Raw genomic sequence first — 72,089 nt, forward strand, 5'->3', positions numbered from 1 at the left:
TCAGGTAGAAAGACGAAGATCAACTAACTATTGCCTCAATGGAGCTGACCTTCATATGGTCTTATGCTGCTGGATGCAAGCATCAAAGTGTGAGAAAGAGGTTACTCCTTTATTTGGTGTTAAGAAGAAGAAAAAACACATTAGACCAGAGGCTCATACTTATAATCAGCCTGGAACACATCTCACTAATTATTTAATCAGTGCAAATGAATAAAGCCCATAATTTTCAGCCTTATAGAGTTTGGCTCAGTGGATAGAGGGTCAGCCTGCAGACAAAAAGACGCAGGTTGGATTCTAGTAAAGAGTGGGTACCTTGGTTGCATATTCCTCCCTGGCCCAGGCCCTGGTCAGGGCACAAGCATGAGGCAACCAATCAGTGTGTTTCTCTCTGCCTTTCTCTCTCTCTCCCACTCTCCCTAAAAATCAATGGAAAAATATCCTCAGTTGAGGATTAACAAAATAAATAAATTAAATTAAATGGCATGAAAATGTCTTTGTTCCTTTTGCTCTTTACCCTCCTACACACACAAAAAAAAATTTAATGTGATTAGAAATTACTAGCAAAAAGTAGAGGTGTAGTTTCTAGAATGGTCACACCAATTTTGTGGTGGTGGAGAAAGAGCAACCACCCAGGCACCTGGAATGAAAGAACCCTAGACCCAGAAGGGAGAGGGGATAAGTGCTCTTAGTATGCTAGATTCAATATGGTCTGCTGGAGCCAAGCAACAGCTGCAGTTGGCAATCTGACTTGCTCTGGTTTGTTTTCCTCTTCCATGTTCTATGAAAACAGAAAATCTATTAATGTGGCCTGTCCTGAACTATTCTGCTGTGCCTGACACCACCAACGGAAGCTACCCAACAGAGATTCCCATCCCCATTTGTGTACAAAGACTTAAATCACCACAACCTTGTTTCATTGAACTGGTACAAATACTAGTATATAGGCTTCTGGTGTCTAAGCAGTCTTGAGTTATGTACCATGAATGACTGTAAAGGTTGCAAATACTCAGTAATGCTGCTCCTATAGCTTAACCAAATTGATGTAATGCTGATTCTAGTCAAGTTCAACAATAAATCCCAAACTGGATTCACCTATGCCTTTTCAGATTATATGTTTATGTCTGGGGAGACCGAATATCTCTCCATTTGAAAAGGTGGTTGCTTTTTGGTCCTTTTTTGGCAATTAAACCAAAGATTAGTATCCCAAATTACTTTGCCAGGACCATAATGATTATTATGCTATATCCTAACTGTTTATATCCTGGGACTTATTCACAGTTGATGAATTCTGAGATCCTAGGAGGCATGATTGAAGTTAATGCTACAGATTGAAGTCATCTTGCTTCTTAGCGTCTCTGAATGGTAGCTTTAATTAAATGTGGTTTGAGACTAATAGAATAGATCTAGTCTCAATCTCTGTCAGTCAGATTAATCAGAATAGCTGACGAAGTTTCATACTCACAAGAAAACTTTCTAGAAACTAACAACATGTAGGACCCTGAAGTAGATCACAAATCTCTCATACTCCTATGTGCTTGCTGGGTCTAGCAATAATGTAAGGCCATGCCTCTCAACCTGTAACCATTTCTCAGGGTTGTGCTTGTAGCAAGCAACGCTGAGGGATGAGGTAATGTCGTCTCTGGGACAAAAAGCAAGCTTACTTCTTGCTAAAGAAAATGCAGTGAATTCCCTAAGCTCAGTGTTTCTCATCTATGACACAATCCTGCTACACTAATATCATCCATCTGTACCCATTATACCACCCCATGAGACTTAAGGGCAAGTGATACATGCTAGTGGTCATGCTCCCTGCTATGCCATCCTATATAATAAAAGCATAATATGCTAAATGTCTGAACAATCAGTCAACCGTTCAGTCAACCATTCAACCAGTAGCTATTATGCGCACTGACCACCAGGGACAGGCGCTCCAAGTGGTAGGTTAGCTTGCTGCTGGGGTCCAGCCGATGGGGACTGGGCGAGTGGGCCAGACACACCCTGGAGCCCTCCTGAAGTCCCTTCTTGGCTGGCCGGCACCCATGGGCCCTGATTGCTGGCCAGGCTGAGGGACCCCCACCCCTGCACGAATTCGTGGACTGGATATCTAGTAAGTAATAAAAGCCTTTGTTTCTGACCCAAGTCTTGTGTCTTTACTGACAGCATCAAAGAAAACAATTTATCTTGTAAGAAGGGTAAGATCAGAGACCTAATAATTCTGAGACTTTTATAGATACTACAATAAAGACTTTACTCTTGAGAAATATAAGTTTTCCAAAACTGGTCCAGAATGAGCCTCTTTTCAAGGATGTAATGTCTAGTCCCATATGAGATTTAACTATCATTTCTAATTAAATACTTGAGCAATTTTCTGATATACATTAATGAAATAAAGACTACTGGGGAATTAGTGTTACATACTTAAATTACTATTAATTGTGTAAGGAACCTGATAACCAGTAGATAGACAATCAAAAGTAGAATAATTATGAACTAGTCCTTGAACCATAATAATGATCTTTAATCCAACTTAAAAAAAATAAATTCTCCTATAAAATGTCTCTACCAAGGCTAATTATTTAAATATGTTTACTGAGGGGATATTTTTTTTTGCAGTAATCTTATATAATACAAGGCTAATACGCAAATTGTCCCCTCAGGGGTTCAACCAGCAGACCAGGAGTGTGATTGCTCACTGACCACAAGTGGGCGGCGTGGAACATGGTGGACAACCAGCAGTGGTGGGGCGCTGAGGGAGCAAGGGAAGGAGGAGGCAGGGAAGCCGGGAGGCAGGGAACTACACAGTGGCGGTGTGTGGGCAGCAAGGAAAGGAGGAGGTGGGAGGCGGAAGGCAGGGAACCTGATGGTCCCTGATTCCAGGCCAGGCCTAAGGACCCTACCTGTGCACGAATTTTGTTCAAGGGGCCTCTAGTTTGACATGTGCTCATAATTATTTGACTTGAAGTTAAATTTTATACTTTTCGAAGTCTTCTGGATATGTCTTTTTTTCCTTTTATGTAGTTCACTGTGGGGTTACGAGCCTTCAAGTTGAGTTCATTTAGCTTACATCTGATAAAGTGATGTTGGTTCAGTGAGGACTGGCTGAGACCCTGAGTGGGTATAATTATTTGACAGAGCCCACTGAGCAAAGGAAGGCTAAGATCTGAGTCTGAAGGTAAGAGCCAGAGAAAACTGAATTGTACCACATACCCAACCAAAGAGAACATACAAAAGTTGAGTTACTAAGGTGGGAATGAGGACAAGGGAAAAAGGGGAGAGAGAGCAAGGCCAAGAAACTTCATTCAGTAGATATTTCTCAGCTGACTACTATTAGCCAGTCACTACTCTATACACTAAGGATAAAGCATGAACAAAAACAATAACTCTGACCTCATAGAGCTTATATTCTAATTGAAAGTATAAGCAATGAACACATTGGCATATGCATCTACAATATAACTGCATGTTATAATTACCACCACCAGGGAGATAACCAGATTGTTGTGATAGGGAGTTAGAAGGCCTATGGGTAACTACATTCATTAAGAAGGTCAGCAGAAGTAAATGATATTTGAGCTGAGCACCAAAGGATGAAAATGAGCCAGGCTCACCAAAATCTGGAGGAAGAAAATTTCAGATGTGAAAGGATAAGACCAAATGTGGGCAAGGACATGGCAAGTTCAGAAAATAGAAAGGAGATCAGAGCTGTTGCTGCACAGAGACCAGGGAAAGAGAGTTAAGAGCTGGGATTGAAGAGTCAGGCAAGATTCAAATAATGGAGAACCTTGTACATCACAGCCTGGGGTGGTTATTTTATTCTAAGAGCAACATAAAACCATTGACACATTTAGGCAAGTAGAGGCAGCTTCAAATTTACAGTTTGAAAAATCACTCTAAATACCGGTTAGATTTGTGTTTCTCAAACTTTTCAGGGATAGAATCACCTGGGGATCTTGTTAAAATGCAGATGCAAATTCAATCAGTCTCAATTGGAGCCTGAGATTATGCTCAAGTTTCAATACTGCTGGTCCACATTTTGTGTATCAAAGATGTGGGGAATACATTGTCTTAAGAGAAAAGAGGCCAGTTAGAAGGTGGGGAATACATTGTCTTGAGAGAAAAGAGGCCAGTTAGAAGGTCACTTGGACCAGAACTGTGTTTTTCAAACTTTGTTTAATATATCTTATTTTATGAAATTTTATTCTTATTCTGTGTGATGTACTCTGATGTTTTCTAATCTTATTTTATTTTAATTATATTAACAACAAAATATGTAAACTCACAGATTAAAATAAAAGAAAATTAAAACACTAAAATTTTCACTTAGCAAAATGAAAAAAAGTTTAAAATAATACTATCCATAATTGGTAAAGTGTTGGGAAATCATTAGCCTCATATACTCCTATTGAATTCAGAGCTTGGTAAAAAATTTCTTCATGGAAATCAGACATTCAGTGTCATGTCTTTTGCCTTACTTAAGCAATTCCATGTCCACTAAAGCTACAAACTTAATGATGTTCATAAAATTATTGCCTATAATATTACATAATTGAAAGCAATACCAAAAAGTGATTGATTAAAAAAAATACATGTAATGGAAATTAGTCACTTAAAATTGTGCCCTTCATGTATGTTTTCTGGCATGTTAATACCTACAATATAATGTTGAGAAAAACATGTATGTTAATAAATACTGAGTACCTTATAAGCCCCTTTCATAGCAAAATGTAGCTGTATATGTACACCGAAGGATTTGAAAACTTGTAATAGTCATTATTTCTACTTCATGAAATTATGGGAGTGTTTTATTTTTCCTGGGTGTTTATATCTTCTAATTTATCTAAAATTGATATGAATAATTACATAATAACTTTGAAATTATTTAAATTTAAAACACACAACTTTTTTTTCCTTCAAACTCTGGGTCCTGCCTTGCATCTTCAGTGGAAGAAGCAATGAGCAAGGAGTCAGGATGTTTGGGTTCTACTCCTAGCTCCAGTTTGCTATGTCATGCTTTGAGGAAGACATACAGCGTCTGTAGATACTAACTTTTTCATCTTTTAAATGAAGGGCATGGGCTGAATCAGTATTTCCTAAAGAGTGATTGATGCAGGAGATCATGCTAGGCAGCACATAGTTTAATTTTTTTAGTTGTTACATGTGTAATGTTATTTTACTTTGTAATAGAAAAAAATATAACCAGCACATAAAATATATGGTTTCATAGATAGGATCAATTAAAACAAGAATACATTTTTATATAGTTATTTTAAATGTCTGTTTAATATAAAATTTAACTTAATATTAAATTAGAAAATAATGGTATAAGTGGCCCACAGATACAGAAAATACTATGAAGATTATGAACAAATGAATAAAATGCTGTTGATGAGGGTAAAACTTGCTTTATGAGCTGGAAGCCTGAGCCACAAAGGGGTCTGACCTCTTGCAGTGAAGTGTACAGCAGTGTAAGGGACTCTGGGCAAACAGGCCCAGGATCAGTACAATCTGCATTGAGGAGCAACACCTCAATAGTGACAAAATGAAATTTAATTCAGTATAAATTCAGATTCATCAGACAAGTGAGCGACATATTATCCGCAACTTCTATTTGGAGACAGAGATTATAAAGAAGATTCCCTCTATAGATAAGGTACACACCTTCACTCCCACACACAGGCTAGATCAGCTGCAGGGCTGTGGTACAGACGGCAGGTGCTTTTAGAGCCCTGTGGCTGAATCTCCAGGATGAGAGGCTCGGAGATCTGGGATATGCAAAACACTATAAAACTTCTCTTTTCCAAGCTCTTAAAAAAATTTATATATATATATATATGTGTGTGTGTGTGTGTGTGTGTGTGTGTGTGTGTGTGTGTGTAAATATTATTGATTTCAGAGAGGATGGGAGAGGGAGAGAGAGAAACATCAAAGATGAGAGAGAATCATTGATTGGCTGCCTCCTGCAGGTCCTCAACTGGGGATTGAGCCAGCAATGCTTCAGTCCCTAGGCCTATGCTCTATCCACTGAGGCAAACCAGCGAGGGCTCTTTTCCAAGTTCTTTAAAATTTTTGTCTGCCTGCTCTCTTTGGCTTGATTGAGATACAAGTCTTTTCCCATAATCCTGTCTGAAACAAAGGAAGGTGTAAAATGTTTTCTTTTGAGAAGTACAATTAAGAATGGCGTGTTTTCTCTTCTGCTTCACCTTCTACCAGGAAATCTCCTTGACAATCTCCAAGTGCAGGTTTGGGTACTGGCTGCAAGTGCCTGGAGAGATGTACAGAATCGCTGAGCTGGTAACTGTGATGTGCAGGGAGCTCTGCATGGTGATTTGATCCAGAATTGCTGTGTATCTTCCATTAGATTTTTGGGTCTCGCTGTAAGTCATGATTATCAGGAAAACAGGACTTCTCCCAGTGTCCTGTTTGTACCACCTTAAGTTGTTAAAGGGGCTCACTGTATAATTGCATTGAAATGTGCAATTGTCTCCCTCCAGGATGATCAGGGATGAAGGATTCTGTTCCACTTGGTTTTTGCCATTCACCCCTATTCAGAAAGCAAAGTAAGATTTGAAAGATAGACCTTTCATTCTTAATGATTTCTAATTAGCACACTTCCCTTCCCTCAATGAATTCCAGGTGAACTATAAAATGGCCCTATTTTCTTTCCTCCTTCAATCCTTTGCTGCAAATGCAAAGAAAATATTTCTTGGTGGGAGCTTCTGTGTGAACCTGGCTAAAACTCTTTATTTACTTACCAAAAAAATGAAGCCACAAAACCACCAAGGTCCTCAGATGCTTCTCCATTCTTCTTCTGCACAAGGATGCCTCCAAAAGTTGGCTTGTCTACTCAACACTTTTTTTCAAAACATTACACAAAGGATTTTAAAAGTTTATGCTTGGCAAATAAGAGACAACTTGCCCAGTCAGAGAGCAGATTTTGGTATCCTACACATAATCATATCTACAGGCAGGTCAATACAAACACTGCCATTTTGAGGTCAAATCTACAGTTACACAAAACCTCTGATTAAGCTTTTTGCTAAGTTTCCTACTCATTATTTGCAACATTATATAGAATACTAGAGACCCGGTGCACGAATTTGTGCATAGGTGGGGTCCCTCAGGGTGGCCTGCGGGGATCAGGCCGAAACCGGCAGTCTAACGAAGCCTGCCACTCCTGCCTGCTGCTCCTGCTCATCCCAGCCCTGCTGCACCTGGCACAGGCTGGCACCCAGCAGTCCCAATCAGGAGAGGCTCAAGTCACTGCAGCAGCACTCGCCAGCCACGAGCCCTGTGTCTGGTGCCCTTCTGGAGGGGAGAGGTGGAGGAGGAGTGGGTGCGAAGCGATTAGCCCTCCAGGGAGGTGGTGGGATGCCCTTGCGGGCCTGGGATCCTGATCCATCCCACTGACATTCGTGCCGGTTGTCAGGAGCCACCTGGCGGCAGCTTTTATATCATTTCTTCCTTGCAGAATGTCTAGGGCGGGGAAGAGGCCATGGTGCCTGAGGCCAACTTCCAGGAGGCCGGTGCTATTGGGATCATGCCCACAGTGCCAGACTGTCGGTGCCTGACCCATTCTTGGGAATTGGACCTGCAGGACTACTGAGGGAGTGAGTGGCTGCCACCAGGCTGGTGGGCCGCCGGGATGGGTCTGTCAGCTGAGCGGTGCTCCCACTGTCGGAGCACATTGACCACCAGGGGGCAGCTCCTGTGTTGACTTTCTTCCTCCTGGTGGTCAGTGTGCTTCATAGTGACCGGTCGATCTGTCATTCGATCATTCGGACTTTCGGTGGCTTAGGCTTTTATATATATAGATAAGTTTCTATATGGCTGTATAAGCATAGTAAATTAGTATTTAAAACATAGGAGAGTTAAACCTCAACAGTCTCATCTGATAATAGGTGAGGTAACATTTACCTAACAATTTTTTAAAAATTTAAAAGACATGATGCAGGCTGTCGCCAAGATGTCAGAGTAGGAAGCCATAGTTCCCTTTCCTCCCCAGAAATACCAGCATAACTATGACATTACTACCAAAATACCTTGAAGAGAAATTCAGAATCCAGCTAAAAAAATAAAAGCACCCCAGAGGAGCACAAACTGAGAGCAGTTACATTTATTCAGGTAAGAATATTTCACCTTACCTGTATCACTTTCTCCAGAAATTCAGGTAAGCTCAATACCAAGATGACAACCTAGGCCCATATTTTCTCCCACATTGGGCTGGAAGGTGGAGGGGGAGAGAGAAGTGATTTAGAGTGTGTACCTAGACTCCTAGCTTCTCAAGGGCACTCTCTATGGGGCCTATCTCTATCTCACCTCATACAGAGTGCTGAATTATAGGCAAAGCTCAATCCCTTGGGACAGTTAAAAAAAAGTGGGGAGAGGGAGCCCACACACAGTCAGTACTGTTCTGTGAGATTGGAAGAGCACAACAGAGGATTTTCCTCCAATCCTTGATTATCATGATTACCCAATGATTACTTTAAATTATTTTAAAAGTCCTTGCTTATCCCAGTCAAAAAACATAGCATGGTTGCATGGATTTTAATAAACAAGATTCACCTATATGCTGATAACAAGAGACTCACTTTAGCATTAAGGACATACATAGGCAAAAAGTGAATGGTTATAAAATATATTTCATGCAAATGGTAAACACAAGAGAGCGACAGTAGTTATTTTTATATCAGACAAACTCTACCTTAAACCAAAAACTGTCAAAATCACCCTAGCCAGTTTTGCTCAGTGCATCGAGCATCGGGCCGAGGACTGAAGTGTCACAGGTTTGATTCTGGTCAAGGGCATGTGTCTCAGTTGTAGGTTCAATCCTCAACAGGAGCGAACAGGGTGCATGCGGGAGGCAACCAATATATGTGTCTCTCTCACATCACTGTTCCTCTCTCTCTGTTTCTCCCTCTCCCTTCCACTCTTTCTAAAAAATCAATGGAAAAATATCCTCTGGTAAGGATTAATAACAACAACAAAAAACTGTCAAAAGAGATAAAGAAAGTCATCTATATATATAAAAGCCTAAGTAACCATTCGACCATTCAACCGTTCGACCGGTAGCTATGACGTGCACTGACCACCAGGGGGAGACACTCAATGCACAGGCATGGAAACATGAAACAGACTGATGAATCTCAGAAGGAAGGGGGAAGGGGAGAGGGTGGGAAGAGATCTTGTATGCATACTAGAAGCCTGATGCACACAATTCATGCACAGTGGAGTCTCTCAGCCCAGCCTGCACACTCTTGCAACCTGGGACCCCTCAGGGGATGTCCGACTGCCGGTTTAGGCCCAATTGGCAGTCGGACATCCCTCTCGCAATCAGGGAATCCTCACTCCTAACCGCCCATCTGCTCACTCCTTACCGCTTGGCTCTCTGCTCCTTAGCATTGCTGCAGAGGTGGGAGAGGCTCACACCACCGCCGCTGTGCCGCCAGCTGTGAGCCCAGCTTCTGACTGAGCGGCACTCCCGCTGTGGGAGCACACTGACCACCAGGGGACAGGTCCAGCATTGAGCATCTGCCCCTGGTGGTCAGTGCGCATCATAGCAAGCCGTTGTTCTGGTTGTTCCGCTATAAGGGCCGCTGGGCTTTTATGGATATAGCTAAGAGGCCCAGTGAACATATTTGTACACCCGTGGGGTCCCTCAGCCTGGCCTACAGGGATCAGGCCAAAACCGGGAGTCTGACATCCCCAAAGGGGTCCCGGATTACGAGAGGTCGCAGGCCAGGCCAAGGGGCCACACTGGTGCATGAATCTGTGCACAGGGCCTCTAGTTATGTAATAATAAATGGGTCAGTTAATCAAGAGGACATAATAATTATAAATGTATATGTATCTAATATCAGAGTTCCTAATATATAAAAATTATATTATATTTCTTCCAGCCTGAAAATTTAGATTTGCCAGTCCCCACAATTATATCAGCTAATTCCTTAAAATCTTTCTCTCTCTCCACTCACAGGCCTACTCACACACACACACACACACACACACACACACACACACACACACACTATTGATCCTATTGGTTCTGTTTCTCTGGAGAACCCTAATATAGAGGATGATTTTAAAATATAGAGAGATTTTATATTAAAAAAATCATAGCCTTAAATTTGTATACACCTAAATAATATAGATTCATTGTGTGTAGGTTTATATACTCTTGTGAATATTTGTTATACTTCACAATAAAATTATTTTAAGTGTTGATAGTAATGATATTATAGCTCATAGAAATGGTTGATTCCTCAGAGATACATACACCCGCGAAGGGTTAAACCACAAAATCAACCCAGAAAGTTTGAGAGACACAAAACTGAAAGGAGAGAGGGTAGGAGAGAGGAAGAATGAGAAAGAACGCCAGTACAACAGAACTCTGCATACCCATTCTTCTTATACTAAGAGCACTACATATGAAATACAACCATTTATCAACAACACCTTCAGAGAGGCAATAATAGTTACTGCAATGGAAATTTACAAACTTCACCAAGAAATCTATGTGGTAACCAAAAAAAATAAAAAATTATCCCCCAAAGCAATGGCAGGACCCAAATCACTGAGGCAGCAGCAGATTTCAAGGCATTCAAGTACTTAGGACTCTTCCAAACTCTAAATCCAAGTTTTGTCTATTTAATTCCTCGCCTATGAGAACTCAGAAGTTACAACGTTGTCCTTGTTCTCCAGAATTCGTTTTCTACTTCCCATTGTTGTGTGAAGTATTTGTGAGCACGTTGTCAGCTACTTAGTCTGGGTCTTATCCATCCCAAACAACTCACGATGTTGGGAAAACAGGCAAATAGTAGACCTTACCTGAGATGACACCTCACTACACATCTTGTAAAATAATGAAGTAGTTTATTACGATTCCCTCCTTCTTTAATGGCATCTCTTCCATTCAAATCATTTTCTCCGTATTTATTTCTAGGAAGTCTTAGAGGTTGACTAGATATATATTCTTTATAGACCCAGTAAACTGTTGGCATAAAGTGAACTCATATTAAAGTATAAATTTTGTATGAAAAAACAGCCCAGTAGATGTGGCTCAGTGGATTGAGCACCATCCCATACACCAAGAGGTAATTGGTTTGATTCTCGGTCAGAGTACATACCTGGGTTGCAGGACTGATGCCCAGTTGAGGGTTGAGGGGTACAGGAAGAAGCCCATTGATGTTTCTTTCATCATCGCTGTTTCTATGTCTCTTTCCCTCTCCCTTCCTGTCTCTCCAAAATAAAATAAAATAGTAATTTAAAAATGCTTAGGTTGGAAATCTTAATAAGAAACAATGAAAAATGGGGGAAAAATACTAAGATAACCTTTAAAATCAATGAAGAAAAATGACTTACTCAAGAATGGATATTGAACCTGGGTACATGCCTCAAAATAAACAAAGAAAAATATAAAGTTTTGAACATAACCTCACTAATTACACACACACCTAAAAAATATCTAGACTACAATATTAAAGACAAAAATAATCTAAAAGAAATTAAAGAAAATATGAGGTAAATTTTTCTCATTTTAGAGTGCTATAAATTTTTTATGTAACTCAGAATCCACAAAAAGAAATTTTGATAAATTTACTAGTATTAAAATCTACTTTTTAAATTCTGCATGGCAAAAAAGAAAAAGGGGCCATAAATACAATCAGAAGAGTAATAATAAACCTTTTTTAAAGACACATATGTGTGATAGCCTTATGACAATCTCATTAATATAGAAGCTGCTCTCTAAAATCTATATTTAAAAGACATAACAGTAGGAAATAGGCAAATATATGACTGGACAATTGAGGAAAAAATGTAAATGACTTTTAAATATAGGAAACTGTCTCTTTGATAATTAAAGAAGTCATTTAAAAATAAAAGAAAGCCTAAATGATAAAGAATATTTTAAAAACTTTGTAATACACTATGTATGAGGAAAACAGGTATTCTGTCCAATCATCTCTTTTAGTATTATATATTTACTAGTGTCCCAATGCACAGATTCATGCACATTCAAGGAAATTAATTAGAATAAATATTTTGATATCGCTATTCGCTCTTTCTCTATAATAGACGTGTCAACCAAATTCATTATTGACAATGACAGATCAAAACACACACGTGCGATTGGTGCCAGCAAAAGCTTTATATGTATCACACATGCATGACTCAACTTAGCCATATATATATATATATATATATATATATATATATATATATATATATGTAAACTTGCTTAATTAGACCTGCTTTCTGATTTAGCTGAACTTTTTCCAGCCCAGGGAAGCACCCCAACTTCTCTTTCAGGTATATGTCAGCAACACAGCAGTAAATATCAACATGAAGCAGATTATTATTGTACATCAGGCAGGGAGAAAAAAGGGTAAAATATTTAACTGTAGCAGTGTTTGACTATATTCTGCATGGTGAGAAAACCTGAAGTCATTTTCAAGTTCCACCATTTCTTACTTTTTTTCAGTTGGGTCAAGTTTCTAAACTTTCTAAATCTCCATTGTCTTGCTAATGAAAAGAACATAGGATTCTACTGAGTCTCCTATCTACCTATTCCAGAACTTCTGTGAGGATCAAATGAGATGAGGCATGGGAAAATTCTTCACAAACATTTGGTTGAACTGTAAAATATTTACACCTGTCATTACTAGTAAAGCAAATCAGGTTCCTGGGCTGAAGAAACTCCAAGGAGGCTAGTCGCTAGGGAGAGGAAGCCAAGCATTCCTACATGATGTCATTACCCAGCACCCACAGCAACTGTTTCCAAGCTGGGCTGGACTATGGGCCGCACTTTGTGCCATGGGTCTTGCCAGTGTTGGCTGCGATTTGGTCGAGTGTCACTCCAGGGTGGTGGTGGGGCCTATGTCCCACTTGGAGGAAGTCAAGTGTTGGTTTGTCCACAGACCTGGTGCCATTTATTTTTAAATAGCCAGTGTACATCATGGCAGCTCCTGCATTGAGGATCTGCCCCCTGGTGATCAGTGCATGTCATAGCTATCAGTTGGAAGGAAGGACAGACACTTAGCCTTTTATATCTAGAGATAAAACTTACCTAGGAGACTGTTTGGTTGAACCTTATAGACTACTGTGAGTACATTCTTTTGAATATTTTTCCTAAAATATTATTCAAAATTTAATTAATATTTATAATACAATAGAGGCCCAGTGCATGAAATTCGTGCACTGGGTGGGAGTCCCTCAGCCTAGCCTGCACCCTCTCTAATCTGGAACCCCTCAGGGGATGTCTGACGGCCAATCCCACAGGGATCAGTCCTAAACCGGCAGTCGGACATCCCTCTCACAATCCAGAACTGCTGGCTCCCAACCACTCCCTGCCAGCCTGAACAATGCTTAAATGCTCCTTTGCTGGCCTGATCACCCCCAACAGCCCTCCCCTGCCAGCCTGGTCCCCCCCAATGGCCCTCCCCTGCTGACCCAGTGACCCCTAACTACCCTCCTCTGCCGGCCATCTTCTGACCACATGGGGGTGGCCATTTGTGTGAGGGCATGACAGTCAATTTGCATATTATTTCTTTATTATAAAGGATACTATGTTTTTCTATTTTAATTATTTTTGCTTTCTTACTTTTTTTGTGCTATTTTTGATTCATCAATGATTAACTGCCAATTTTCTGCTGGTCTTGAGAAGTAATCATTGCTTGTGATAAAGGCACTGGCAGAGAGCATGGGTAGTCTGTTACTTATGTATTTTCTCATTCAGTCCTTCTATTTTCATTCTCCATTCCTCAAATGCCCTCAAAATACACACACACACACACACACACACACAGCACCATCTACCTAAATTATTCAAATGTAATTAGTGCTTCTGATTTCAAAACCTTTCCACAAGTGTACAGCAAACATCACTGTGTTTCTTGGTGGTTTCTCACAATAGGTCCAGGTTCCCAAGTTTGTGCTCAGCTCCCCCTTCAGTTCCTGTCACTGTGTCACCCAGCACACAGTAGTACATGGCAGAATCTGTCTGGTGGACTGAGGCTTTCTTCAAGTGGAAGGCATTTGGTTGTTTTTGGTATGTGGCTACAAATTCTTTGTTGCTTCCATTCTCATTGATCCTTGAGGCTTTCAGGAGGAGCTGTGGACCTTCTCCGGGATACTGAACATACCAGAAAAGAGTGGGGTAGCCTGTGGCTGAATAAGTACAATTCACAGTCAGGGAAGCTCCTTCTAACAGAGTCACTTGGCCTTCCATCTGGGTCACTGAGTCTCCACGGGTTTGTCCTGGAGAAAAAGAAAAGAAATCTATATTATCCTGGGCATGACACTGAAATTAAGTTATGGTTAAAGAATTTGCTAATTTAATAGAAGAAAGAATCCATATTTTAAGAGGCATGTTACTTACCAAACACTAAGAGTACCACAGTCACTAAGCCCAGAGACGAGTTCATCTCTACAATGTCACCTAAATAATGTTCTGATTCTTAACATGAAGTGAAATGAAAAACCGAAGCCTACATTTCACATAGGAAATGAGTTTGTGTTTGGGAACAACACCCCCTGGTGGAGAGGAACTGAAATGGCTCTTTTTTTTTTAATTAACTTTTTTTTTTTAATTACAGTTGACATATAATATTATATTAGTTTCAGGTGTACACCACAGTGATTAAAAATTATATACCTTATTCAGTGATCAATCTTGTACCCATACATGGTTATTAGAATATTCACTATTTTCTCTATGCTTTACTTTACATGCTCATGACCATTCTAACAACCAATTTGTACTTCTTAATTCCTTCACCTTTTCCACCCATCCCCCCAACTTCCCTCTCATCTGGAAAACATAAAAATGATGTTTATATCTATGAATCTGTTTCTGTTCTGCTTGTTCATTTATTTTGTCGTTTAGATTCATTTGCTGATAGATATGCTTTATTGCCATCTTATTGTTCATATTTTTAATCTTTTTTTCTTTTTTTTCTTAAAGAAGACAATATTTCATGCAATACTGGTTTGGCAATTAAGAACTCCTTCAGCTTTTTCTTGTCTGGGAAGCTCTTTATATGTCCGTTGGTTCTAAATGATAGTTTTGTTGGATACAGTAATCTTGTTTGTAGGCCCTTACTGCTCATCACTTTAAATATTTCTTGCCACTCCCTTCTGGCCTGCAAAGTTTCTGTTGAGAAATCAGCTGACAGCATTATAGGAGCTCTCTTGTAATTAACTAACTGCTTTTTTCTTGCTGCTTTTAAGGTTCTCCTTTTGTCTTTAACTGTTGCATTTTAATTATAATGTATCTTGGTGTACGCCTATTTGAGTTCATCTTGTTTGTATGTCTATTTCCTTCAATAAGTTAGGGAAGTTTTTAATCATTATTTTTTTCAAATAGGTTTTCAACTTCTTGGTCTCTCTATTCTCCATCTGGTACCCCCATGATACAAATACTAGTACACTTGAAGTTGTCCCAGAGGCTCCTTATATTATCCTCATTTTTAAAATTCTTTTTGCTTTTGCTTTTCTGATTGAATGTGTTTTGTTTTCCTGTATTCCAAATCACTGATTTGATTCTCTGCTTCATCTACTCTGTTGATTCCCATTAAATTATTATTCTTTTCAGTTAGTATATCCTTCATTTCTGAGTGGCTCTTTTTTATGGTTCCCATGTCCCATTTTATGCTGTTGAAGTTATCTATAAATTCATTTATTCTTCCCCTAAGTCATTGATGGGCAACCTTTTGAGCTTGGTGTGTCAAACTTCGCCAAAAAACTGAGCATAACTCAGGTAGTGTGTCACTTTGAGGAAAAAACTAACTCCAAGACTCTAGTCGCAAATGATTCATCCTCAGGAGCAGCAAATGTTTCATCCTCGGCATGCGGCCGCGTGTCATCAGAAATGGCTACGCATGTCAGTGCTGACACGCGTGTCATAGGTTCACCATCATTGCCCTAAGTTCATTGACCATCCTTATAACCAGTGTTTTGAACTCTGCATCTAGTAGATTGCTTGTCAAAATTTTGTTTAGTTATTTTTCTGGCATTTTGTTCTGTTCTTTTATTTGGGACATGTTTCTTTGTCTCCTCATTTTGGCAGCCTCCCTTTGTTTCTATGCATTAGGCAGAGCTGCTGCATCTCATAGGCTTGGTAGAGTGGCCTAATGTAATAGGTATCCTGTAGGGTCCAGTGGCACAGCCTCCTTATTCACATGAGCTGGGCACTCCAGGTGTGCCCCCACCCCTGTGTAGGCTCTGTACACCCTCCTCTTGTAGGTGAACCTACAAGATTGTTGTTGGCACATCAGTGGAGGGATTTACACCAGGTCTATCTGCTGCAGGAGATTTACCCTCATGGAGAATCGACTGTGCAAGGGTCCACCACACAGAGCAGGACTTACTTCAGTGGGCCTTTGGGGACTGCTAAGTTTGCCCCTTGCGTTTGTCACTAGTGGAGGTGATAGGGTGGTGCTTCGATGTAGTCTGAAGCTGTCCATGAATTGAATTGGCTTTGGAGTCTCCCAGGAAGTGCAGGCCCAGGTCAGCCACTGCCTGTGTTCTGCCTGGGACCACCTGGCATGAGCTACAAAGCAACCTGAAGATGTCTATTATTTGTGCTGGGCTTGGAGGTGTCTGGGAGAGGCCAAGCTATGAACCAAGGCTGGCTAATGGTAGTATCAGGTCTGGGGCCACTTAGGAAGAGGTATGAGGTATGCCAAGTCCAAATGCTGCTTGTTGGAAAGATTTGAGAGAAGTCTGAAGCATAAGCCAAGGCAGGCTATTCATGTGGAAAAGCCACTGGAAACAGCTTGAGTGTGTCTACAGGTTGGGTGGGGCACATCTCAAGGAATTACTAGGGTGGGGCAAAGAATGATAGCCAGGTTGATGGATGACTCTGTGGAGAAACAATGGCCTCTGTCCAGGAGAAGGCTGCCCTCCAGCTCTTGCTCTGATGCCAGACATTTCAGGTGCTCCCCGTATGTCTCTGGAGCCTGATGAGCTGCTGCCCCGGTGCTAGAGGTCAGAGAGAGTCCAAATAAGTCCATGCATGGACTCTACGAGAACAACCTGGAACTGCAAAAGCCCTTCTCCCCTGCCTTCTCCCTCTCCCCCCAATATCACTCAGTCTCAATCCCTGGTGGTTTTTACAGCCTGAAGTTATGGAGACTTCTCTTCCTGAACTGGAACCCTGGGCTGGGGGGACTGGTGTGGAGCTGGGACCCCTCACTCCTCAGGGGGCACCTCTGCAGCTGAGATATATCCCTCCCAATTTTTATCTACTATACATGGGTGCCGGACCAACCTGTTCTGTATCTCCATCCTTCCTGCCAGTCTCAATGTGGCTTCGTTATTGTATGCCTAGTTGCAGGACTTCTATTCAGCTAGATTTCAGGCAGTTTTGAATGATGGTTGTTCTTTAGTTTAGTTGTAATTTTTATGTGGTTGTGAGAGGATGGGAGTAGTGCATTTACCTATACTGATATCCTGACCAGAAGGGGGATACATGATTCTTAGGCTCTTCCAAAGTGGCATACATTCTCATCTCTGACTTTATTTATGTCTCATTAAAAAATCTGGACGATGACTATTATAGGTTCTCAGGTCTATTTATTTTCTTAGGACAATGCCTGACATGGGAATCCTTTAACAGTGCATCTCAGTGTATATCTATCGTTGGAAGATATCAACTTTTTTGAGCATTTTAATGCAGTACTTTATATACTCATGTATCCATTGTGGGCCTGCCTACAATTCATTGAATGTCAAAAAGGGTTTGGGGTTGAAATCAGAGGAACTAAAAAGAAGTCAAATCTTTATTGAGTGATCTTCACTTTTTAGCACTATACCCCAATATAGAACAGTGACTGACATTTATTACATGATTACTAAATATTTTAAAAATTAAACAGAAATAAACAGTCTTTCATTGAGGCTTCACTACTACATGAGATACAGTATTCCTTGATTTTAAAATTGTACCAATTATAAAGAATGCTATTTTTTTTTAATGAAAGCTTTTCAGGGGGGAAAAAGTCATACTGTCTTATCAATAGTCAAATATTGCTGAATTTCAGAATCATTAAAAATAAAAAGTATGAATCCTAGACAGAAGAAACATCATAATTTAAGTTACCAACTCACTAAAAAATGAACAGAGATCAGTATCTTATCCTCTCATTATTTCTATTTCACTCATTCCAAGACAAGGCAGGTAACCTATCTGGATCAGTTATAGCTTCAAAACTGCTTTCTACTACCATCCATCTGCCAAATTTTGTGGCCAAACTTTAATCAAATAATTTTCCCTGACAGTATAGAGAACCCCAAAGATGTGGATTTACAGCAAAAGCCTGGAGTATAAGTTAGGGCTCTTCTTTCCCAGCTTTTCAAATTGTTAAAGATATGCCAGCTGATATTCATGCAATAGCTGATATGTGTGAATTATTTAAAATTATAGATTCTTGGACCTCACCACTAATTTTATGAATCATACTAGAGGCCCAGTGCATGATTGAATCATGCACGTGTAGGGTCCCCTACACGCTTTCGCTTTCGATTGCGGTGGAGCTGGGTGCCTGTCCACTGGTGCACCAGGCCTTTCGGAAGCCTCCAGCGCGACAGAGGCTTCCAAAAGGCCTGGTGCCGGAGCGGACAGGCACCCAGCTCCCACGCTTTTGATGGTCCACGGCGGGATGTGCGCTCGCTGCCCCAGAGGCCCCTTCTGTTCCACAGCACAGCCATGGCGTAGACGCTGCGCGAGCTCAGCGGCCTGCGGGCCCAATCAGCTACCCCAGCCACCCCGAGTCCTGCCCCCTGTGCCTCCCTCTGGCCCAATCGTGGGCATAGCGGAGTGATGGTAATTTACATATTACCATTTTATTAGGTAGGATTTTCCAGCATTGAGACCCACTAATTTGTAATTAATAAACCTCACCCACGTGGTTTTATTGCAGTCAAACTGATAGCAGTTTATAAGATCTTATTTGTGATAACTGTTCTAGAGATTGATAGTTTTCAAAGATCAGGGAGAAATCTCTGCGATGCATGGACAAATGTCCCTATGACTACACAAATTTTTAAAACTACTCTTTTTCTATGAAGTGCCAGCATCAAAAGGAAGCACTTCTTTAATTCCCTTTTTACAACCATCCTATCTAATAAAGAGGGAATATGCTAATTGACCCTCACATTGTCACAAAGATGGCAACGCCCACAGCCAAAAAGGAGGAAATATGCTAAATGACTATCCCACCCTCAAAGATGGTGGTGCCCACAGCCAATAAGGAGGGAATATGCTAATTGACAGCCCTGCCCTCAAATATGGTAGCGCCCACTGCCAATAAGGGGGAATATGCTAATTGACTGTCATGCCCTCAAAGTTGGCGGTGCCCAGTCCCATCAGCCCTGCCAGGGCGCCTGCCTCCGGAGTCTCCCAGTCCCCTCAGCCCCCCATCTGCCCAGACCTGGCCCAAGGTGCAGTCAAGCCGCGGATGGCGGCTGCCCAGGCTTAGGTAACCAGGGCCGACCAAGGCTTGCGCTGCCAGCAGTGGCAGCAGCAGAGGTGTGATGGGGATGTTGCCTTCCCCTGATCGCTGGGTCGACTCCCACCCCTGAGGGCTCCTGGACCATGAGAGGGAGCAGGCCGGGCTGAGGGACCCCCCCACCTCCATTGCATGAATTTTCATGTATCAGGCCTCTAGTTCATTTATAAAACAAAATAAAACTCTAAGAGTTTTCAGGATAGAGTTCTGGAGAAGGACACATATTTCTGTAAGACCCTGTAAACATTATCCATAGACATGTACATGGAAGCTCAGCTCTTTCCTGTAGTTCTCTCTCCAGAGATTCAGATATAAAGATGCTTCATTAGTCCTCAGAGTTAATGTGTGAATAGTCTCCTAGATGTACTCTTAAGAAATTCAGGCCCAGATAGTTAATTTCTCCTCCACCTTCCAAATGACATTGTCAAAACCCACCACAAAATTATGCTAGAAAGGAATTCTGGAAAGGCAGCTATGAACTTCTATTCTGATATACGAGGAGAAAAAAAAAAAGTTCAGCTGATGCTGGGTTGAAAGTAAATTATTTAGCCTACAGCTGTACAAAATTGTTATATATACTTTTTAAAAACATAATTTAAGGCCAGTGAGAACCTAGAGGAGATAGATTTTGCATCTTGGATCACAGGAGAAAACTTGTACAACATTGGGAGAAAATATTTGTTCAATTTTGATATTTAATGGCTTTATAAATACATAATTTTCATAAAAATAAGCCATCTATTTAAACAATTTTCTAAGATTTGACTTTTTTTTAATCCTTACCCAAGGATATTTTTTTCCATTGCTTTCCAGAGACAGAGTGGATGGGAGGGAGGAGGGGAAGAGAGAAAGAGAATAAACATTCATGTAAGAGAGACACATTGACTGGCTGCCTCCTGCACACACCCCTACGGGGCTGGGGAACCTGCAATAAAGGTACATGCCCTTAACCAAGAATCAATCCTACAACCTTTCGGTCCTTGGGCCGACACTCTAACCACTGAATTAAACTGGCCATGGCAGATTTAATGTTTTTTTATACTTGTGAAATCATTAACACAATCAAGATAATGAACATATGCATCGCTCCAAAAGTTCCTCCATGTCTCTTTGTAATCCTTCCCTCAACCATCTCTCTACCTTCCATTCCCATTTTCAGGGCACACCTCTGTCATAAATTAGTGTGCATATTTTATAATCTATATATATAAAACCCTAATATGCAAATAGACCGAACTTTGGAACAACCGAACAACCAAACAACCACAACCACCAGTCACTATGACGTGTGCTGATCACCAGGGGGCACATGTGAGACATGGCGGGCGTCAGCAGCAGGAGGCAGAGTGTGGAACATGGTGGGCATCATCCGCCACAGGATGGTGGAGCAGGTGAGTGGGGGCACTAGACCAAGGCAGCGTGCAGGTCACTGTCATCAGGGCGAGCCTCTGGTGGTTACTGAAAATTCTTTGCTCCTGCGTGCCACAGTCCCACCAGGCACTCACACCTGCTGCTGGCACCAGAGCCACCACTTGCACCCACTGCTGGTGCCCAGCACTGGCCCCGATCACTCGGCACTGTCAGTGGGTGTGAGTGGCAGCTGCCAGCCCTGATCACCCCTCAGGACTTCTCCACCTCCCCCTGCTCGTGAGGAGTGATCGGGGCTGGCAGCCACCTCTCACACCCACTGCCAGTGCCTGGCGCCAATCCCAATCACTCAGCACCATCAGCAGGTGCAAGCGGCGGCACCTGGCCCTGATAGCCCCTGAGGGCTTCTCCATCTACCCCTGCTCCTGAGGGGCAATTGGGGCAGCAGCCAATGCTTGCAAACAATGACGGTGTTGGCTCCACTCGCACCCGCTGCTGGCACTGGCCCCAATCGCTTCACACCATCAGCGGGTGTGAACACTCTCAGTGCGTGGGAGCAGCAGAAGCAGGAGCGGGGCTGCCGGCAGACAGGGACCAGGGACCGCAGCGGGAGGGGCTGGGTGGGGGTGCAGAGGATGGGCCAAGACCCACCCCTGTGCCCACTGCAGCCTCACGGCCCACAGTTCCTTTCAAGGTGAATGAATTTGTGCACTGGGCCCCTAGTTTTATGTAAATGGAATTATATGTACTCTTTTGTCTGTTTCTGTCTCTCAGCATAATTATTTTGGAATTCGTGTATGGTCCATTCTTTTTCTTGCTGAATAAGTATTCCATCATAGAGAGATAAAACTATTTATCTATTTGCCTTATTGCACTGACTAAAACCTCTAGTAAAATATTAAATACAAGAGGTGGGAGCCAAACTTCTTTCCTTATTCCTGATCATACATGAAAAGCATTCAGCCTTTCACCATCAAACATGCCATTTTATATAAGTTTTTTGTAGATGCCCTTTTTAAGTTCAAGAAATTCCCTTCCGTTCCTAATTTTCTGGAATTTTTAATAAGGAATGGATGTAGGATTTGTCAAATGCTTTTTCTGAACCTACTGATATTACTATCATTAAGGGATTATCTATTGCTTGTCAATCAATTTATCAATAAATTGTCACAGTAAAATATTAAAGACAATATTGCTCTCCTATTTAATAAATAATGAAACAAAGCTCACAAGTGTCTGGAAAGCACATAGCAAAGCTAATAATTTTGAAAATAGATCTCTCTAATACCAAAAACCTGTTCCTTGGTTTTCATTATAGATTATTTTCAGAGAAAATTTCTAAGAAAGACTAGAGGATAGAAAAATTACTTCTTGAGTTCTTAAAATATCTTACTGTAGCTAAGATTTGGAAACAGTCTAAGTGTGCCATTGGCAGATGAGTAGATTAAAAAACAGTGGTACATTTATACAATGCAATACTACACTGCTCTAAAAAGGAAGAAACTTCTACCCTTTACAACAGCATGGATGGACCTGGAGAGCATTATGCTAAGCGAAATGAGTCAGTCAGAGAACGATAAATATCACATGATCTCACTCTCTTGTGGAATATAATGAACAAAATAAACTGATGAACAAAAACAGATCCAGAGACATAGAAACATTGATCAGACCGTCAAACCTCAGAGGGAAGGTAGGGGAGGGTGGGGGGAAGGGGAAAATATCAACCAAAGGACTTGTATGCATTCATATAAGCCTAACCAATGGACACAGACACCAGGGGGGCTGGTGAAGGCATGAGCAAGTGGGAAGAGAGGCAATGGGGGGATAATGATGCATATGTAATCTATACTAATAAAAGGGTAATATGCTAATTAGACCAGACATCTTCTGGACATCCTTCTGGACAAAGCCACGGTGGCGGGGGCCGAGGCAGAGGTGGTTAGGGACGATCAGGCCAGCAGGGGAGAGCAGTTAAGGGCGATCAGGCCATCAGGGGAGGGCAGTTAGGGGTCATCAGGCCAGCAGGGGAGGGCAGTTAGGGGTGATCAGGCCAGCGGGGAAGGGAAGTTAAGGGGCAATAAGGCAGGCACGGGGGGAGCAGTTAGGGGAAATCAGGCAGGCAGGAGAGCGATCAGGCCAGCAGGCCGAAGGCAGTTAGAGGCGATCAGGCAGGCAGGCAGGTGAGCGGTCCCAGATTGCGAAAGGGATGTCTGACTGCCGGATTAGGCCCGATCCCTAAACCAGCAGTCGGACATCCCCTGAGGGGTCCTGGATTGGAGAGGGAGCCGGCTGGGCTGACGGACATCCCCACCCCTGTGCACGAATTTTGTGCACCGGGCCTCTAGTCTTATATAATAAAGAGGGAATATGCAAATTGACCGTCACTCCACCACGAAGATGGCGGCACCCATAGCCACAAGATGGGGGCATCCAGTCCTCTCAGCCCTGCCGGAGTCCCCTAGTCCTGGGGGAGGGGGTGTGGAGCAGCCACTGAAAGCAGGCAGCGTGACCAGCCTGGCGAAATGCTTGCTTCGTCGCTGTGGCGATGAAGCCAGCATTCCACCCCAGCCATGGAGGGCCTCTGGGCAGCAGGCACAGAGCAGCCAGGAGGAGACACTTGCGTCGTCACCCCAGCAATGAAGCAAGCGTTCTGCGCCCGGCCGCGGATGTGCCTCTGGCCGGGGAGGGCAATTGGGGGCCATGAGGCTGGCCAGGGAGGGCTGTTGGGGGCGATCAGACCAGTGTGGGGGGGAAGTAGGGGATGAGAAGGCTGGCAGGCAGAGTGGTTAGGGGCAATAGGGCAGGCAGGGAGGTGAGCGGTTAGGAGCCAGCTGGATGGTCCCATATTGCAAGAGGGATGTCCAACTGCTGGTTTAGGCCCGTTCCCACAGGGTCATCCCCCAGCAGTCGGACAGGGACATCCCCCAGCAGTCGGACATCCCACGAGGGGTCCCAGATTGGACAGGGTGTAGGTCAGGCTGAGGGACACTCCTCTCCCCCCCCCCCCCGCCCGTGCACAAAGTTCGTGCACTGTGCCACTAGTACCTTAATAAAGAAAAAAAAGTATTTTAAAAGTTCTTTATTTATGCAAATAATTAAACGATTGCAGGTTTGACTCTTTCACCAAAACAAGAAACATACAAAGGATATACAAACTGCAATTCAGGAGCCGACTGCTAGGTAGTGGCTTGGCCTTTTCTTTCAGATCAATTATTAGGCATCTGACTTAAGCAATGCACTGTAGCTAGGGTACAGACTCTCCCAGAATTTTGTACACCAGGAAATTAAACTTCATTTATGGCTAGTGAGTAAACTTGCTAGTGATGAAGCAGTCTAGACTATAATTCTTCAAACTAATCAATATAAATGTTTCTCAAATTTTAAATAGAATTGTCATATGATCCAGTAATTCTACTTCCATCTACTTAGAGAAAGAGAGAGAGAAAAAAAGAATTTGGATATATGCCCAAAATATGAATATATACATGTTTCCACCAAAAGATGGAAGCAACCCAAATGTCCATCAACACATCAATGAATAAACAAAATGTGGTACATATATACACTGGAATATTACTCAACCTTAAAAAGGAAAGGAATTCTGACAAGTGATTTAATATAGGTGAACTGTCAGAGCATTATGCTAGATGAAATGTTACAATATAACAAATATTGCATAATTCCACTTTTATTAAGTATCTAAAACCATAAAAAGAAGTAGAAAGGTAGTTGCCAGGAGCTGGAAGGAATAGAGCATGGTGAGTTACTGCTTAATGAGTACATTTTTCCGTTTTCAGGATGAATAGAGTTCCAGAGATAGATGGTGGTACAGGTCAAATAACAATGTAAATGTACTTAATGCCACTGGATTATACACTTAATTTTTAAAATGGTTAAAATATATTTTAAAATGATAAAAATTTTAAGCTCCAAATATTTTTTTCATTGCTGAAGGATTATTTGGTGTGTTAGTTGGTATGACACAGATAGTTGGCTGCATTATTTATAGGTAGAATTTCCTTTTTACATTATATGGCTATGTACACTATTCTGATATATATAACACACAAAATAAGATCCTTTAGAACAGTTATGCATAAAACATGCAATATTAGATTTATACATTGGATCCCAGGATATGATTGGAGAAAAAAAGGTTGCAATAGGCAAGTTGGGTAAGGATATCACAAGTTATATAACACACAGTGGACACACATCTAGATTCAAGGGCAACTATAGTGGCAGTGGTGCCTTTGAGGTGGTGGAACTGGGTCACAGTAACCAGTTTAGGACTACAAAGATGAGTACCACCCAGCATCAGCATACAGATGCAAGGCTTTGTGAACCACGACTATTTCTATCTTTAGGAAACTGATGTTTTTAGTCACAGATCAGATGAAAAGGACAACATGCACAATCTCCAACTAAAATCCTGTGGTAGCCTAGACAGTGAGGTGGTACGACATCTGAAGGCTTTAAAACTGCAGCTTTTCCATCGGCCTGCGGACTGAAGGGTTCCAGGTTCTATTCCAGTCAAGGGCACGAGTCAGGATTGTGGGCTCGATCCCCAGAGTGGGGTGTGCAGGAGGCAGCTGATCAGTGATTCTCTCATCATTAATGTTTCTATTTCTACCTCCCTCTCCCTTCCTCTCTGAAATCAATAAAAATATATTTTTATAAAAACCTGCAGCTCTTTCTGGATCCCCCAAAGTGTATTGGTACCTTCTTCAAACTGGCTTCTTCCTCAGGTGTCAGTCACCTTTACAACATCTATCCCAAGATGCAAAGAACACTCAAAAAGACGACTTCACCTTAACCAGTTTGGCTCAGTGGATAGAGTGTCAGCCTGCAGACTGAAGAGTCCCAGGTTCGATCCTGGTCAAGGGCATGTACCTTGGTTGCAGGCACATCCCCAGTAGGAAGTGTGCAGGAGGCAGCGGATCGATGTTTCTCTCTCATCGGTGTTTCTAACTTTCTATCCCTCTTCCTTCTTCTCTGTAAAAAAAATCAATAAATATATTTTTTATTTTTTTTTAAAGACGACTTCTTTTATTCCATGGAGAACCTTAATCATGGTGGAAATTGGATGCACCTGCCTAAGATTCTTCATCATACTCTCTGCTAAATCTGCCACAGATAATCCAATGGCACATAATGTGTAGCCTTTCAGTTTGATCACCTCATAAGCACTGTCAGTCACCTGTTTGTGAACTTCTTTCCACTGGTTTTTATCTGAATCAGTGCTTAAAGCAGGGTGCAGATTCTTTAGGGAGACAACAGCAACATTCACTCCACTCCACACAGGCACACTAGAGTCTCGATGCTCCCCAAGGACCCACCGATGACAGCTTAATGGGTGAACTCCAGTGTTTCCTCCACTAGATAACAAACCAGGCTGACTCCAGATTGTAGCCACTTCCAATAACACAGTTTTTGGGAAAGCCGCCTATCTTACAAGCCGCATAGGTCAAGACATCCACTGGCTTGGAAACAATAAGCAATTTGCAGTTGTGAATGTATTTTACAACATTAAGAATGATGAATTTGAAGATGCTCGAGTTACACTGGGCCAAATTAAGAAGGCTTCCTCCCTCTTGTTGACGGGCCCCAGCTGTGACAGTAACCAGCTTCAGGTTTGCAGTCACATTATAGTCTTTGCCAGAAACAATTTTTGGTGTTCTAAGGAAAAGACTGCCATCCTGGAGATTCATCATCTCTTCATTTAATTTTCTTCCATGACATCAACAAGAGCAAGCTCATCTGCCAAGTCCTTCATTAAGATACTGATGGCACAGGCCATGCCAACAGCACCCACCCCAATGACTGTAATCTCATTTTGGGGGCTCTGTTCTTCCTTAAGAAGATTCACAAGCAGCTGATCTTTGATAGTTGCCAACTGGACTGAGAACCAAAAGGAATCAGGAGGACATGGTGGGCAGCCAACACGGATTTCCTTTTGGATTAACCAACTCTTGATCTAAAAACAAGTAAATCTAAAAATGAACATGAGTAAAACTGTATATCGAAAAAAAAAAGACTGATGATTTGTTCAACTGCTATGTTCAGTTCTTGCATCTATGATGAAACTGGATGTTGGCACTTATTTTAAAATACTACATGTAATTGTTTTGTATCATAATCACGTGATGGTTATGTGATCTATACAATGTGCCCAAAGTTCACAGAACAGCCCTGGTTGGGTAGCTCAGTTGGTTAGAGCATCGTCCAGATACACTAAGGTTGTGGGTTCAATCCTCGGTCAGGGCACATACAAGAATCAACCAGTGAATTCATAAATAAGTGGAACAACAAATTTATGTTTTCTCTCTCTCTTTCTCAAATAATCACAGAACTGTACACTAAAAATAGTCATTTTAATATGATTATTTAAAATAAAAATTAAAAACACTGATATCAAAACGGTGAAATATGAATTTTCTACCATCTTCCATCACCAAAAAACATTACATAATATTACAATCATACACTAAATTGAGTGCCTTTGAGAAAGCCCAGGAGTTCAGCAGGGAAGCTACACTGTGGGAGAAACACAATATGGAAGCCAAAATACCTGAGATTGGAAGCATTTAAAGGGCAAGAAGACCAAGTTCACAATGCCCTAGTCCCATGGTCGGCAAACTGCGGCTCACGAGCCACATGTGGCTCTTTGGCCCCTTGAGTGTGGCTCTTCCACAAAATATGATGGCCTGGGCAAGTCTATTTTGAAGAAGTGGCGTTAGAAGAAGTTTAAGTTTAAAAAATTTGGCTCTCAAAAGAAATTTCAATCATTGTACTGATGATATTTGGCTCTGTAGACTAATGAGTTTGCCAACCACTGCCCTAGTCAAGCATCCACCCTATGCAGCACTACTCAGTATCAAGAGAAATCTTCTAGGTCTTTGACTTTTCCCATGAGAAAAGTGAGAGCATGTGACTGAGTAGCGAACTCCCCCAGTTTGGGGGGACACTGCAAAAAAGACACACCTCTTTCTTGCTTCACCAGAATACTGAAGTGTGCTGCCCCAACAGGAAATGGGGAGCTCCTGGGAGAACATTAGCCAGGGATCTCAGTGGGCAGTAATGGGACACAGATCCTATTAACCACCACACAGATGCCATCAGGAACCTGCCCACAAGCTGCTGAGGACACCTTGCCCATGGAACCCCACAACTGACCCACCAGCACCCCCAAAACTCAGAGCCTCACCAACACACTATCCCACCCAGCTACCAGGGCACACAGGAGGGCAACAAGAGTGAACCCCTGACCACAATGAGATACCACCTCACACCTGTTATAATGACCATTATCAACAAGACAAAAAAACAACAAGTGTTGGAGAAGTTGTGGAGAAAAAGGAACCCTCATACACTGTGGGAATACAAATTGATACAGCCACTATGGCATACAGTATGGAGGTTCCTCAGAAAATTAAGCAATCAGTGACCATATGACCCAGAAATCCCTCTTCTGGGTATCTATCTGAAAATTTTGAAAACATTTATTCAATAAAGATATATGTACCCCTATTTTCATTGCAGCTTTGTTCACAGTGGCTATAACATGCAAACAATCAAAGTGTCCTTAGATAGATGATTGGATAAAGATGTGGTACATATATACAAGGAATACTATTCAGCCATTAGAAAAGATGAAATACTGCCATTTGTGACAATATGGATGGATCTTGAGAATATCAAGGGAAGTGAAATAAGTCAGATAGAAAAAGTTAAGGACCATATGATTTCATTCATATGAGATCTAAAACTTTGGGATATAAAACAAAAAGGCAAAAACAACAACAACAAAAACTCATAGACACAGACAACATTATGGCATTTACCAGGAGGAATGAAAAAGGGGGGTGGGTGGGAGGGAAATAGAAGACGGTAACGGGTTTCAAATATATGGTGTTTGAAACAGACTTGACTTAGAATGGTGAACACACGATGCAATATACAGATGATATAGAGCTGCACACTTGAAACCTATAGAATTTTATTAATCAATGTCACCCCAATAAACTTAATACATATTTAAAAAGATCTTTTGCAAATGGCTAGTGAGCATACACAGAAGGGGCTCCACGCTATAGAACTAGATGAAACCACATAAATTTGAGCAATCAACACTGTCCTAGGGAAAGCAAGCAAAAGGGAGGTTGTCAGCACCCAGCTTGGCTTTGCAGGATCAAGAGAGAGAGAAGTTTGTAGTAAATTGACCGGAGATGGTAGAAAAAAATACACCTACTACGGTGAAGATTTAAAGCTTGAGTGTGTCTAAGTATGTACTGACTCTGCACTTCTGGCTAGAGCATTTCTTTTTCTTCCTTTAAATCAGGGGTGGGTAACATCCAGCCCTCGGGCTGTATAAGGCCCAGGAAATCATTTGGTCTGGTCCTGCCAAAAGAGCTGAGGGCAGGACTTGAAATTCAATAAATCTAGGAGCTTTTTTCATAGCTACATCAATTTATATTAAGTGAGTTATATTAAACGAATGATGTTATAAATACCCAAATGGCCCTTAGCAGAAATAAAAAGGTTCCCCACCCCTGCTTCAAATAAATTTTCAAATAAGTTATTCCATAGTAATTTCACCCTCTCTCTTTCTCTTCTAACTCGGTTTAAGAAGAATAATCCAATAAAATAGAAGCCATACATCTCTGTTCCTCAATCAGTCTCAGAGAGAATGTAGCAATCAAGAAAAAAAATCTTGCTTTTACTAGACTGGTGCTAGTGGTTATAGTGAGGGAAATAATAAAACCCAACCATTGAGGTGTTAGGCAACAATACTGGCCTTTTTTGTTCACATGTTGTAAACCTAATTTAATCTGATGACTTTCCTTATAAGAACAAAATGGTTAGCTAAAACAAAACAAAACTTAGTCAGAGGAATCATCTCACCATAGCAATAGCTAGTTATGTCCATCCTTAAGAATAATATAAGAGATCTCAAAAATAGCCTACACTTGACCAGGGGTGGGCAAATTCAAGAACTGATTATATATGCAATATCTTTCATTCCATTGATTTATCTATAACACTAGAAAAGATAAATTTTTTTAAAAAAAGAAGTTTGTGGTTAGTAATTTTCATTCAGTCAAAACATGAAGATGAGGCAGGGAGATTTGTAACGAGCTGTCTCTAAATTAGCCCAATGCATTTGTTCAATCCACTAATAATAGTAATGTGGCTGATCAATACATACAAATAAAATTCCCATAAACTTCATAAAGTAAGATTTCAATAAAAATGGGGGGGTATTACAAGCCTAGGAATAAATTTAATTATCTTAAAATAATGAAGCTTTATCTAGTATGACAAAGATATCAGTGGAAAGAAATAGTTTGTTCTTAAACAATGGATAATCAAATATATACATTAAAAAGATTTGTTATTCACCAATCATTTTACAAATTTAATTCTATCACAAAGCTTAAGGAAAATTATGAATCAATAGCAGAATTCCCCTTTCCTTAACAAGCATCTACTAATAATCAATTATGTGAAAAAGTTTGTGCTAGATACTATAGCTATAACAGTGAATAAAACACAAGTCTGTCTTTAAATTCTATGAGAAAGTAAATGTGAACAGATACATATATAATTTGGTAAAAGAGAATAGATTTGTGAGTTTAACCTTAAGCTCACATTCTAAAATCACATCTGGTCCGAAAACATAAATAAAATATAGAATCTCTGGGCTCTATAAGAAAACCAAGTCACATTTTCTTTAACAAAAAAGTGGTCAGAGCACATAGAAAGGACTGTCCCAATTAGCCACAATTATAGAAGAAAATTAATATAGGAAATTAAATTTATTACAATCACTCACAGACCTATTTAAAAGCAGATGTTTGAAAAGACTTGATGAAACAGGGAATGCTTAATGCAGGATATAAGAGGTGAAAAAATCATGAATCTAATAACAATTAAAATTTATAGAATAATCCAAATATTTGCAACATTATCTAAATACAGAATTATTGATTTTATATTTTGTATTTATATATTTTCTATATTTGAAATACAGGGTGGGGCAAAAGTAGGTTTACAATTGTAATACAAATAAATAATACAATAATTAGTAAATTATAATAAAAGGATAAACTCTGTTTAGTGTACTCACGACTGTAAACCTACTTTTTACCCCACCCTGTATAATGATTTAAAATCAGAAAAATAAATGCCATTTTCAAAACACAATATTATCTTTAATAAGTATTATGGTATTGAGACTAAGGAGTTTTATAGGAGAGATATCTAAATAGCAAATGTAAAGTCACTTTAAAGCCTCAATTTGAACATTATGCAACAGTCATAGAACAAAATGTTCTAACACTTCCTAGGACCTGGTCGGCAAACTGCGGCTCGTGAGCCACATGTGGCTCTTTGGCCCCTTAAGTGTGGCTCTTCCACTAAATACCATGGCCTGGGAGAGTCTATTTTGAAGAAGTGGCATTAGAAGAAGTTTAAGTTTAAAAAATTTGGCTCGCAAAAGAAATTTCAATCGTTGTACTGTTGATATTTAGCTCTGTTGACTAATGAGTTTGCCGACCACTGTCCTAGGTCATCTTGAAACTAACCTTCCTATTATGTATTTTTAACATACAACTTGCAGACAATTTCCACTTGCAGACAATTTCACAAATGCTGTGCTTGATGGTCTGTCCCAGGCAGAGAGGTCTGCCCCACTAGCAGGTTTGTGTACAGGATGCAGGTGTTTGGGGAGCAATGTGTACTCGCTGCACAGAAGTAGACGGCTGAGTCTCCAGGTTGGGTGGCTGCGATGTGCAGGGAGAGATGTTTGGCCGTCTTATTCAAGAAAAGAGTGAGTCTTTCAACTGGGTTTTTATCCTTATTTGAACGAATGTCTATAATGAACTGGAGACCTTTTCCAAGTTCTTGCTTATACCAAGGAAAGTAGTTTGAGGCACTGTCCGAATAAGAACAGGTGATAACAGCGGTGTTTCCCTCCTGGACACTCAGGGTGGAAGAATGCTGATCCACTTTCTCTCCATGGCTGACCCCTGTGCAGAAAGAAAGAGTCAGAGAAAGAGTAACCAGATCATTATGCTTCAGATTTTCTTTTTCCACAGTAACTAAGGAAGCCTGAATAAAGCCAGTGTTACTTCTAAAGAATACCCACTAATATATTGTTTCCCATGAACCCTCAACTCACAGTCCAGCTGCAGCCACAGGAACATGAACAAAGCTCCAGTGGACGTCTTCATCGTTCTTCCCACTCAGGGACAGTTGTGGACCTGCAATCACAGCCAGGGGAGCTACTGCTGTTGTCAAGTTATCCCTCCTTTCCTCTGACAGTCAGAGGGCCTGCTCACATTCTACCCAGCCAGTAAGAAAAAGACTGTGCTTCTGCCAAAGCCCATCATTCAGAATCCACTAAAATGCACCCTCCCCATGCCCTGCATCAGCAGAGGTGCACTGCCATCTAGTGGTTACATTCACAACTACTGAACTTGCTGTTAAATGTTCTTACCCAGTTTCCTATGAGAGACTCAGACATGCAAAGGCAGCAATAAGTGAAACAAATTAGCTTTTACACCAGAGATTAAGTAAGAATGTAGAGATCAAGATTGCTATCCCTGCACGCTACTGAGTCATTGTTAATATGTTGTATGGAGGCAGATGTTGCTGGTATTTGTTCAACGATGGCTTGGGTTTACATGTTTGAAATCAGGGAAGCAGTCTCATCAACAATGAAAATATAAAACATTCCTTTTTAGCTAAATCTGCCATCACTATTTTCTGTTATGAATAAAAACTCTTTTAAAAAAGAACATGTAAGTCAAACAGCAGAGCACAAGGGCGGAGATCACTCGATATTTCAAGTGCCTACTTGCTCACGCTGCGCCTCTAAGCTGGTCTTGCCTGTGACCTTGCTATTCCCAGAGAACTGACAGTACCAACAGTCAAAATGAGGCATCTTCCATCAATAATGACCATGGTGAAAAGTAAAACATTTAATCTAAATGATAAGGGAGTAGGGGGATATTTTCTATGTGTTATTATATTTCAACTATAGGAAACAATTTGACCCATAGATTGGGTTGATTTGCAATGAGAAATCTGACATGCTTTAAGAAATATTTTCCAATGCTATGGTTTATATTCTTCAAAATATTGAAAGAATACAGCATCTGAGAAAACATCAGGATGCAGATTCAGAAAATATAAACACATGTATGTTTATTCTTAAAGTGCCTTCATTTTCTCATATCAAAACAGGTGATATATCCTAAAATGCAATTACTGTTTCATATCTTTAACGGAATTTCATCTAAAGTATAGGCCCACTCCTCTAGCATATACTCCTACTTCCCTAGCCATTGCTGGCTCAAATTCCATAACCTATCACTTTATTTCCAAACTCCAATACAATGTTCTTTCCTCAAGACATTGATAATGTCCCTCAGTCCTGTGAACTTCCAGAATTATCTTTCTCTGCCAAAACCCCTTCTTGTCCACTTTATTTTCTTGAAACTTTATTAATTACTTCAGTGAAAATAAATCTAGTGGAAAGTTAATGTCGCCTGTGTTTACTAAGGAACAAACAGAAAGGTAACCTAAAGAACTGGTCATGAGAAATGGTCCCTGGAAAACCAAGAATACCTCATTTCCAGAAGTGGAGCTCCTTTCCTGTGATTTTAACTCTCTGTTCCTCTGGAATTACAAATAAATCGGATCTTTCTTCCAAATCTCAAACCTTTAAAGATTTATAAAGACAGCTGTGGTGAAGAATATAAGATCAATATCCTATATAATAAAAGGCTAATATGCAAATTGTCACCACAGGCAGGAGTTTGACCCACCAGGAGTTAGATGTGCGCTGACCAGCAGGGGGCAGCGTGGAACATGGTGGGCATCAGTGACATGGCAATGGCAGTGAGCGGCAGTAGAGGTAATGCGGGCCCCAATGGGCACCAATGAGAGCAGGACCACAGCAGGAAGGTGGAGCATGTGAGTGGGCACCACCAGGCCAAGGCAGGTGTGAGCAGAGGCCCTGATCACCCCGCAGGTCACCCCACAGACAGTGACCGGTGGTAGGGGGCAGGGCCAGTGAGCGGGCAGTGCCAGGCCAAGGAAGGTGTGAGCGGGGCCCCACGATCACCCCACCAGTCGCCCCACAGATCACCCCACTTAGGGACCCTACCCGTGCATGAATTTCGTGCACCGGATCTCTAGTATAAATATAAGTGAATATACATAATGTATGTTTTTATGTAGATAAAACTTCCTGGTTTTGAAGATCTTCCATTCTCTCACTCATTGCCCTGCAATATGATTTCTCAACACTTCTTTGGGCATATTTTCCTCTTTTTAGAGACATATACTTAGGTCAATATTTGCACTTTTGAAGTATGGCATACAGAACTAAATGAAATGGTGCAAAAGTGACCATTCATATGAAAACCAGTGTTTTTTGTATTAACCATAGCACAGATACAGCCATCCCTTGGGCAATATTCACAGTTTCATGATTACTTCATAGGATATTGTTTTACTTATTGTTAATGTGTTGACCTGGAAAGCCTTTATCTAGCATCTCCATGGACTTCAAGCTGAATGAGATCTCCAATTCCAATTATTCTTTTGGATGACAATATGTGATTTATTCTTCTTATACTCATATCCTGCCTTCAGGGAATGTCCACTTGGGATAATGAATATATTTGCTACTTCCAGGCAATTCCTTAGAAATACATCTGTGTGTTGAAGATGATACCATCATCTTTGGCTTCCTCTTACAGAAGCCAGTGAGTGGTGGACTGGTTACTGATACAGTAACAGGGGCTCAGCCTTAGTCTCCTTTCCTGCCCAAGTTATCAAACAGCTACACAAATTGAAATTCTCTATCCCAATTTTCAAATGATTGACCATGTTTTCCCACACCCAGACTGCAGAGATCTAAATAGCTGGGCTTGCATTACACAGTTTCCCTTTGCTCAGAAATATGGTCCTGCAAGATGGTAGCAGAATAAAGAATGCTAAAGAGGAAGTGAGATAATCTAAGTTCTTTCTATTCCCAACTCATTTAATAATTGTTTCATATTTGCATCTTGGATTTTGTCTCTGTCTTTGTAAAATACGATTGGGCCAGCAGATATTTAAGCATTCTTGAAGCTCTAAAATTTTAATATCATTTTTATAGTCTTCCTCAGTAGGAGCTATTTATTCCTTTATTTGAATATATTGGAGTGACACCGGCTAACAAAATTAAACAAGTTTCAGGTACACAATTCCACCACTCATCATCTGTACTCTGTATTGTGTGTTCACCACCCCAAGTCTCTGTTCATCACCATTTATCCCGCCCATACCATTCTCCATCTTTCCCTACGTCCCCTCCCCCATAATCACTACACTGTTGTCCATGTCCATGAGGTTTTTTTTCACCTTTTTCTTTTTTGCTCAATTCCTCCACCCCAAACCAGCCCTTCAATTCCCTCCCACAGCTTTCAGTATAGTCTCTCTATGATTCTTTCTCTATTTTGCTTGTTAGTTAATTTGGTTCACTAGATTCCACATGGTGAAATCTAATGAATGAAATCGTATGGTACTGTACCCCTATATCATTTCAGCATTAATCACAAGACATGTAAACAACTTAAATGTCGTACAACAGATGATTGGATAAAGAAGTCATGGTACATAGATAAAATGGAATACTACTCAGCCATAAAAAGGATAAAATATTGCTTTTTGCAATAACATGGATGATGTTTAGAGTATCATGTTAAGTGAAAATGTCAGATGGAAAAGGACAAAAACCATAACTTCATTTATATGTGGGACATAAAACAGAAACCAACAAATGAACAAACAAAACAAATAAACAAACTTATAGACACAGACAACAGAATGGTGGTTACCAGAAGGGAAGGAGGTTGGGGGAAATGTGAACAGGGGGAAGGGGGTCAAATATATGGTGACAGAAGGAGACTAGAGTCTGGGTGGTGAACATGCAATACAATATACAGACAATGTATATAGAATTGTATACCAAAAACTTTTATTATCGTATTAACCAATGTTACCCCAGTAAATTTAATTTTTAAAATAGAAATTACCTAAATGGATATTTTTTATTAGTGATGTATGTACACATGTTGTACAAATGTATCAATACAAATCCTTTCAATTAGGTGATGCAAAACAGTGTTCCATACCAGGTAGCTCAGGATATAAGTTCTCAGGTCACCCAAACTTCACTAATTTAGCAATATTGTGAGTTCATACAATTCATTTGTGCTCTACAACCCTCACTTTATTCAGGCATGAAAGGACAAAGAGTACTTATTTACAGGGTGTTATCAGTACTGAAATAGATAATATATGTGATAATCTAAATTGAGTTCCTGATCTTCAAACAAATTATTTTTCTTATATTTGTTCTTTTCAAGAGTCGATAAGCCTAATATAAACATTAAAAACTATTACATAGGCTCCTTTTTTTATTCCTTGAAAAATCTGTCATCTAAAAAAAACAAAAAAACGAGTCATTTCTTTCTACTTTTTGATGACGTTATATTTTTCCAAACCTTTTCCAGCAGAGTAATTTACGTGTTATATAAGTATTACCTGCAAGGTAATATTATTTTAGGAGGACATTGGATGTTGGTATCTTTATCAATTGTTGTCATTGTTGCACATTAAATCTTTTTAACTAGAAAGATATTTCTGGGAAGAAAAAGGGCAGGAAATCAAATGAAATGAGAGTACTGAAGAGTCTCATTTTAGGGGGAAAATATGCTGAAACATAAATTTGAAAACCAAAGATGTGCAAAGCCTAAAGTGGGGCAACATGCCCGCCTGTGGAAGGGGTGGGGCTGCAGGCCCAGCTGCAGTTTGGGTACAGGCTGCAGATCACCTGGCAGCACTGTGCTGTGCACAGAGGTAGATGGCTGAGTCCTCCAGTCGGGAGGCTGTGATGTCTAGGGTACTGTACAGGTCCTGGGTATTCACTGTGGCGCTTAACCTTCCATTGTGCTTTGTTCCTGAAGCTAAATTAAATAGACTGATGAGGCCGCCCCTGGGATTCTGTCGGAACCAGTGCATACTGAGCACTGTGGTAGAAAAGGTGCACCTCAGAGTAGAGCTGGTTCCCTCCTGGAGGCTCAGGGCTGAAGGACTTTGCTCCACCTTCATCTCTTTCATCCCTGTTTGGAAAGAGAAAAACAAACACATATGAGGTCACTGGGGGTGACTGATGTAATTTTCAAACCTGTACAGTATCCCAAGAAACACCAAAATAGTAGCTCTGTGTCAGCTCCCCCTCTGCCTGACCCTACCCTCGCCATGTCCCTCCTCCCCCGTGGGCTATGGAACACTCCCCAGCTCCCAATCTGGGACACCCGAACTCACAGCAAACCTGGGCCCACAGAAGCCCCAGCAGAACCCCCAGGTGTCTCTCCATGACTTCTTGCCAAGGTGCTGTGGAGCCTTTGCCCCTGCTCTGGAGGGAGTAGAGTCCTGGACCAAGGCAAATTTTGTTGCTACACTCAGTCTGTTTCACCATTTCTCTGAGGACCAATCACATCTGAGCTCTGTCATTCATCTTAACAGCAAGCTCCACCCACATTGGCCCAGTGAGATGGCACAGTCATCTCTCCAAAATTGTGAATACAAACAGTGCAGGACTGTAGCAGTCAATGCTTCCAACAGATGAAGGTTTAAGCTGGTGATTGTTTCTTAAAACACGTTATATAAGAGAAGTTTGTGGCATAGGGTATGAGGAAGGGTGTATGATGTTCCTAGATTATCAGTGTTTCATTGGTTTATGTAGAAACTTGAAGAATCCTAGGAAGAATGACCCAGTTCCTAAATTGCATAGTTTGACAGAGAACTTTTTAAATTCAGTTACATGAAAATTCTGATAAAGGAAAACTACAGGATAGTATGTATTGTGTATTGCAGAAGTAAATGATTTTCTTGAAATCAGGATAGGTCTAGAAGCCAGGACAAACAAGCACCATCTGCAGAGAAAATATCTCCAACAAAATCTGAATATAATTTCCACTTTGACTTAATTTCCACCTCTCCCCTTCTCTTGTCCAACTCTTGGGCACCCTGCTGACCCATATAGCTGATTCTGATCCAACCACATTTTGCTGGTTTAATTTAAATGGCGTCCTCTCTCTTTTCTTCTATTTTTGTTCCTTATTTTCCTTATGTTTTCTTCTTTTCCCTTTATTTTTATTCCTTCTACTTTCACAGAGATATATGAAAATGTAGGTTCTTTCGAGTATGGGAATAATTTATGGATCAGTAGATTTTGGAATTTTAGTCATAACAATTAAAAAACTGAAACAGGTTATGGTGATGTTTATTGTTGAGCTTCCATGCTCACAATGACCAGTCTTACTCCTGTACCTCTGCTCAGAGAATCATTCTCACAATAGATTCTTAGAGTATTAACGTCAGCTTTCTGAAGTTTGCATAGCGTGGCAGAGCTAAAAAACTGAGGTGAACTCTACACAAACACTGTTAACTATCTCCTCATTTTTGCTGTCTACACTTTGACTTGTTCACATGCTATTGCTTTCCTTACTTAACTGTTCAACCCTCAGAACCATAAGAAAGTCATCTTCTGTTGAGCCTACCTTGCCCCCTAGTGGGCCAAAACCATCAATAAGAGGACTTTAGACAGCTAACTCAGCAGTCACACAACTCCAGTCTCAATCCCTCTGTTTACTGGTTAACTAAATGCAGATTGTTAGAAAACAAAGTGACTTCCAAGGCTGAATGGAGATTAAAACTGAACCAAATTCACCTACATGGTCTTATTAACCAATGTTACCTCAATAAATAGAATAAAAAGGAACCAAATTCTACTTTTAAAGTGTCATTTCATGAAAATAATTATCTTAAAATAATTTGGTAAATCTTATCTTGTGCTATTTACTTGATTTATTTACCTTTGATTGCAGTAAATCCATAAAAATTTATTGAAGTTTTAGTGTAAATAAGGTAATTCACTAAATCTTAAGAATAGACAAAAGAGACATACTAACTTACAGGTTACTGGGGAAGACAAAAATATACATAACTATAATACAGTCAGAATAGGAGCCTAAGAGGAGTGAAAACTAAAACTTACATGATTCCAGAGGAAGAAAACTGCTTATACTTAGGGGTGATTGAACAAAATCTGAAGAAGATGTCATTTTCTTCTTTTCTCCTTTATTGGTGAGAAAAATAAAGAATATGAATTAATGTTTATAATGACAATGACTATTAATTTTAACAATAGGAGGAATTCATGAATATATGAGTTATTAAAAGTAATAAAACATTGAATATAGACTAAAATCCCCTTTGAATACTGCTCCAAATTTGCACTCTTCCATCACTTATTCCTCCAATTCTTTCTTCATCCTGATCAATTTGCAGTAGATGGTTTGGGGGTTTTGTACTATAGGTTTAAATCAATGGAAAATGTATAGTAGAGTATTTCATTTATACCTTATTGTAATACAAATAGACACATTGTGCCTATTTGTAACTTGTTTTATAAACTCAATTATATATTTAAGTCTTATGTTAACACACATAGGTCCTTCTGCTGAATTATATCCCATACTATGGATATACTACTGTCCATATAGTCCTTCTCCTATGAACAAACAGTTAATATGTTGTTGTTTTCTATCTATAAAATACAACAAACCTTTTTGAACATTCTCCTTAATTCGCATGCATGCATGTTTCTCTAGGAACAAAGACTAGGAAGAGTGAAGGAAAAGGCTATGAGGATAGTACGTGAAAATCACTCCAGGCAGAGCGAAGATCAGGGACAAATGCTTTGATGGAGAATGGAGTGAATACTGTTCTGATTATCATGCTGGATGTTTTTCTATTTTATTCTTATTAATTTGCATTGGAACTATAATTTATGGGATGATTTGATAAACTTTATCTGAAATTATTATCCTAAAATGCTACTAGTATGTCATTTATTCAACCAGCCTCTGAGGTCATTCTAAAGATGGTAAATTAGCAAGAGAAAAAGTCCTCTGAAGGACAAGGAGTGAGATATAGCAGGGGGAAATATTATAGAATAACACACACACACACACACACACACACACACACACACACACACGCACACAAATAATTTAAGGGTACTGGAGAAGAAACATCTCACATTTTTCAAAGCAGCAGAGAGAAAAAAAAAAATTTCAATGCCACAGAAGACAGATAAAAAGAAAACACCAAGAGCATGTGGAGCAAAACCAAAACATTAGAAATAAGTCCAAATATATCAGAAATCAAAACATATATAAAACGCAATTATTTGATTGAATCAAATTTTTAAAATCTTGCCACATATCACTTAAGAGAAAATCCTAAAAGAAAACAACCAAGAAAGCTGAGCACATAGGATGGGATTCTTCCTGCTGCCCTGAGCACAAAGACTGAAGCCCCACCCACTGAAGCCACCACACCCACCGAAGAGATATCCCAAAGGAAGGTCAGCGCTGCTGAAGGACAGTCTAAGGGGCTCCACGAGAACACCGAGTTAGGGAATTAAGTTAACTCCTACAAGGTAAGATCTAAGAAGAAAGACAGAGGTACAAAAATTAATATTCAGATAGGAAGAAAAAAAGGAAAACTGTCAGAGATGAAGCATTAAGGAGAAACTTAGATTTATAGAATGGGATGAAACTAAAATTAAGATAATTCTATAGCATAAGAAAGCCAACTGTTAATAACAACTTCTACATTTTTATCAGTTGTCCCTCAACCTTCATTCTTTTACAATTCAGAATCTTTTATGAACTATTTCTAAACGTTCATTTCTACACCCTCTAAAAACATATTAAAAGAAGATGGGAAACGTTCATCATCAAAACTGTGTGTTGCCCTAGCCTGTTTGGCTCAGTGGATAGAGCGTCGGCCTGCAGACTGAAAGGTCCCAGGTTCTATTCCAGACAAGGGCATATGCCCGGGTTGTGGGCTTGATCCCCAGCAGGGGGTGTGCAGGAAGCAGCTGATTAATGATTCTCATCATTGATGTTTCTATCTATCTCTCCTTCTCCCATCTTCTCCAAAATCAATAAAAAACATTAAAAAAAATTATGTACAATAATTTTGTGCTCAAGGACTTAGTAAAAAGTTGAATCAAGGCAGGCTTTAACTGTCTTGCTTATAAACCTTACATTTATTTATTAGGAGGGCCATTTTTAATATCCTATTATATTAACTGCATCATAAAAAGAAATGTAGAGCCATACCAATATGTATAATATATGTTAAACATTTAAATAATTTATTATTTTTATTTCCAGGTTTTAGTGCATTGTTTCCTAAATAAAAGCCTTCCTTTGTCTTAGATATCCCTGTACATGTGGAAGTCTAATTATCCTAACAACTCTATTAATGTGCATAAAATATTGGAAATTTTTATTAAATGTACTTTGTATTTGATATTTTATAATAAAATCCGCCATGGTGATCAAACCGTCACAGACACTCAGCAGCCAGGCTCCTTGCTCAGAGTTTGTGCCCAGCTCCCCTTGCAGTTCCTGTCACTGTGTCACTCAGTGCACAGAAGTACATGGCAGAATCTGACTGGTGGACTGAGGCTTTCTCCAAGTGGAAGGCATTTGGTTGTTTTCGGTATGTGGCTACAAATCCTTTGCTGCTTCCGTTCTCGTTGACCTTTGTGGCTTTCAGGAGGAGCTGTGGACCTTCTCCGGGATACTGAACATACCAGAAAAGAGTGGGGTACCCTGTGGTTTCATAGGAGCAGTTCACAGTCAGGGGAGCCCCTTCTGAGAGGGTCACTTGGCCTTTTGTCTGGGTCACCGAGTCGCCATGGGTTCGTCCTGAAGAAAAAATAAAAGAGAACTCTGTCACCTTGGGCTTGAAGCTCTTCAATAAAATTAAAGTTAAATAATTTGCTGACATAATAGAAGAAATAATCCATATTTTAAGACGTGTTTTACTTACCAAGCACTAAGAGTATCACAGCCACTAAGCCCAGAGAAGACTTCATCTCTACAGTATCATCTAAATAATGTTCTTGACTCTTAACATGAAGAAATGCTGAAGTCTAAATCTAAACCTGATTTTCACACAGGAAATGTGTTTGTGCTGGGAAGTTGCACCCCCTGGTGGACAGGGACTGAAATGTTTCTTAGGTTACCGCCCAAATAGCAATTCTCATCTGTGACTTTAAGAGGCACATGTCAGTTTTCAGCTGTGTTTAGAGATCTAAACAATGACTATCCTAAGCTCTCAGGTCATTTTTTCCCCCTTAGGACAATACCTGTCATGGAAGTACTTTAACAGAGCATGCAGGGTATTCCTGCAGTTGGAAGATAGCAATTTTTTGGAGCATTTTAATACATATATTCTCATGTACCTGTTGTGGACCTGTCTAGAATCCAGTGAATGAGAAACGATTTGGGGTTGCAATCAGAGGAAGCAATACAAAGTCTTTATTGAATGAGTCTTCACTTTTCAGTACTGTACCCCAATATAGAACAATGACTGACATTTATTAAGTGCCTACTAAATATTTGCTAAATTGAACTGAAATATGCAGTCTTTCATTGAAAATTCACCACTACATCACATACAATATTTCCTGAGTCTTAAAATATAAAAAAAAGTAAGATATGCTATCTTTTTAATAAAATTTTTCAGTAGAAAAAAGTCAAATGAATTTCGGAATTATTTTTTAAGTATGAATCCGAGACAGAAGAAACATCATAATTGAAGTTAGAAAATCAATAAAGAGTGGACTCAGATCAATATCTTAATGTCCTACTATTTTGTTCATTCCAAGATAAGATAACTAAGCAATGTGAGTCAGGCCAGGAGTACAAACCCTATAGCCTTGCTGCAGATCTAGCATAAAAAAGGCTTTCTACTTTGGAAATTAACCCCTTATCAGATGTAACCTTGGTGAATATGTTTTCCCCTACACTGGGTTCCCTTTGCATTTTGAGGATGGTTTCTTTTGCTGTGCAGAAGCTTTTTAGTTTGATGTAGCCCCATTTATTTATTTTCCTTTGTTTCTTTTGCCCTAGGAGATGCATCGACAAAATTTCTGCTATGTGAGATGTCTGCAGTTTTACTGCCTATGTTTTCTTTTAGGATTGTTATGGTTCTTTGTCTAACATTTAAGTATTTTATCCATTTTGAGTTTATTCTTCTGTATAATAAGATGGTGATCTATTTTCATTTTTTTGCATGTACCTGTCCAATTTTCCCAACACCATTTATTGAAGCACTTGCATCCATTGTCCAATATTAATTGATCATATTGGCGTGGGTCTATTTCTAGGGTCCCCATTCTGTTCCGTTGGTTTATATGCTTGTTCTAGTGCCAATACCAGGCTGTTTTGATTACAAAAGCTTTGTAGTATAATTGGATATCCAGAATTGTGATCCCTGCAACTTTCAACTCATACAACTTAACAAAAGACCAACAATCCAATTTAAAAATGTGCAACAGACCTGAATAGACACTTCCTCAAAGAAGACATACAGATGACCAATAGACATATGAAAAAAATGCTCAAAGTCACTAGTCATCAGAGAGATGTAAATTAAAACTACTATGAGGTATCACCTCACACCTGCCAGAATGGCTACCATCAATAAATCAACAAACAACAAGTGCTGATGAGGATGGAGGAAAAAGGGAACCCTAGTACACTGTCGGTGGGAATGAAAACTGGTGCAGCCACTGTGGAAATCAGTATAGAGTTTCCTCAAAAATTAAAAATGGAACTGCCGTTTGACCAGGGATCCCACTTCTGGGAATATATCCTACGAATCTCAAAATACCAATCAGAAAGAATATATGCACCCTGTGTTCATAGCAGCATTATTTACATTAGCTAAGATCTGGAAACAGCCCAAGTGCCCATCAGTGTATGAGTGGATAAAAAAAGTTGTGATACATTTATACCATGGAATACTATGGGGCTATAAAAAAGGATTTTTACCCTTTGTGACAGCATGGATGGAGCTGGAGAATATTACGTTGAATGAAATAACCCAGTCAGAGAAAGACACATATCACATGATCTCACTTATATGTGGAGTCTAATGAACATAATAAACTGACTAACAAAACAGGCCCAGAAGCATGGAATCATAAAACATGCTAACATATTTCTGAGGGGGTCAGGGGACAGTGTCATGGGAAGAGATTAACCAAAGAACTTTTGTACATCCTATCTAATAAAGAGGGCATATGCTAATTAACCATCACTCTGTCACAAAGATGGCTGCACCCACAGCCGAGGCCAAGTTCCCATAAAGGCTCCTTATGCAATCAGCAGGGACCTGAGGTTACACCCTCATCTGCCCCCGTGGGACTTGACAGGGGACCTCAGGCCATGTCCCCCACCTGGCAGATTTGACAGAAGATCTCAGGCCATAACCCCCACCTGGCAGGGCTTGACAGGGGACCTCAAGATGCACTTCCCGTCCTGGTGCTGGGCTAGAGGACTTCAGGCTGCTCCCCCAGCCCCAGCGCCAGGCCGGAGGACCTCAGGCAATGCCCCCCACAAGGTGGGGCTTGACAGGGGACTTCAGGCCATGCCCCCTACACCAGCACCAGGCCGGGGGACCTCAAGCCGCACCCCCCACCCAGTGGGGCTTGACAGGGGACCTGAGGCTGCACCCCCCTGCCTGGTGGGGCTTGATGGGAGACCTCAGGCCATGCTCCCCACCCAGCGGGGCTTGACAGGGGACCTCAAGGCAGGCCCCCCATCCCAGGGAACCTGAGGCTATGTCCCCTGCCTGGCGGGACTTGACAAGGGTGGGACTGGTTGGGTCTGGATCTAGCCCAATGAGGGAGGCCGGCCGGTTCTGGGTTTTGCGCAATTTTTATGTGCATGTGGGTGGGCTGGGACTTGACGCTGTGTCCCGTGGTGTGCCCAAGACTTTGACAGGAGGAAGGTTTTCATATACATTTTACTAATTTTCTTTCATCTCTGACACTTCTATTATAGAGAAAGGACAAATAACAATATTAAATTATTTCCTCTAATTGATCCTCTTTTAATGTGCACGAATTTCGTGCACCAGGCCACTAGTATATACATAACGAACAGACACAGACAATAGTGTGGAGAAGGCCTGGGGTGAGGTGGGGGCTTAGAGGAGGGGGAATAAAGAGGGTGGGAATTGGAGGACATCAATTTTTATTTATTACAGTAACTCAACAATAAAAATAAAATAAATTTCAAAAAATACTTTCTACTACCATCTATCTGCCACATTCTGTGGACTTTAACTTTAATCAAATAAATGTTCCCCCACAGGTAGATCAGGAGCTGAGGATTTGTATCAAAAGCCTGGAGCATAAATTAGAACTCTCCTCTTTATCAGTTATCAAATTGTGGAAGATATACCAGCTGATATTCATACAACAGCTGATAATACAATCAATGTGTGAGTGATTTAAAATGGCAGATTCTGGGATCAATCTCAACACTAATTTCATGAAACATTTCCAGGACTGAGACCCACTAATATGAAAATTTTAAAGCTCCTGCAGGTGGTTTTGCTGCAGCCAGCCTGATACCTATTTCTAAGATTTCATTTGTGGTAACTGTCCTAGACCAAGGTGGTTCTCAAAGACCAGAGAGAAAGTTCTGGGATCAGCATGGGGAAATGTCCCTATGACCACACAAGTTTTTTAAAACTAGTCATTTTTGTCCGGCAGTGTGGCTCAGTTGATTGAGCCTTGTCCCATGCACCAGGAGATCGTCTGTTCAATCCCCAGTCAGGACACATGCCCAGGTTTCAGGCTCAATACCCACTAGGGGGCATGCAAGAGGCAGTCAATCAATGTTTCCCCTTCATAGATGTTTCTATTTCTCCTTCTCTCTGAAATCAATAAAAACATATTTTAAACAAATAAATAAACTAGTCATTTTTATGAAGTGCCAGCAGCAAAAGCAAGCACTTTTTGTTCTCTATTTATGACCATTCATTTTATAAAACAAAACAAAAAACCTGAGGGTTATTAGGATAAAGTTCTAGAGAAAGCCACATCTTTCTGCAAGGCCCTGCAAACATTTACCTGTAGACATGTAGATGGAAGCTTAGCTCAAGCTGTTTCCTGGAATTCTCTCTACACAGGTTCAGGTCAAGGGACTTCATGAGTCATCTGAGTGAACATGTGAATAGTCTCCCAGATGTGGACTTAAGCATTTCAGGCCCATCTCTGCCTGGTAATCAGTTAGTTAGAGCATCCTCCTGATAAACTAAGGTTGCAGATCTCATCCCCGTCAGGCCACATACAAGGATTAACCAATGAATGCATAAATTAGTGGAACAACAAATTGATCTCTCTCTCTCTCTCTCTCTCTCTCTCTCTCTCTCTCTCTCTCTCACACACACACACACACACACACACACACACACACACACAAATCAATCATTAATCAATAAATCAATTTCTAAAAAGAAATTCAGACCTCGATGCATAAATTCTTCTCCACCTTCTAAGATATAATGTCAGAACCTGCCACAAAACTATACTTGAAAGGAATTTGAAAAAGCAGCCACAAACTTCTATTCTGATATACAAGGAGAAAAACAAAATAAGTTGAGAAGATGTTGGGTTGAAAATAAACAGTACAGCACATGGATATAGAAAGTTGTTGCGTATATTTAAAAAAATGTATTTTAAAGCAAATGAGAACCTATGGGAGATTTATTTTGCATTTTGTGTCACACAAGAAAAGTTAAAACAACTTTCAGGGGAGATATTTGTTACATTTTTATTTTAATGGCTTTTTAAATGCATGATTTTCATAAAAACAAATTGTACCTGTTTAATGTAAACAATTTTATAAGATTATACATTTATAGAAACCTGTGAATCCATTACCACAACCAAGATAATGAACATATGCATCTCCCCCAGAGTTTCCCCATGTTTCTTTGTAATCCTTCCCTCATCCTTGTTCCCACTACCTATTTCTGTTTTCAGGCAACATCTCTGTCACATATTAGTTTGCATATTTTATAATTTTGTATAAATGGAATCATTTGTACTCTTTTGTCTGGCTTCTTTCTCTCTGCATAATTATTTTGAAATTCTTCCATGGTATCATGAGTATAAATGTTTCATTCCATTTTGTTACTGAGTAATAAGTATTCCATCACAGAAATATAAAACAATTTGTTTATTTATTCATCTATTGATGTACATTTCATTAGCCCCTGTTTGGGGTTGTTACAAATAAAGTTGCTATGAACATTTGTGTATACGATTTTTTTAAAACATATGCTTTCATTTTTCTGTGGTCAATATCTGAGAGTGGAATGACAAGATCATATGATAGGTGTACATTTGACTTTGTTTAACTTGTTTTAGTAGCATTTTTGTAGATACCATTGGATTGTCTACTGGACAATTATGATTTCTTTTCAAATTGTATGTCTTTTATATTTTTCTCTTGCCTTATTGCACTAGCTAGAACATCTAGTACAATGTTAAATTCAAGAGTTATGAGCCAAAATTCTTGAGCTTAGGGGGAAGCATTCAGTCTTTCACCATCAAGTATGACATTTGATGTAGGTTTTTGTAGAGGCCTTTTATAAAGTTGGAGAAATTGCCTTGGATTCTGGATTCACTTGGAATTTGTAATGAGGAACAGAGGCTGGATTTCTCAAATGCTTTTTCTGTACCTACTGAGATTACTCTCATTAATTGATCAACTGTTGATTATCGGTCTCTTTGTATACATTATTGATAAATTGTCACAACAAAATATTAAAGACGATATAATTCTTCCATTTACCAAATAATGAGACAAAGTTCCCAATTGCTTAGAAAGTAGTTTTTAATACAGTTACCTCTGATAGCAACAATCTGTTTCCTGGTTTTTTCACCACTAATTATTTTCAGAGAAAATTTGACAGAAAGCCTAGCGGGTAGAAAAATTATTTTCTTCAACCTTTGAAATATCTTAAGACAAAGGAGAAACCAAGATGGCAGCATAGGTAAACACCTAAACTGCTGCCTTGCACAACAATTTCAAAACTACAACTAAAAGACAAAATGGACATCATCCAGAACCACAGGAAAGCTGGCTGAGTGGAAATTCTACAGCTAGAAGGAAAGAAGAAAGCACATGGAGAATCAGAGGAGCTGCAAAAGGCTGAGGTACAGAGACACGGGCCCAGGCAACTGAGTGCTTGGCTGGCTTTCTCTCGCGGGAAGGAGACAAAAGCTACAAACTGCACTGAACCCCAGTTCTGACTGCACTGAACCCCAGTTCCAGGCAAGACCCTGGGGACCCAGGCTTATAGTGGGGGAATCTGGACTGTCAGGCAGAAACTCAGGGGAGCCGCGAAAGGCAGAGGTCTGGAGGCACACGCGCAAGTGTGCAAAGAGAAGACTGACTGCTGACTGCACTGCTGGCTTTCTCTAGCAGGTGGGAAACGGAAGCTTCCCCACTACGCTGAACTCCAGTTCTGGGCAAGAATCTGGGAATCCAGATTCATTTGGGGAGAAACTGGACTGTCTGGCAGCGGGCGAAACTCTAGGGTGGCTTACTCTTAGAGGTGCTTGCAGCGACTACCGAGGGACACTGAGACCCAGGAGCATCATAGGGCAGGGCTGATGGGAAGCCAAGACTGTCTGCTCAGCCCTAAGACTCCTCCCCATCCAAGCTGAGCACAGAGGCTTTTGCAAGTTTGCAAATCTTGTCTCATAAGGCTGTCTCCATCACAGAAGTTCTCCTAGCGTAGACACAGCTGATTCTCAGAGCCAATTGGCCTGGAGGTCAATTCCTCCCAGTGATACCAACAACAATAAAGACTAACTACAACAAGGCTGTGCACACAGTCCACAAAGGGATGCCCCAAGAGTGTCCACCTCAGGTAACAGGGGAGGCCGAGCCATGGGGCCATATAAAACACCTAGCACACAAAGCTACCTTACCAACTCAGGGAAGCAGCGAAAATGCAGAGACAAAGAAAAAGATCACAAATGAAAGAAATGGAGGAAAGCAAATGACTGGATATAGAGTTCAAAACCACGGTTATAAGGTTTTTCAAGAATTTCCTAGAAAAGGCCAATAAATTTAGCGAGACCCTCGAGGACATGAAAAAGGACCAACTAGAAATTAAACATACACTGACTGAAACAAAAAATATTATACAGAGACCCAACAGCAGACTAGAGGAACACAAGAATCAAGTCAAAGTTTTGAAATACAAGGAAGCAAAAAACACTCAACCAGAAAGGCAAAAAGAAAAAAGAATCCGAAAATTTGAAGATAGTGTAAGAATCCTCTGGGACAACATCAAGCATACCAACATCAGAATAATGGGGGTGCTAGAAGAAGAGAGAGATCAAGATACTGAAAACATATTTGAAGAAATAATGACAGAAAACTTCCCCCACCTGGTGAAAGAAATAGACTTACAACTCCAGGAAGTACACAGAACCCCAAACAAAAGGAATCCAAAGAGGACCACACCAAGATACATCATAATGAAAATGCCAAGAGCAAAAGACAAAGAGAGAATATTATAAGCAGCAAGAGAAATCAGTTAGTTACCTACAAGGGAGCACCCATATGATTGTCAGCTGATTTCTCAACAGAATCTATGCAGGCCAGACGGGAGTGGCAAGAAATATTCAAAGTGATAAATAGCAAGAACCTACAACCAAGATTACTTTACCCAGCAAAGCTATCACTCAGAATTGAAGGTCAGATAAAGAGCTTCACAGATAAGAAAAAGCTAAAGGAGTTCATCACCACCAAACCAGTATTATATGAAATGCTGAAAGGTATTCTTTAAGAAGAGGAAGAAGAAGAAAAAGGTAAAGATAAAAATTATGAACAACAAATATATATCTATCAACAAGTGAATCTAAACATCAAGTGAATTAAAAATCTGAGGAACAGAATAAACTGGTGAATATAATAGAATCAGGGGCATAGAAAGGGAGTGGACTGACAATTCTCAGGGGGAAAGGGGAGTGGGGTGCGGGAAGAGACTGGACAAAAATCGTACACCTATGGATGAGGACAGTGTGGGGGGCAGGTAGGGGCAGAGGGTGGGATGGGAACTGGGTGGAAGGGAGCTATGGGGGGAAAAAAGAGGAACAATTGTAATAATCTGAACAATGAAGATTTATTAAATTTAAAAAATATAAATTAAAAAAAAAGAAATATCTTAAGACAGTATTTTAACAGGTTATTTATGCAAAAGGAACTAACAACAAATAATTAAATAATTGCAGGTTTGGCTTTGTCACACACAAAAAAAGGAGAAGAAAAAAAAAAGGACACAAACTGCAATTCAGGGGCAGACCACTAGGTTGTGTCTTGACAATTCCTTTTAGACCAAGTAGTAGACACTTGATTGAGCAATGCACTATATAGCAAAGGTGTCAAACTCTTCCAGACTTTTGTGAATCTACAGGAAATGGAAACTTCCTACATGGCTAGTTATCACTCTCTTCTTCTGTTCCTTTCAACTTGCTTGTAATAAAGCAGCCTAGACCATAGTTCTTCAAATTATTCAGTATAAATTTCTAAAAAACACTTTTATACCCTAAGTGTTGATATATGTATATACATTTTTCCACCAAAAGTTGGAAGCAACACTAATGCCCATCAACTGATGAATGGATAAACAAAATGTGGTATATACATACCCTGGAATATTAGGCTTAAAAAGGAAAGAAATTCTGACACATGCTGCAACACGGGTGAACATTATACTAGGATATAATACTAGATGAAATAAGTTACAATATGACCAAGAGTGCATTAGTCCACTTTTATGAGGCATCTGAAATAGTCAAATTCATAGAATGAGAACTCAAATGTTAGGTGCCAGGGGCTGGAGGGATAGGGGGAATCAAGTGTTACTGTTTAAGGAGTAGAAATTTTCAGTTTTTCAAGATGAATAGAGTTCTAGAGATAAGATAGTGGTGCTTCTTGATCAACAATGTAAGCATACTTGATATGACTCAATTGTACAGCTAAAATGGTAAAAATTTCCATTAAAATGGCAAAATGTTAATAATTTAAACATTTTAAAGACACTCCTTTTCTGATTTCTACTGCGCACATCTGCTTTTCAAGTACCATATAATAAAAGGCTAATATGCACATTGTCCCCTTGACCTGGAGTTCGACCAGGGGGCAGGGCCGGTCTGTCAACTTCCCTTGGCCCCTCACCCCAGCCAGCCCAGCCTGATCAGCAGGATCAAGGCAGGCCAGACAGACCCTGTCCATGCACGAATTCATGCACCAGGCGTCTAGTGTAAACATAAGAGTGAGTACAATACAAGGTCACTTATGAAACACCCATTACCATTCACACTATAAGGCACTAAGACAATGGGGACATTGAAGGAGGAAATATTAGAGAATGAGGATTTGTGGATTGTGGAGCACTGATAAAACAAAGGAAGAGGGCAAGGAAGTGTGCAAATGTGCAACATGATGTCAAAAAGCTTTTAGAAGGGTGGTAAGGTTAAGGACAAGAGTAGAAAAAAAATAATTCACACTGCTTCTTCACAATGTTTCCCTAGAGCTACTAATTATTGATCATTTTATGAGTAAGACTAGGGGGAGGCAGGTAAATCTTGAGCTCTTCTATGCTAGATTATTAATAAGATGGAAGAACACCAAGTTTGTCACATAGTAGGAACCTTAGAAAATAAATGAGGGTATCTTACCTCAGCTAACAAATATAAATTAAACTAACTTATTAAACAATATAAAAAAGCATAATGTAAAAAAGCAAAAAACAGAAAGATTTCATAGCCTTCGTTACTAAAAACAATGCCTTTAAAATAAAATATACTCAATAAATATTTATTGAACAAATTCATAGGAAAAATCTGACAATTTTACATAGTTTTACTGATTTTTGAGTCAGATGTTTCTGAGTTTCCTTAGTCAATTCTTGTAGCTCCATCTGTCACCAAATGGTAAGTTGTTTATTGTGGCTCTTCTTTGTCTCCAATAAACAATTTCAACCAAAACTTTCAAAGATATGGATGTTTTCGATGAATGATAACTCTACACATGGTCCATGAACCTAGAGAGATATTTTCATAGAGTGTTTTCCCCTATCCCTACCTACACCTGTGCTGCCACAGCCCTGGCCACTTCCTGTCTGTGATTACAATTCCCCGCCTTGGTCCCTACAGCAGGTGGATGCATGAAGCAGAGCCCTGGGGTTTTGGTACACCTCCTTCTAACACGCCTCTCACTGTGGGATCACTCAGGGCACAGAAATACACTGCTGAGTCCTCCAGCTGTGAAGCTGAGATGACAAGGTTGGCAGAACTCTTTGCTTTCTGAAAATTCAGTGAGTAGCGGCCTCCTGTGGCATTTTGCTGGTTGTAAGAGTCCTGACGAATAAGGAAAATCATTGCCCCACTGCTGAGACGCTTGTACCAGAATAGACTATAAGTTGTAACACTTGTGTCATATGTGCAATCCAGGATCACAGCCTCCTTCTCCTGCACCAATATTGCTTGATTGCCTTGAGTTACCTTCTGAGCAATACTGGATCCTGAAAAAAAACAACACCAGAATGTTATAGGATAAATGATGTGGGACAGAAAAAAATTGTTTTATATATATGTCTCCTTTTTCCCCAATTGACCCCCACCCAGAGCAATCCCCCACTGCCTTGGTGTCTGTGTCCATTGGTTATGCTAATATGCATGCATACAAGTCCTTTGGTTGCTCTCTAACACCCCCACTTCCCCTGCCATTTGTCTCTGGATCTATTTTTGTTCATCAAATTAGGTTGATCATTATATCCCACATATGAGTGTGATCATGTGATATTTATCTTTCTCTGACTGGCTTATGTGGCTTAGCATAATGCTCTCCAATAATATCCATGCTGTTGCAAATGGTAAAAGTTCCTTTTTTTATAGTGGAGTAGTATTCCATTGTGTAGACGTATTACACAGAAAGATTTTTTTTACACCCGGCCAGCTTTCCTTCCCAGGGTACCCTTAAAAGACTGCCTTTACCCCCTGTTGTAGGCCACAGAGAAGACCCATTCCCACTGGGGCATCCTTACCTAGCCACATTGAAATTAAGACCACCCTCAGAAGACTGGAGACCAACATGTTCAAGTTCTTTCACTAGGTGGAAAATATCTTCTTTTCCTTCTTCAGTGTTAGGCTTCTGCAAGGTGAGGTGACTGACAGATGGAGAGAAGAAATGCTGAGCTATGTGCTGCTGCTGCCACAGAACAGGAAACAGGGTTTCTGGTGCAGCACGTTGCTGTGGGTCACGTCAAACTTTCTATGTATTGGCTGAGAGCCTCACCCAACCCAAACTTCCTTTTGAATTAACCAACTCTTTTTTAATTTTATTTTTCAATTACCCTTTATGTTCAATATTATTTTGTTTTTATTTCAGGTGTAAAGTATAGTGGTTAGACAATCATAAACTTTACAAAGTGACCTCTCCAATATTTTCAGTACCAACCCGATACCATACATATTTATTAGAATATTTTTTACTATATTCTTTATGCTGTACTTTACATCCCAGTGACTATTTTATAGCTACCAATTTGTACTTCTTAATCCCTTCTTTTTTTTCACCTGGGTCTGCAACCACACTCCTCTCTGGCACATTCCTAGGTTGCAGGTTTGATCCAAGTTGGGGTCCCTACAAAGGCAACTGGTTGATGTTTCTCTCTTACATCTATGTTTCTCTCTATCTATCTATCTCTTCCTCTTTCTCAAATCAATAAAAACATATCCTAGGTAAGGATTTAAAATTTTTTGTAAATATTGAGATCAAAATAGTTAAATGGGAATTTTCTACCATCTGTCCACCTCTCCTCCCCCTCAAAAAAAAACAATGTTCACAATTATACACTAAATAGCATGCCTGTGGAGAAGTTCAGGAATCTAGCACAGAAGTTACACTGTGTGAGAATCACATTGTGAGAACAAAAATGTCTGAGATTGGTAGCATGTTAAAGGGTAAGAGGACTGATTTCATTTTTCCCTAGTCATGCCTTCCCCTGTGCAGCATAGTGCAGTGTCAATAGAAATCTTCTGGGCATTGATTTTTCCATAGTGGACAGTGAAAGTATGTGAGTGAGCCCCTGGCTCTCCCAACTTTAGGGGAAGCTGCCAAAGAGACTCGCTTCATCAAAGAGATTCTTGCCCAATCCATGTACTGAGGTGTGTTGTCCAGCTGGGAAGTGGGAAGCACCTAGAACAGCATCCAGGGCTCTCAGTGGGCATTAAAGGGGCACAGGTCCTATTAACTGCAGCACAGACAGACGACATCAGGAACCTGCTCAAGAGATGCTGGGGACACCTTGCCTGCAGATTCCCACAACTGGTCCACGAGCACCCCCAATGCTCAATGCCTCACCCAAACACCATTCCCCTTGGTGGACAGCTACCAGTACACACAGGAAGGCAACAAGAGTCATCCTCTACAGATGGCTAGTTTGTAGGCTCAGAAAGGGTCCCACTCTGCAGGACTGGGTGAAACCAAACAAATTTGAGCAGTCAGCACCACCCTAGGGAAAGCAAGCAATAGTGAAGCTGTCAACACACAGTCTGATTTTGCAGGATGGAAAAAAGGTCATAATGTTTGTAGTGAATTGTCCAGAAAAGGGAGGAAAGCAATACTGCAGTGAAGGTTTAATGTTTGAATGAGTCTAAGTATGTACTGACTCTGCATCTCTGACCAGCAGATTTATTATTTCATAAAACAATTCCCATGTATAGGTGATAAAGCAGTTAAGTGCATAGTAATTGTGCCCTCTCTCCCTCACTTCTGACTTGGTTTAGGAAGAATAAACCAATAAAATAAAAGCCAAGCATCATGCATCCCTCTCCCTGTCTTCCAGGAAATGGACCAATCAACAGGCACCTTGCTTTTACTGGACTGGAGCTAGTGATTACAGTGAGGAGATAATGAAAGTCATTGAGGTGTTGGGCTACAATACTGGCCTTTCTTGTTCCCATGTTATGCATCTGGTGTAATGTGATGCATTTCCTTATAAGAAAAAAAACAATTAACTAATAACTGACAACCATAACTCAGCCGAGAGCAATTATCTCACCACACCAGTCACCAATTATTTAGGAAGAATATAAAAGATCTCGAAAATCACCTACCCAGGACCACCTGTAGGATAATTGGGAAATTGATGATTAATGCAACATTTTTCATTCCATTTATTCATCCATAACATTAAAAGAAGTAACTTTAAAAAAAGGTTGTCGTTAGTAATGTTTATTCAGTTGAAACATGAAGATGAGGCAAGGAGATTTGTCACAAGCTATCTGTAAATTATCCATTCATCTAATGCCTTTGTGAACTCCACTAATAATAGTATGTAACTAATAAATACTTATAAATATTTTCCTATATAGCCCAGAAAGAAAGATTTGAATCATAATTGGAGCAAAAAATTACAAGTCTAGGAATAGATTTAATTGTCTTAAAATAACAGAGTTTTATTGAGAAAGACATGTAGTATAAATAGAAAGAAACTATATGTTCTTAAATAATGACATAATCAAATACACACATTAGGAGTCTTGATCCTCACAAATCAATATGTAAATTTAATTCTATCACAAAGCTTAAAATAAAACTCACCTTTCTATCTTTAACAAACATATACTAATTATCAACTATGTGGGAAAGTTAATGCTGAATACTGAGGCTATAGCAGTGAATAACATACAACTCAATCTTTTAAATTCTATGAGAGTATATGTGTAAACAAATATGTACAGAATTTGGTAAAAGAGAATTGCTTTGTGTTTAATCAGAAGCTCACTTTCTAAAATTATATCCTATCCTGATTTCCTCAAACACACATATAGTACATACCACCAATGGACTCTGAAAAAACGTGTCACATATTTTTAAAATAAAGTGGACAAAACACATAGAAAAAACTGCTACATTTTTGCCACAAATGTAGAAGAAAATTAATATAAATCTGTAATTTACTAAAATTTCTCACAGAACTATTAAATAACAGGTGTTGCAGGAGAAGGCTTGATGAAATGGAAATGCTCAATTCAAGATATACAATTCAATGAAAAAATCATGATTCTAATTATACTAAAAATGGATGGAAATGTAATTTAACTGTTAGCAATGCTATCTGCTTACATAATTATCAATTTCTCATTTTTGCATTATACATATTTTCTATAATTGGAACGTAATTATTTATAATCAGAAAAAAATAACAAATGCTGTTTTCAAAACACAACATTTAAAAGCCCAGTCATAATAAAGATTGTGATATTGATGCTAAGGGGTTTTTTATTGGACAGGAGTTTGAATAGCAAATATAAAGTCATCTTTAAAGCCTAAGTTTCAAAATTAAACATTACTAACTCACCTCAAGAATCCATTATGCAACAATCACCCAACCATATGTTCTAACCCTTTCTGGGTCACCTTGAAACTGACCTCTTATTAAGTGTTTTTATACCAACACATTATTTTCCATTTGCAAATAAGCAATAAGACAAATGCTGTGCTTGAAGGTCTGTCCCAAAGCAGAGGGGCTGCCCCACTCGCAGGTTTGTGTATAGGATGCAGGTGCCTGGGAAGCAATGTGTTCTCGCTGCGCAGAAGTAGATGGCTGAGTCTCCAGGTTGGGTGGCTGCGATGTGCAGGGAGAGATGTTTGACTTTCTCATTCAAGAAAACAGTGAGTCTTCCTGCTGGGTTTTTGTTCTTATTTGAACGAATGTCTATAATGAGCTGGGGACCTTTTCCAGGTTCTTGCTTATACCAAGGAAAGTAGTCTGAACCACTGTCAGAATAAGAACAGTTGATAACAGCGGTGTTTCCCTCCTGGACACTCAGGGTGGAAGGATGCTGATCCACTTTCTCTCCATGGCTGACCCCTATGCAGAAAGAAAGAGTCAGAGAAAGGAGTGACCAGATCATTAAACTTTATCATTTTATTTTTCCACAGTAACTAAGGAAGCCTGAATAAAGCCAGTGTTGCTTCTAAAGAATACCCACTAATATATTGTTTCCCATGAACCCTAAACTCACAGTCCAGCTGCAGCCACAGGAACATGAACAAAGCTCCAGTGGGCGTCTTCATCGTTCTCCCCACTCAGGGACAGTTGTGGACCTGCAATCACAGCCAGGGGAGCTACTGCTGTTGTCAAGTCACCCCTCCTTTCCTCTGACAGCCAGAGGGCCTTCTCACATTCTACCCAGCCAGTAAGAAAAAGACTGTGCTTCTGCCAAAGCCCATCATGCAGAATCCACTAAAATGCACCCTCCACAAGTCCTGCATCAACAGAGGTGCACTGCCATCTTGTGGTTACATTCACAACTACTGAACTTGCTGTTGAATGTTCTTACCCTGTTTCCTATGAGAGACTCAGACATGCAAAGTCAGCAATAAGTGAAAAAAATTAACTTTTACACCAGAGATTAAGTAAGAATGTAGAGATCAAGATTGCTATCCCTGCACGCTACTGAGTCATTGTTAATATGTTGTATGGAGGCAGATGTTGCTGGTATTTGTTCAACGATGGCTTGGGTTTACATGTTTGAAATCAGGGAAGCAGTCTCATCAACAATGAAAATATAAAACATTCCTTTTTAGCTAAATCTGTCATCACTATTTTCTGTTATGAATAAAAACTCTTTTAAAAAAGAACATGTAAGTCAAACAGCAGAGCACAAGGGCGGAGATCACTCGATATTTCAAGTGCCTATTTGCTCACGCTGCTCCTCTAAGCTGGTCTTGCCTGTGACCTTGCTATTCCCAGAGAACTGACAGTACCAACAGTCAAAATGAGGCATCTTCCATCAATAATGACCATGGTGAAAAGTAAAACATTTAATCTAAATGATAAGGGAGCAGGGGGATATCTTCCAGAGATTATTACATTTCAACCGTAGGAAACAATTTGACCCATTCATTGGGTTGATTTGCAATGAGAAATCTGACATGCTTTAAGAAATATTTTCCAATGCTATGGTTTATATTCTTCAAAATATTAAAAGAATACAGCATCTGAGAAAACGTCAGGATGCAGATTCAGAAAATATAAACACATGTTTGTCTATTCTTGAAGTGGCTTCATTTTCTCATATCAAAACTGGTGGTATATCCTAAAATACAATTACTGACTCATATCTTTAATGGAATTTCTTCTGAAGTATAGGCCCACTCCTCTAGCATATACTCCTACTTCCCTGGCCATAGCTGGCTCAAATTCCATAACCTATCACTTTATTTCCAAACTCCAATACAATGTTCTTTCCTCAAGACTTTGATAACATCCCTCAGTCCTGTGAACTTCCAGAATTATCTTTCTCTGCCAAAACCCCTTCTTGTCCACTTTATTTTCTTGAAACTTTATGAATTACTTCAGTGAAAATAAATCTAGTGGAAAGTTAATGTCGCCTGTGTTTACTAGGGAACAAACAGAAAGTTAACCTAAAGAACTGGTCATGAGAAATGGTCCCTGGAAAACCAAGAATACCTCACTTCCAGAAGTGGAGCTCCTTTCCTGTGATTTTAACTCTCTGTTCCTCTGGAATTACAAATAAATCGGATCTTTCTTCCAAATCTCAAACCTTTAAAGATTTATAAAGACAGCTGTGGTGAAGAATATAAGATCAATATCCTATATAATAAAAGGCTAATATGCAAATTGTCGCCACAGGCAGGAGTTTGACCCACCAGGAGTTAGATGTGCTCTGACCAGCAGGGGGCAGCGTGGAACATGGTGGGCATCAGTGACACAACACTGGCAGTGAGCAGCAGTAGAGGCAATGCTGGCCTTAATGGGAACCGACGAGAGCAGGACCATAGCAGGAAGGTGGAGCAGGTGAGCGGATAGCACCAGGCCAAGACAGATTCGAGCAGAGGCCCTGATCGCCCCGCAGGTCACCCCACAGACAGTGACCGGTGGTAGGGGGCAGGGCCAGTGAGCGGACAGTGCTAGGCCAATGCAGGTATGAGGGGGGGTTCCCGGTCACCCCGCCGGTCACCCCACAGATCATTCCGCCAAGTGACCCTACCCGTGCATGAATTTCATGCACCAGACCTCTATTATAAATATAAGTGAATATACATAATGTATGTTTTTATGTAGATAAAACTTCCTGGTTTTGAAGATCTTCCATTCTCTCACTCATTCCATACAATATGATTTTTCAATTCTTCTTTGGGCATACTTTCCTATTTTTAGAGACAGATACTTAGGACAATATTTTCTCTTTTGAGGTATGGCATACAGAACTAAATGAAATGGTGCAAAAGTGACCATTCATATGAAAACCTATGTGTTTCTTGTATTAACCATAGCACAGATACAGCCATCCCTTGCGCAATATTCACAGTTTCATAATAACTTCATAGGATATTGTTTTACTTATTGTTAATGTGTTGACCTGGAACGCCTTTAGTATCTCCATGGACTTCAAGCTGAATGAGATCTCCAATTCCAATTATTCTTTTGGATGACAATATGTGATTTATTCTTGTTATACTCATATCCTGCCTTCAAGGAATGTCCACATGGGATAATGAATAGATTTGCTACTTCCAGGCAATTCCTTAGAAATACATCTGTGTGTTGAAGATGACACCACCACCTTTGGCTTCCTCTTACAGAAGCCAGTGAGTGGTGGACTGGTTACTGATACAGTAACAGGGGCTCAGCCTTAGTCTCCTTTCCTGCCCAAGTTATCAAACAGCTACACAAATTGGAATTCTCTATTCCAATTTTCAAATGATTGACCATGTTTTCCCACACCCAGACTGCAGAGATCTAAGTAGCTGGGCTTGCATTACACAGCTTCTCTTTGCTCAAAAATGTGGGCCTGCAAGATGGTAGCAGAAAAAAGAATGCTAAAGAGGAAGTGAGATAATCTAATTTCTTTCTACTCCCAACTCATTTAATAATTGTTTCTTATTTGCATCTTGAATTTTGTCTTTGTCTTTGTAAAATAAGATTGGGCCAGCAGATATTTAAGCGTTCTTGAAGCTCTAAAATTTTTATATCATTTTTATAGTCTTCCTCAGTAGGAGCTATTTATTCCTTTATTTGAATGTATTTGGGTGATACCAGCTAACAAAATTAAACAAGTTTCAGGTACACAATTCCACCACTCATCATCTGTACTCTGTATTGTGTGTTCCCCACCCCAAGTCTCTGTTCATCACCATTTATCCCGCCCATACCATTCTCCATCTTTCCCTACTTCCCCTCCACCATAATCACTACACTGTTGTCCAGGTCCATGAGATTTTTTTTCACTTTTTTCTTTTTTGCTCAATTCCTCCACCCCAAACCAGCCTGCCAGTTCCCTCCCACAGCTTTCAATATAGTCTCTCTCTATGATTCTGTCTCTATTTTGCTTGTTAGTTAATTTGGTTCACTAGATTCCACATGGTGAAATCTAATGAATGAAATCATACGGTACTGTACCCCTATATCATTTCAGCATTAATCACAAGACATGGAAACAACCTAAATGTCCTTCAACAGATGATTGGATAAAGAAGTCATGGTACATAGATAAAATGGAATACTACTCAGCCATAAAAAGGATAAAATATTGCTTTTTGCAATAACATGGATGATGGTTAGAGTATCATGTTAAGTGAAAATGTCAGATGGAAAAGGACAAAAACCATAACTTCATTTATATGTGGAACATAAAACAGAAACCAACAAATGAACAAACAAAACAAATAAACAAACTTATAGACACAGACAACAGAATGGAGGTTACCAGAAGGGAAGGAGGTTGGGGGAATGTCAACAGGGGAAGGGAGTCAAATATATGGTGACAGAAGGAGACTAGAGTTTGGGTGGTGAACATGCAATACAATATACAGACAATGTATAATAGAATTGTACACCTAAAACTTTTATAATTGTATTAATCAATGTTACCCCAGTAAATTTAATTTTTTAAAATAGAAATTACCTAAATGGATATTTTTGTTAGTGATGTATGTAATCATGTTGTGCAAATGTATCAATAGAAATCCTTTCAATTAGGTGATGCAAAACAGTGTTCCATACCAGATAGCTCAGGATATAAGTTCTTGTGTCACCCAAACTTCACTAATTTAGCAATATTGTGAGTTCATACAATTCATTTGGGCTCTACAATCCTCACTTGATTCAGGCATGAAAGGACAAAGAGTACTTATTTACAGGGTGTTATCAGTACTAAAATAGATAATATATGTGATAATCTAAATTGAGTTCCTGATCTTCAAACAAATTATTTTTCTTATATTTGTTATTTTCAAGAGTCGATAAGTCTAATATAAACATTAAAAACTATTACATAGGCTCCTTTCTTTTTCCTTGAAAGAAAAATCTGTCATCTAAAAAAAAATGATTCATTTCTTTCTACTTCTTGATGACGTTATATTTTTCCAAACCTTTTGCAGTAGAGTAATTTACGTGTTATATATGTACTACCTGCAAGGGGATCTATTTTTGGAGGACATTGGATGTTGGTATCTTTATCAATTGTTTTCATTGTTGCACATTAAATCTTTTTAACTAGAAAGATATTTCTGGGAAGAAAAGGGGCTGGAAATCAAATGAAATGAGAGTACTGAAGAGTCTCATTTTAGGGAAAAAATATGCTAAAACATAAATTTGAAAACCAAAGATGTGCAAAGCCTAAAGTGGGGCAACATGCCTGCCCGTGGAAGGGGTGGGGCTGCAGGCCCAGCTGCAGTTTGGGTACAGGCTGCAGATCACCTGGCAGCACTGTGCATCCGCAGCACAGAGGTAGATGGCTGAGTCCTCCATTCGGGAGGCTGTGATGTTCAGGGTACTGTACAGGTCCTTAGAATGCAGTGTAGAGCTTAACCTTCCATTGTGCATCGTCCCTGAAGTTATATAAAATAGACTGATGAGGCCGCCCCTGGGATTCTGTCGGAACCACTGTATACTGAGCACTGTGGTAGAAAAGGTGCACCTCAGAGTAGAGCTGGTTCCCTCCTGGAGGCTCAGAGCTGCAGGACTCTGCTCCACCTTCATCCCTCTCACCCCTGCTTGGAAAGAGAAAAGCAAACACATATGAGGTCAATGGGGATGATTGATGTACTTTTCAAACCTGTACAGTATCCCAAGAAACACCAAAGTAGGAGCTCTGTGACAGCTCCCCCTTCGCCCTCCTATTTCCACCTCTCCCCTCCCCCCGTCATCTGTGGAACATTCCCCAGCTCCCCATCTGGGACACCCCAACTCACAGCAAACCTGGGCCCACAGAAGCCCCAGCAGAGCCCCCAGGTGTCTCTCCATGACTTCTTGCCAAGGTGCTGTGGAGCCTTTGTCCCTGCTCTGGAGGGAGTAGAGTCCTGGACCAAGGCAAATTTTGTTCCTACACTCAGTATGTTTCACCAAACTCACTGAGGACCAATCACATCTCAGCTCTGTCATTCATCTTAACAGCAAACTCCACCCACATTGGCCCAGTGAGATGGCACAGTCATCTCTCCACAATTGTGAATACAAACAGTGCAGGACTGTAGCAGTCAATGCTTCCAACAGATGAAAGTATAAGCTGGTGATTTTTCTTAAAACACGTTATATAAGAGAAGTTTGTGGCATAGTGTATGAGGAAGGGTGGATGGTGTTCCTAGATTATCAGTGTTTCATTGGTTTATGTAGAAACTTGAAGAATCCTAGGAAGAATGACCCACTTCCTAAATTGCATAGTTTGACAGAGAACTTTTTGAATTCAGTTACATGAAAATTCTCATAAAGGAGAACGATAGGATAGTATGTATTGTGTATTGCAGAAGTAAATGATTTTCTTGAAATCAGGAAAGGTCTAGAAGCCAGGACAAACAATCACCATCTGCAGAGAAAATATCTCCAACAAAATCTTCTTGATGAAAAATAGAATTTGTATATAATTTTCACTTTGACTTAATTTCCACCTCTCCCCTTCTCCTGTCCAACTCATGGGCACCCTGCTGACCCACATAGCTGATTCTGATCCAACCACATTTTGCTGGTTTAATTTAAATAGTTTCCTCTCTCTTTTCTTCTATTTTTGTTCCTTATTTTCCTTATGTTTTCTTCTTTTCCCTTTATTTTTATTCCTTCTACTATCACAGAGATATATGAAAAGGTAGGTTATTTGGAGTATGGGAATAATTTATGGGTCAATAGATTTTGGAATTTTAGTCATAACAATTAAAAAACTGAAACAGGTTATGGTGATGTTTACTGTTGTGCTTCTATGCTCACAATGATCAGTAATAGTCTTACTCCTCTACCTCTGCTCAGAGAATCATTCTCACAGTAGATTTTTAGAGTATTAACTCCAGCTTTCTGAAATTTGCATAGCGTGGCAGAGCCAAAAAACTGAGGTGAACTCTACACAAACACTGTTAACTATCTCCTCATTTTTGCTATCTACACTTTGACTTGTTCACATGCTATTGCTTTCCTTACTTAACTGCTCAACCCTCAGAACCACAAGAAAGTCATCTTCTGTTGAACCTACCTTGTCCCCTAGTGGGCCAAAACCATCAATAAAGAGGACTTTAGAACAGCTAACTCAGCAGTCACACAACCCCAGCCCCATTCCCTCTGTTTACTGGTTAACTAAATGCAGATTGTTAGAAAACAAAGTGACTGCCAAGGTTGAATGGAGATTAAAACTGAACCAAATTCACCTACATGGTCTTATTAACCAACTAGAGGCCCAGTGCACAAAATTAGTGCAGTGGTAGGGTCCCTAGCAGCTGCTGGTTGCCAGCCAGGTATCCTCCCTTCCCCTGGCCACCTGCCACCGCTGGGGCCTCCCTCCCTTCCCCCAGCTTGCACCATCCCCTGGTCAAACTCCCAGATGAATTCCCATTCAAGGGGACAATTTGCATACTACACTTTTATTGTATAGGATGTTACCCCAACAAATAGAATAAAAAGGAACCAACTTCTACTTTTAAAGTGTCATTTCATGAAAATAATTATCTTAAAATAATTTGATAAATCTCATCTTGTGCTATTTATTGATTTATTTACCTTCAGTTGCAGTAAATACATAAAAATTTATTGAAGTTTTAGTGTAAATGAGGTAATTCACTAAATCTTAAGAATACACAAAAGAGACATACTAATTTACGGGCTACTGGGGAAAACAAAAATATACATAACTATAATACAGTCAGAGTAGGAGCCTAAGAGGAGTGAAACTAAAATTTACATGATTCCAGAGGAAGAAAACTGCTTATACTTGGGGTGGTTGAACAAAATCTGAAGAAGATGTCATTTTCTTCTTTTCTCCTTTATTGGTGAGAAGAATAAAGAATATGAATAAATGTTTATATGACAATGACTATTTATTCATTTTAACAATAGGAGGAATTCATGAATATATGAGTTATTAAAAGTAATAAAACATTGCATGTAGACTAAAATCCCCTTTGAATACTGCTCCAAATTTGCACTCTTCCATCACTTATTCCTCCAATTCTTTCTTCATCCTGATCAATTTGCAGTAGATGGTTTGGGGGTTTTGTACTATAGGTTTAAACCAATGGAAAATATATAGTAGAGTATTTCATTTATACCTTATTGTAGTACAAATAGACACATTGTGCCTATTTGTAACTTGTTTTATAAAGTCAATAATATATTTAAGTCTTATGTTAACACACATAGGTCCTTCTGCTGAATTATATCCCATACTATGGATATACTACTGTCCATATAGTCCTTCTCCTATGAACAAACAGTTAATATGTTGTTGTTTTCTATCTATAAAATACAACAAACCTTTTTGAACATTCTCCTTAATTCACATGCATGCATGTTTCTCTAGGAACAAAGACTAGGAAGAGTGAAGGAAAAGGCTATGAGGATGGTACGTGAAAATCACTCCAGGCAGAGCGAAGATCAGGGACAAATGCTTTGATGAAGAATGGAGTGAATACTGTTCTGATTATCATGCTGGATGTTTTTCTATTTTATTCTTATTAATTTGCATTGGAACTATAATTTATGGGATGATTTGATAAACTTTATCTGAAATTATTATCCTAAAATGCTACTAGTATGTCATTTATTCAACCAGCCACTGAGGTCATTCTAAAGATAGTAAATTAGCAAGAGAAAAAGTCCTCTGAAGGACAAGGAGTGAGATATAGCAGGGGGAAATATTATAGAGTCACACACACACACACACACACACACACACACACACACACACATAATTTAAGGGTACTGGAGAAAAAACATCTCACATTTTTCAAAGCAGCAGAGAGAAAAAAATTTTTTTTCAATGCCACAGAAGACAGATCAAAAGAAAACACCAAGAGCATGTGGAGCAAAACCAAAACATTAGAAATAAGTCCAAATATATCAGAAATCAAAACATATATAAAACGCAATTATTTGATTGAATCAAATTTTTTAAATCTTGCTACTTATCACTTAAGAGAAAATCCTAAAAGAAAACAACCAAGAAAGCTGAGCACATGGGATGGGATTCTTCCTGCTGCCCTGAGCACGAAGACTGAAGCCCCACCCACTGAAGCCACCACACCCACCAAAGAGATATCCCAAAGGAAGGTCAGCGCTGCTGAAGGACAGTCTAAGGGGGCTCCACGAGAACACCGAGTTAGGGAATTAAGTTAACTCCTACAAGGTAAGATCTAAGAAAAAAGACAGAGGTTCAAAAATTAATATTCAGATAGGAAGAAAAAAAGGAAAAGTGTCAGAGATGAAGCATTAAGGAGAAACTTAGATTTATAGAAAGGGATGAAACTAAAATTAAGATAATTCTATACCTTATATAGCAGAGCATAAGAAAGTCAACTGTTAATAACAACTTTTACATTTTTATCAGTTGTCCCTCAACCTTCATTCTTTTAAAATTCAGAATCTTTTATGAATTATTTCTAAAAGTTCATTTCTAAACCCTCTAAAAACACATTAAAAGAAGATGGGAAATGCTCATCATGAAAACTGTGTGTTGCCCTAGCCACGTGGTCTGCAAACTGCGGCTCCCGAGCCACATGCAGCTCTTGGGCCCCTTGAGTGTGGCTCTTCCACAAAATACCACGGCCTGGGCGAGTCTATTTTGAAGAAGTGGTGTTAGAAGAAGTTTTAATTTAAAAAATTTGGCTCTCAAAAGAAATTTCAATCATTGTACTGTTGATATTTGGCTCTGTTGACTAATGAGTTTGCTGACCACTGCCCTAGCCTAGCCAGTTTGGCTCAGTGGATTGAGCATCGGCCTGCAGACTGAAAGGTCCCATATTCTATTCCAGTCCCGGGCTGTGGACTTGATCTCCAGTAGGGGATGTGCAGGAGGCAGCTGATTAATGATTCTCATCATTGATGTTTCTATCTATCTCTCCTTTTCCCTTCCTCTCTGAAATCAATAAAAAAACATTGAAAAAAACTGTGTGTAATAATTTTGTGCTCAAGGACTTAGTAAAAAGTTAAATCAAGGCAGGCTTTAACTGTCTTGCCTATAAACCTCACATTTATTTATTAGGAGGGCCATTTTTAATATCCTATTATATTAACTGCATCATAAAAAGAAATGTAGAGCCATACCAATACGTATAATATATGTTAAACATTTAAATAATTTATTATTTTTATTTCCAGGTTTTAGTGCATTGTTTCCTAAGTAAAAGCCTTCCTTTGTCTTAGATATCCCTGTACATATGGAAGTCTAATTATCCTAACAACTCTATTAATATTGGAAATTTTTATTAAATGTACTTTGTATTTGATATTTTATAATAAAATCCGCCGTGGTGATCAAACCGTCACAGACACTCAGCAGCCAGGCTCCTTGCTCAGAGTTTGTGCCCAGCTCCCCCTGCAGTTCCTGTCACTGTGTCACCCAGCACACAGTAGTACATGGCAGAATCTGACTGGCGGACTGAGGCTTTCTCCAAGTGGAAGGCATTTGGTTGTTTTTGGTATGTGGCTACAAATCCTTTGCTGCTTCCGTTCTCGTTGACCCTTGTGGCTTTCAGGAGGAGCTGTGGACCTTCTCCGGGATACTGAACATACCAGAGAAGAGCGGGGTACTGTGTGGTTTCATAGGAGCAGTTCACAGTCAGGGGAGCCCCTTCTGAGAGGGTCACTTGGCCTTTTGTCTGGGTCACCGAGTCTCCATGGGTCTGTCCTGAGGAAAACATAAAAGAGAACTCTGTCACCTTGGGCATGAAGCTCTTCAATAAAATTAAAGAATTTGCTGACATAATAGACGAAATAATCCATATTTTAAGAGGTGTGTTACTTACCAAGCACTAAGAGTATCACAGCCACTAAGCCCAGAGAAGACTTCATCTCTACAGTATCATCTATATAATGTTCTTGACTCTTAACATGAAGAAATGCTGAAGTCACCGCAAAATTATAAATCTAAACCTGCATTTGACACAGGAAATGTGTTTGTGCTGGGAAGCCGCACCCCCTGGTGGACAGGGACTGAAATGTTTCTTAGGTTACTGCCCAAATAGTTCTCATCTGTGACTTTTAAGAGGCACATGTCAATTTTCAGCTGCGTTTAGAGATCTAAACAATGACTATCCTAAGCTCTCAGGTCATTTTTTTTTCCTTAGGACAACACCTGACATGGAAGTACTTTAACAGAGCATGCAGGGTATTCCTGCAGTTGGAAGATAGCAATTTTTTTGAGCGTTTTAATACAGTACTATATATTCTCGTGTATCTGTTGTGGGCCTGTCTAGAATCCAGTGAATCAGAAAAGATTTGGGGTTGAAATCAGAGGAAGTAATACAAAGTCTTTATTAAATGAGTCTTCACTTTTCAGTACTGTACCCCAATATAGAACAATGACTGACATTTATTACCTGCCTACTAAATATTTGCTAAATTGAACTGAAATAACCAGTCTTTCATTGAAAATTCACCACTACATCACATACAATATTTCCTGAGTCTTAAAATATAAACAATTGTAAGGTATGCTATCTTTTTAATAAAAATTTTCAGGAGAAAAAAATCAAATGAATTTCAGAATCATTTTTTAAGTATGAATCCTAGACAGAAGAAACATCATAACTGAAGTTAGAAAATCAATAAAGAGTGATCTCAGATCAATATCTTAATCTCCCACTATTTTGTTCATTCCAAGATAAGATAACTAAGCAATGTGAGTCAGGCCAGGAGTACAAACCCTACAGCCTTGATGCAGATCTAGCATAAAAAAGGCTTTCTACTTTGGAAATTAACCCCTTATCAGATGTAACCTTGGTGAATATGTTTTCCCCTACACTGGGTTCCCTTTGCATTTTTAGGATGGTTTCTTTTCCTGTGCAGAAGCTTTTAAGTTTGATGTAGCCCCATTTATTTATTTTTCCTTTGTTTCTTTTGCCCTAGGACAGTGGTCAGCAAACTCATTAGTCAACAGAGCCAAATATCAACAGTACAACAATTGAAATTTCTTTTGAGAGCCGAAAACCAACTTCTGTGCAAGGGCCACGAAGTTTCAATAGCACTGTACCTGTGCACCCGCACCTGGTATTTTGTGGGAGAGCCACACTCAAAGGGCCAAAGAGCCGCATGTGGCTCGTGAGCCGCAGTTTGCCAACAACTGCCCTACGAGATGCATCGACAAAATTTCTGCTATGTGAAATGTCTGCAGTTTTACTGCCTATGTTTTCTTCTAGGATTGTTATGATTCTTTGTCTTACACTTAGTATTTTATCCATTTTGAGTTTATTCTTCTGTATAAGTTGGTGGTCTATTTTCTTCTTCTTTTTTTTTTTTTTTGCATGTACCTCTCCAATCTTCCCAATACCACTTATTGAAGAGACTGTCTTTATTATATGCACTTGCCTACTTTGTCAAATCTTAATTGATCATATTGATGTGTGTTGATTTCTGGGGTCTCTGTTCTGGTCCATTGGTTTATATGCTTGTTCTAGTGCCAGTACCAGGCTGTTTTGATTGCAAAAGCTTTGTAGTATAATTGGATATCCAGAATTGTGATCCCTGCAACTTTCAACTTATACAACTTAACAAAAGACCAACAATCCAATTAAAAAATGTGCAACAGACCTGAATAGACACTTCTTCAAAGAAGACATATAGATGACCAATATTCATATGAAAAAAATGCTCAAAGTCACTAGTCATCAGAGAGATGTAAATTAAAACTACTATGAGGTATCACCTCACACCTGCCAGAATGGCTACCATCAATAAATCAACAAACAACAAGTGCTGATGAGGATGGAGGAAAAAGGGAACCCTAGTACACTGTCGGTGGGAATGAAAACTGGTGCAGCCACTGTGGAAATCAGTATAGAGTTTCCTCAAAAATTAAAAATGGAACTGCCGTTTGACCAGGGATCCCACTTCTGGGAATATATCCTAAGAATCCCAAAACACCAGTCAGAAAGAATGGATGCACCCAGTGATGGCGAAACTATGACACGCGTGTCAGAACTGATACGCGTAGCCATTTCTGATGACACGCGGCCGCATGCCGAGGATGAAACATTTGCTGCTCCTGAGGATGAAACATTTGCTACTAGAGTCTTGGAGTTAGTTTTTTTTCCTCAAAGTGACACACTACCCGAGTTATGCTCAGTTTTTTGGCGAAGTTTGACACACCAAGCTCAAAAGGTTGCCCATCACTGGATGCACCCTTATGTTCATAGAAGCATTATTTACAACTAGAGGCCCGGTGAACAAAAATTTGTGCACTTGGAGGGTCCCTCAGGCCGGCGTGTGCCCTCTCCTAGTCCAGGAGCCCTTGAGGGATGTCCAACTGATGGCTCAGGCCTGGAGGAGCAGGCCTAAGGCACAGTCTGGCCTCCGTCCATGGGAGGTGACCAGCAGGCCAATCAAGGGGTGGCGCCGGCCAGCAAGAGGCCAGCCCCACCCCTTATCGCCCCGCCACTGCCACCTGCTGCTGTGGGAGGTGACCATTGGGCAAGGAACAGAGAGTGGCCCGCCCCGCCCCCCACCACCCCGCCACCACCAGTCACTGCCGCCCCCTGATCACCATCCACTCCCTCTGCTCACTGGCACCCGCCTTTGCTGTCCTGGCGCTGTCCGCTTGCCAGCCCTGCCCCTTGCCGATTGGTTGTTCCACCATTCTGTCGATTTGCATATTAGGCTTTTATGATATAGGATAGCTAAAATCTGCAAACAGCCCAAGTGCCGATCAGTAGATGAGTGGATAAAAAACTTGTGATATATTTACACCATGGAATACTATGAAGCCATAAGAAAAAGGATTTCTTACCCTTTGTGACAGCATGGATGGAGCTGGAGAATATTATGCTGAATGAAATAAGCCAGTCAGAGAAAGACACATATCACATGATCTCACTTATATGTGGAGTCTAATGAGCATAATAAACTGACTAACAAAACAGGCCCAGAAGCATGGAATCATGGAACAAGCTAACATATTTCTGAGGGGGGTTGGGGAGCAGGGAGATGGGAAGAGATTAACCAAAGAACTTTTGTACATATATGCATAACCAACAGACACAGACAATAGTGTGGGGAAGGCCTGGGTTGAGGTGAGGGCTTGGAGGAGGGGGACTAAGGAGGGTGGGAATTGGAGGACATCTGTAATACTGTCAACAATAAAAATAAACTAAATTTCAAAAAAATGTTTTCTACTACCATCTATCTGCCACATTCTGTGGACTTTAACTTTATTCAAATAATGTTCCCCCACAGGTAGACCAGGAGCTGAGGATTTGTATCAAAAGCCTGGAGCATAAATTAGAACTATCCTCTTTATCAGCTATCAAATTGTGGAACATATACCAGCTGATATTCATACAACAGCTGATAATACAATCAATGTGTGAGTGATTTAAAATGGCAGATTCTGGGATCAATCTCAACACTAATTTCATGAAACATTTCCAGGACTGAGACCCACTAATATGAAAATTTTAAAGCTCCTGCAGGTGGTTTTGCTGCAGCCAGCCTGATACCTATTTCTAAGATTTCATTTGTGGTAACTGTCCTAGACCAAGATGGTTCTCAAAGACCAGAGAGAAAGCTCTGGGATCAGCATGGGGAAATGTCCCTAGGACTACACAAGTTTTTTTAAATTAGTCATTTTTGTCCGGCAGTGTGGCTCAGTTGGTTGAGCCTTGTCCCATGCACCAGGAGGTCCTCTGTTCAATCCGCAGTCAGGACACATGCCCAGGTTTCAGGCTCAATACCCACTAGGGGGCATACAGGAGGCAGTCAATCAATGTTTCTCCTTCATAGATGTTACTATTTCTCCTTCTCTCTTCCTCTCTCTGAAATCAATAAAAACATATTTTAAACAAATAAATAAACTAGTCATTTTTATGAAGTGCCAGCAGCAAAAGCAAACACTTTTTTAGTTCTCTATTTATGACCATTCATTTTATAAAACAAAACAAAAAAACCTCTGAGGGTTATTAGGATAAAGTTCTAGAGAAAGCCACATCTTTCTGCAAAGCCCTGCAAACATTTACCTGTAGACATGTAGATGGAAGCTTAGTTCAAGCTGTTTCCTGGAATTCTCTCTACACAGATTCAGGTCAAGGGACTTCATGAGTCATCTGAGTGAACATGTGAATAGTCTCCCAGATGTGGACTTAAGCAATTCAGGCCCATCCCTGCCTGGTAATCAGTTAGTTAGAGCATCCTCCTGATAAACTAAGGTTGCAGATCCCATCCCCATCAGGGCACATACAAGGATTAACCAATGAATGCATAAATTAGTGGGACAACAAATTGATATCTCTCTCTCTCTCTCTCTCTCTCTCTCTCTCTCTCTCTCTCTCATACACACACACACACACAAATCAATCATTAATCAATAAATCAATTTCTAAAAAGAAATTCAGACCTCGATGTATAAATTCTTCTCCACCTTCTAAGATATAATGTCAGAACCTGCCACAAAACTATGCTTGAAAGGAATTTGAAAAAGCAGCCACAAACTTCTATTCTGATATACAAGGAGAAGAACAAAATAAGTTGAGAAGATGTTGGGTTGAAAATAAACAGTACAGCACATGGATATAGAAAGTTGTTACGTATATTTTTTAAAAAATGTATTTTAAAGCAAATAAGAACCTATGGGAGATTTATTTTGCATTTTGTGTCACACAAGAGAACTTAAAACAACATTAAGGGGAGATATTTGTTACATTTTTATTTTAAAGGCTTTTTAAATGCATGATTTTCATA

The 72,089-nt window shown here is 39.9% G+C and overlaps 1 pseudogene and 1 gene segment (V, D, J or C); both read right to left on the reverse strand.

The window, feature by feature from the left end:
* Positions 1 to 6,203: 6,203 nt before the first annotated feature.
* Positions 6,204 to 26,694, reverse strand: LOC307097659 (L-lactate dehydrogenase A chain-like; annotated as a pseudogene). Its single transcript has 4 exons — positions 25,920 to 26,694; positions 25,561 to 25,681; positions 13,905 to 14,128; positions 6,204 to 6,429 (listed from the first exon to the last, which is right to left on the reverse strand). The product of its transcript is annotated as an L-lactate dehydrogenase A chain-like (transcript).
* A 4,826-nt stretch (positions 26,695 to 31,520) lies between these two features.
* On the reverse strand, positions 31,521 to 32,110 carry LOC307097660 (T cell receptor alpha variable 13-1-like). The segment is given in 2 exons: positions 32,059 to 32,110; positions 31,521 to 31,906 (listed from the first exon to the last, which is right to left on the reverse strand).
* Positions 32,111 to 72,089: the final 39,979 nt, after the last annotated feature.

Source organism: Cnephaeus nilssonii (genome assembly GCF_951640355.1).
Source record: "Cnephaeus nilssonii genome assembly, chromosome: 4".
Lineage (NCBI taxonomy): Eukaryota > Metazoa > Chordata > Mammalia > Chiroptera > Vespertilionidae > Cnephaeus > Cnephaeus nilssonii.